Here is a 71,422-nt window from a genome sequence, read left to right on the forward strand (position 1 = left end):
TAAGATCTGTACCAAAAGTCTAGGCTCCGGAACAACGGAGCTCTCCAAGACAGCTGAGTAGAAGTCCTATGCTGAAGGGTCACCAAACCGACTATCCGTACCTGCGGGCATGAAACGCAGCCCCCCGAAGAAAGGGGGTCAGTACGGAATATGTACTAAGTATATAAAGCATGAAATACAGTAAAAAGGACCATAACTGAAGTAGAGGCTCTAGGGGACAAGTATAATAATCAAGAAATCACTGTACTTGTGTCTTACAAAACAAAGTGAGGCATATCATTATCATATACCGTACCCGACCCATTATGGGACTCGGTGCTATAGTCATATCATCATATCATCATATACATATATCGTACCCGGCCCTCTAGTAAGGGACTCGGTAAATAAAGTCATATTATCATATCATCATATCATCATATCATCATATACCGTACCCGTCCCATTATGGGACTCGGTGAATAAAGTCGTGTACACGTATACCATACCCGGCCCTCTAGTAAGGGACTCGGTGAATAATGCAACGACACTGTGCACGATAACATACCCGGCCCGGGACTCGGTGAATGATACAATAACAGTATGCACGAGTAGAATATCATGAGCAACCATATGCCACTACATCATCATCTGAGACTCAATAGAATCAGTGGACTAACTAACACTCGAATATCAAGACAATAATCATGGTAAGTATGGATGTCAATAAGAACTATATCAAATAGAGCCTCAGGAATCATACGTCATGTGCCAAGATAATGCAAAACAGCTATTGGAAGTCAAGGACGTTAATCATTACAGAGTCTTTAAGAATAGGAACTCTTACACACCAACTACTATCCAACGTATAGAGGACTCGAGGGGAACTCAATCACTTAAGAGTTCTAGCATCAAGAACTGAATAAGAATCATGAATCACACTCAAGACTTATGAATAGAATTACCCCAAAGTGCATATCATTCATCACTTAAATCTAAGACATAAGACATGCCAAAAGAAAGAAGGGACAACTTTACATACCTGTTAGCGACTATTCGCAAACCCGTTCGCCTTGTCGCTCTTTTAGCCTATTTAATATAAGAGTAACGTTATCGTTAGTAACTATACTTTCTAGTCCATAAATCCGTAGCCCATCGCTTGTAGAATTTATTCTTTGGCTTATACTTTCTTGTTAAGGGTTTTTCATTCTTTAAGGACTTAACGAAAATCGGGCAGCATTTCCCTTATATATTCACCTAGCCCGAATTTCCAATTATTCTCCTGTTAACACAGAAATACCAACAACAGATATATATATATATATATATATAATTCTCACAATTCAGCCCATAACAATTCTAACAACCCAACAACTTTTCTAAATCCATTTCAACCCACGATTTCCTATAACATCAATTTTATGCATTTTCTTACTTCCAATTTCGTCCAATCCAATTTTAATAATTCCATTACAACATTATTAACACAATTACACCATAAAATAAGGAAATCTTACCAAATTTTTCTCGAAGGAATTTCTACGCTCAATTGCTCCAATTTTTCAATTTCTCCTTCTCCAACTTAAAATCCAATGTTGCTATCACCTCCTTGAACTTGTATTGCACTTGAAACTTGATTAAAACATCCAAGGATCAATTTTTTTTCTCAATACCATGGCTGGCCGAGAGCAGCCATGGATGATCTCTTTTTTTTTTCTTTGATTTTTTTTTTTTTTGAAAAAGAATGAAAAGTAATGAAATTTGTTCATCAACTTTCTATATAAATGGTTGCCTCTAGGGGGACATGTGCCCCCTCCCTTGTGAGTCACTAATCCACTCCTTGGATTTTTTATTTTTTTTTCGAGTGGGGCCCACTTTAGTAATTAAGCTTTAATTAATTTAATTAATCACTAATTCTTACTTGATAATCTAATCACAATTAGTTAATCCCTAATCTCCAATAATATTTTTACACTAAATAAAATTTGTAAACAATTTAGGTTCTAATTAAAATTGAAAATTAAGGGTTTCTATTTCATGTCCGAAAATAATCCCATCTTTAACTTGAGTCGATTTGCTTGCGAATAATTCGACGTATAAAAATACGGGGCATAACAGCTACAACCCTTTAAGAAACAGCCATCTAACCCAATGCATCTTCTACAACCACTCAAAAATGACCTTTTCAAGGCATCAAAACAGATGTAGAAACCTAAGAAGCAAGGCCTACCATCTTCAGCAAATTCTGTAGTAGACACTTTCACCACACAAGTACTTCCTGGATTTGTTTTCAACACTTCATCTCTGTAATCAAGTATTCTTCCAAACTCTTTTTCTTGATCACCCATGATCTCTAGTAAAACCTTAGATCTAGCTCTCCTAACAGTGGACCTGCCAACATGTACACCAAGTTCCCTAATTGCCTCTTAGAGTTTGCAAATTCTGATGTTTGGTTGTTCAGTAATTCTATCTTTGTAGTGGGTGGCTAGGTACTTAATATTGCACATATAGTTCCTTGTGGTCTAAACACATCTATGTTTAGGATAGTATGTTTTGATTTGAAAATTCTTGGTTGAATTGTCCAGTTTAGCATAAATTAACCAAGGACAACCATCCCTACATGTGACCCTCACCCTTGAAGGCTCATTGACAAACTTATCTAACTGAATATGCTTCTGAAGTGAATATCTAGTCATAGCATCTCTAAACTCATTAACACTCTGAAAAATCATACCAAGCTGCCATACTACCTTCTTACATGTAAGGTCAAACCTTATGTATTTACTTTCCCTTCTAGGTTTCAAGGTTACCTCCTCCTCAACATCATCCTCATCAGATGTACAACTATATGCATCAGAACTAAAGTAAAAGGGTTCATCACCACCTACCCTTCCTTCCAAACCTCTTTCATTAGGTTCTGTTTCATCAAATCCTATGTCTTGTTCAACTTCACCTAAAGGTACATCATCAATGTTAGGTTGCCCCTTTTTCTCTCTTCTAGTCCTTCTCTTATAAGACCTCATTTCAGCCCTAAATGTTCTAACTTCCTCATGTACATCAGATCCATCATCACCATATGGACTATCAAATACTGCCACATGGTCTGATTCTACATCACATTCAACATCTGATTCAACATCAGAATCTGTTGATTGAGAGTCAACATGGTCACTACTTACTTGCTTTGCATTTTCGGCATCTTCAGGTTCAGTTTGTTTGGGTGAATTTTCAACAGCTTCTGTTTGTGGGGTTGAAGAATTAGTGGGAAATTGAAAGGGTGAAGTAGTAGTTGCTGCAGTTTCAAGTGGTGTATTTTCAGTGGCTGGGTTCTCATTAGGGTTGCTTTGACAAACATTTGGTTCACATTGGATACCCTCACCAACTTTATTAAAAGCATCACTTTCTGTTTGGTTGTTGGGAACAATATATTCCAAAGGCAATGGGGGCACATCTGGTTCATCTACCATGTGGCAGACATAAATCTCCACAATGTCCCTATCTTTCAAACTTAGGGAAAGGTCCAAAATATCCTTGTCAGTAAGTACATCTACAAGAATGTCACTATTAGGGGGCTTCACCTTAAAACCACAACTTGGACTATATCCTAATTCCTTTATGTAGTCCCTAAGCTCAAAATATGACAACGTATCAACATCAATATCTAAGAATTCTGTACAATTACGACCCTCATATCTTGGCACACTGATAACGTCCAAATACACTCCTCAAGGAGAAAGTGTACACGGTCGTATGCAATATATTTACCCAACTATGAGTCGGGGTCGATCCCACAGGGAACAATATGCTAGGCGATTAAGAAAGTAAAGAACTTTCACCAACTACGCTAAAGCCAAACAATGGATAATATTTTGGGTTTTTGAGAAAGATTATAACTAATGCAAAAATGTAAACTAACCTAGAAAGCGAGTAAAATGATCAATGGCCACAAGCATGGATACAAAGGAAATTACACTCAAGTAACGATCCAATATATTTTATGATATTACAACTAAGAGCGGGTTTATGTTAATAGATAATGGTTTCTAAAATCTCATTGAAAGTCTTCCAACCAAATCAATGAATTTCACTCTAAGCTTTTCCAAGCCTTAGAGTGTGATATCAAGCACAACCAATTGAATCTCAAGTAACTATCCTCTTCCGAGCTCAAGTTATTAGATGGGTTTAATGACTCAAATCCTTGTTAACTAATCTTTCCCAACCTAGATTTCCTCTTCCAAGCTCAATCTAAGTAAATGGGTGAGTCCTAGGGTTAGTTAATCCCTTTGGAAACATTCAAGAACGAGATTAATTAAATCAACAAAGACCCACTTCAATAGCAATAAAAATCATTCAATACATAAGCAAAACAAGAGTTTCATCCAACACTTTAATCCTAGAATATTTCCATAAACAAGATTCAAGTGAAGAAAATAAACACTACACACTTAGATATACAATACAAAGCAAGAGATTGAAGAAATGAATTAAAGGTTTAAGAAATGCTCAACCAAATCTTCAAATCTTCAATCCCAAAGTGTGGTGTAGATGAACCCTAGACTCCAAGCTTGCAAAATGGCAAAAGATGTTAATGTTTTGCCCTAAGCCTCTCTTTTGTAGCTCCTCTAATTCTTCCAAGTTCAAAAGAATGTCAAAATCTGCCCCCATATTTCTGTTTTTTCAATTCTGCCCGTTTTTGCAAAACTGTCCACTTTTGACAGTTTTGCAAATCTGTCCCGTTTTTGCAAAACTGTCTAGTTTTGACAGTTTTGCAAAAATGTCCAGTTTGACCTCTTTTTGACTTTCTTTTCACTTGGTTTCTTCCGATCACTCATTTCAGCTACTTGGCTTGTTTTGCTCTATTTTGTTCCATTTTGGTCCATTTTGATCCATTTTGCTCTTTTATGCTCTCCGGGCATCTTTTCCTACAAAACAACATAAAAACACAAAAAGTAACAACAAAAGTGCTTAAAGAGTCGCAAAAACTTAAGGAATTAGCATCGAATATCGCGTAATTTCACGACTCATCACACACCACTACTTACATCAAATGCCCCACCATAAAACCATCTCAACGTAACATAAATAAAATCAGCCATACCTGAAAGTTACAACGCAATAATACTTAACAAAACCCTTAAATTACAAAGCAACAAAACTTCTCACCAACAAGCAACATCAAAGGGAAACATATGTTTTTTAACAAAATCAGCAGCAAAAGTTACTCGTTCATTTACCTCATTCTACTAAAAAAACCCTACATTAACAAACACCCGATTCAAAACCCTAGAATGCAAGCAAATAATTAAATGTGTCAAAACCCTACATTTACCTCACGAATGATAGCCTTCTTCAGCAAAACAAACTTCACCAAACTTGAGAATGCAAAAACGACCCTAGAAATCACTAAGTATTACGCGAATTAATGTATGTGGTGGAAGATCGGTTGAAAATTATCAAGGTACAGTGCAAAATCTGTGAAAATCGATGAGAGAGAGAGGGGAGTGGAAATGATTTTGGTTAACGTTTAATGGGGTGAAATGAAAACGGAGTTAAAAAATAATGCTGATTTGGAAAATTAAAAGGCGCGTGTACAACACGTAAGATAAAAAATTGGGGGTCACTAAAAATCAGCGCTAAAAGGTCACTAAAATACTGAAAAATTAAGACTGAGGGGGTAATAGGTCGCCCGCAAAGGTTGGGTGCGTCATAATTAATCCGGCTATACGTTGGGGGGGTTTTAATGTATTTTCCCAAAATCAAATATCTCCCCCAAATTTAAATAGTTGATATTTTCCCTTTCTTATCCTAAATCTTATGGATATCCAACTCAACTAATCCCTCTCCGCTTATCCTAAATTATATGGCTATGCAACTCAACCTTATCCTAGTACCATAAATCTGGATCATTGATCATTCCCCAAACACCAAGCAATGGGGCTTGGGCTCTCTATAAAAGTATGTACTAATTAATTCATATGCAATGCTTATGAAACTCTTGCAACATAAGTAATTGACACAATGCACAATAACGACAACACTTGCGCTAATCAGCTAATACAAGCTGAAGCTCAAAGTTGGGACTACATTTTGAGTTACGTCCGTCCTTCATGTATAAAATGCGCAATCGAATTAGGAATTCCCGATATCCTTCACAAAAATGTCAATCCCATCATGTCTCTTCCTGACCTTGTTGCTGCTTTGCCAAATTTGAACCCTTCTAAGTCTTCCTTTATCCCTATTCTAATGCGAGTTTTAGTTCATTGTGGCCTTTTCAATTACCACCAACAAGAAGGAGACGACTATTCACTCACTAGTGCTGGCCGTCTCCTTGCTGAAAATGACCCCTCTAGCAGGAGGTCATTTTTCCTTTTCGCTCAAAATCCCGTTGTGCTGAACACGGCTGCTTCCGTGAGCGATTGGTTACGCGATGATTTTCCCACTGCCTTTGAAACGACACATGGGAAATCCCATTGGGAGTATTGCGCAAAAGAGCCAAAGTTTGATAGTGTCTTCAATGTTGCGATGGCTAGTGATTCGAGATTGATCTCCAATTTGTTGATTTCTGATTGTTGTAAGGGTGTCTTTGAGGGCTTGACGTCCTTGGTGGACGTTGGAGGTGGCACGGGCACCGTGGCCATGGCTATTGCCAATGCTTTTCCAAGCTTGAAATGCATAGTGCTTGATCTCCCTCATGTCATAGGTGACCGAAAGGGAACCGGAAACTTGGAATTTGTTGCTGGGAGTATGTTTGATAAAATTCCTCATGCTAATGCAATATTACTCAAGGTACGTATTATTTCTAGTAGAATCTGTCGGAAATTGAATATTTTTGACGACCTTCCATCAGAAATATCATATTTTCGATGACATTCCGACGGAAAGTTCCTTGAAAATTCATGTTTTTAATAGTGTTACTGAATCTTTTCCACACTAAGAGTGAAATCACCAAATTATTTTTTGTTACATCAAAGTAACCAAATTAACCACTATAACATTAAAATTACACAACTTTATAACCACTTTAGATTTTGGTTTTAATTTGTCGTCATAGTGGGCAAATTTTGGTAATTTATTATTTTATTGTGTAAAGTCTAGTTACTTTAATATAACAAAAAAATTGTGGCTTTAACAATTTTAGAGTTTGTGATTTTTTTTATTTTTTATTTTTGGATAGAAATCTATTATAAATACTAGAACAATTATAGAGTTTGTGATGTTACTATGGTAATGGACAAAATTTAATGACCATTTGTGAAATTCCCATGTCATCATTGTTACTTGGGAGTTTTTCAAAAGAAAAACTAAAAGGAGAAGAGGTCTTATTCACATCACTTGGGAAACTGAAATTGTTTTAAATATTTGGTTAGTAATATTCCCTTGAGATGCTATTTTTTATCATCTCACATGGCTCTTGGAAATATTCCTAGCTAATCATTAATTAATTAATTGTTATTTCATGGTAAAACAGTGGATTTTGCACAATTGGAGTGATCAAGATTGTGTGAAGTTATTGAAGAAATGCAAAGAGTCAATTCCAAGTAAGGAAAAGGGAGGGAAAGTGATCATCATAGACATGGCCATGGATGATAATTCTAGTCCCTCGAGCAATGAGCAGCTTGTTCAAGCACAACACTTTATGGACTTTATCATGCGGATTACTTATGCTTCCAAAGAGAGAACTGAGAAAGAATGGGAAAAACTCTTCCTAGATGCTGGTTTTAGTGAATACAAAGTAGTAACCTCTCTCGGCTTAAGGTCTCTAATTGAAATATATCCTTAAACAAGACATGGTTATGGATATATATCCTTTATTTCACAAAATAAGATGGGTCTTTAATTTGCAGTTGCTTAATTAATTAACAGTCTACACTTTCCTCTTACTTAGTACAAGAAATAACTCTCTTTAGCATCTCATTGATCCAAGAGAATAGAAGTTGATTTACATGTAATAATATTAGTGCAGCACTCGTGTTTTCTTAAATGTCACACGTTATATATGTGTTTAGGAAACCTGATTCCTACCGTAAAATTAATAAAGATGTTTGCAGTTGTTATATAAGTTCTTCGTTTGTTTATTCTCGCTTTTGTAGCTAAAGTAACTAGTATTCAAGGCAACCTTATCAAAAAAAGAGAAAAAAGTATACGAGGCAATAGTGTACCTTGGGCCAAAACCATTGCATTCTTACAGCTACAGGATATGTAACAACCTTTTTTTACAACTCCAATCCCCTTTTCTCACAATTCTAAAAAGATCGAGTATTAGAATTTTAGCACCCCCTCGAGTCCCTTGATTTTAGCACGATCGCTTTATTGGCTTGTATCGGCATAGAAAAAAACTCAATTGAACAAACTCACATACAAGCAAGCGCGAGCAAAAAAGTGTCCAAAATGATTTTCACCCCTCAATTTTGCTTTAAAAATCAAACTCTCACCTCAACTATGAACAATAGATAGTCTCTCCCCCCCCCCCCCCCCCCCCCCCTATCCTATGGAATGTTTATTTCACCCTTGACATATTCAATCCTCCATTTATGAATACCTTTTTATATTATATCCATTTTTTTAACCTAGGTATTTATAAATTTTTACTTCAAATTCATGTTATAAGTAGAATAATCCTTTTATGAATTTATCACAAAATCAAGTGTTACTTTTTAAGATTGATATTTTAGTGTTACATACATTAAGTATATATTATGCATGTACATGCATTTGTATATATAAACGAATTTTGGTTGTCATTAACAGAATATTTTGAATTATAATTTAAAATTTATTTATAATATACTCCCTCCGTTTCAATTTATATGAACCCATTTGACTGGGCACGACATTTAAGAAAGAGGGAAGACTTTTGAAACTTGTGGTTCACAATAAGTCTTGAAAATTTGTGTGGCCGTAAATCATTCATAAAGTGAATTTGTTTTCAAATTAGGAAAGAGGTCATTCATTTTGGCACGGACTAAAAAAGAAAATAGGTTCAAACAAATTGAAACAGAGGGAGTAATAGATAATCTTTTAGGAATTTGTTATGGAATATACTTCTATCTGACAACTGAAGAGAAATTTTCAATTCCCACATTCTTTATCTAGTTTTCTAAGTCTAGAATCATAGTTAAAGCTTAAGTTAAAGGTCTCAGGTGTTACAGATATCGACTCCATTGTTGAGGATGGAAGAAGAAAGGTAGGATGGGACAAAAACAGGCAAAAAAAAAAAAAGGTTAAAAAAAAGGGCCTGGTCAACTTTTTATCTTTTTCTCCTTTCCACACGATTTTGGGAGAGTGAAAACACTAGGAGCGGGTCAACCATATCGGGGCCTAAAGCCAAATTTTAATGAGGGGCCTTAATTTGAATTTTTTCATATATATTTATTTACTGAAATTTATTTTTCTAGCTTTTCGATACGCAAAATGACCAATATTTTTCTTATAATCCTTTCAATATCTCTTGAGACATTGTTGATCTTAGGTAAGACTTTATCAATTTTAATTTTGAAAATTTTCTTTCCGCCGAGGCAACTGTAACAGAAACTGTCGACAGATATATGCTAATAAGTAAGGAGTATTGAGAAAAAATATTGAAAGGTAAGTATACAGTACAATAGTTTATGAGAGAATAGATACACGAACTATATTCCTGGCATGAAATCACGTGATCTCTAAAATTGCATTTATGGAGTACAATACGTTCGACCTTTCTCTCACCAAACTCTTCTTATTCTCTTCCAATCCCAAACAGTAACCTCTCTTCCCTTTTTTATGTTAACAAATTAGTACAATTTCTTTCTTCTAAACTGCTAAATATTTTTTTTTTAAAATAGAGGGTACATAACTACATATTGGGCCCTCATAATTATGGGGTCTTAGACAATTAATTGCTTAATGGACAAGCGGCACTGAAAAACACATCCCTTGTCATATCATCGTTTGAGGAGATATTAAACTCACGTGAAAATTTTTAAAGGGGTAAAAGATTACTAATAAGTTAATTGCTAAAGTAAATTTTAGAGATAAGTTAAGAGGGGAATTTTATGTATTTTTTGATAGATAATTTCATATTTATGTATGTTTTTGTAATGACTCGTCCACGAGTATCCCCAGTAGTTCATTTTACGGTAATAGCCGGTTCGGTGGCGCGCTTCAAACACATTATGCTTCTTACATGCATCCTACTTAAAATAATATAAATATTCTTTTTGAAGAAAAAAGGGCTGTGATTTGCTACTCCACAATTAAATACCGAATAAATATAATCTCAAATTTAGAGGGTGTTTGGATTGGCTTATTTTGCTCTGTCTCAAATTTTTTGTCATGATTACTAAAAATAGTTGTTTCAAATTATTTATCGTTTTAGGAGTTCAAGGTAAAATTAATTATTTTTTCCTATTTTATTCTTAGTAGAATTTTGTCATTAATGGAGATAATCATAAATAGAATAAACATTTAATGGAAAGAGATTATAATTTAGATAATAAGGATAAAGTTAGTCAAATACTCCTCCTAATTAATACTCCCATCGGATCAAAAAGAGTGTCTACTTAGCCTTATTTTCTTGGGTAACAAAAAAGTCCACTTATCAAATCAAGAAATATTAATCTTATTTTTTCAGATTTGTCTTTATTAAGTGTTATGTGATTCAATCCCAATACCTATTTAATTAGGGACAATTTAGTCAAATTACTTATTTTTATCCAAAAATTAGTATTTTCATAAAAGGTGTGCAAATAGCTAAGTAAACACTCTTTTTGTTCCGAAGAAAGTATTTCTTAAGAGGTGTGTATGATAAATAAGCAACAAATAAACTCTTTTCTACTGGTGTTTGAGAAAGATGAAACTTTTAGGCCAAAACAATATACAAAAAATAAATCAAAAGTCAAAAATTGGGTATGCTTGTGACTTTTAGCTTTAGCTTATAATCTAATTTAAAAAGTCAATTCAAATATTCTCTAATACTAATGTAACCAAACGGCTCTTTAATGTACTGTCGGCACCAAAGTATCTTCTTTGACTAATGCTTTCCTCAGTTCTCTGTACACTCACTTTAATGTACTTTTAGTTCTTTGACAGTGTTGCTGACATTTTCGTTAACAGCAAGTTGGAGGGGTACATGTTTATTTCTCAATGTTATGTTTTCAAGTAGAAGTGGGTTTATTTATCAATTATTGAGAGCCAATTCTAGCCCCTCTTTTGTTTTTTAATTCAGAATAGAGGTGACAACTCTCTCCAACATGCTATATTTTGACTCTCAAAAATAGCTTTTTGCTAATTCCATATTTTTCTTGATGGGGATTGGACTTCAATTTCAAAGGTTATGTTGTGTCCATAGTGTTAAAAAATTGTTATCAATCTTTGCAATTGTGGTAGCTGTTGTTGTGCTGCTATCTCAATTACTTGCACTTCCCTATGAGAATTACGTATCACTGCTATCAAATAATGCTGCTAGACAGTTGGAAAATGTTACAAATGTGGATGGAGTTGGCTACAAAGATGAAATTGGTTTGGCTACTGATGAAAATAGGAGTAATGTGGAAGTTGATTCAGTGCTAGGGTTTCAGAAATCAAGAACCAATACTTATCCAGAAAAGAGATTGTATGCAAATTCAACTATAGGGTTTCACTTGAATATAAGTATAGATTCAAGACCAAGGGAAATAAGGAATCAATCGGCTCGCATAATCAATGTGGAGAATGTGATTGCAGATACTGGTAATAAGATGTCTTTACCATTTAATGATAAAGGGTTAATGGGAAATCAGGCAAAGAGTTCCAGTACTAAGTTGTTACAAGCTGGTTTCAAGATTGATGGTGCCTCCATAATGAGGAGTAAAAGAAGAAGACCGGCATCAATCTCTTACATGAACTCTTTAGTGCTGCAGAACTCTATTAGTTCACTGGTATGACTGCAGATGTCAATTCTAACTAGAGTGAAGATTAAGGTGTGTTTGGTATGAAAGAAAATGTTTTCCATGGAAAATAAGTGATTTTCTTGCTTATTTTCTAGTGTTTAGTAAGTAAGCAGAAAATATCGTCTCGTCGACATTTATATATAATCTAGGCAAACACTGTAGGGGCGAGAGGTTAAGGGTCGGGGTGAGGTTGCCTGTGGTGGTTGGCTGGGGTGGGGGGTGGAGTGATATGGAACGGGGAGGAGACAAGTGGTATCACTTATATATGAGACTTGTTTTCCCTATTGCCACCAGGGAAGTTATTTTCCTGATTTTTAAGCAACTTTTTTTCCAAGAGAAAATGTTTTCTAAAACGTTTTGACCAAACATTGGAAAATTGGAAAGCACTTTCTATGAATATATTTTCCTCCATACCAAACACACCTTAATGATCAATTCATTCTTGTCATCTTACTGCTTGAGTTGTTGGTTGTAGAGACCACAATGGAATTCTGCACATGAACGGGAACTCCGAATCGCGAAGCTTCAGATTGAAAGTTCTCCTATAATTAGAAACATTCCAGAAGTTGCATCTATCTTTCGAAATTATTCCAGGTTTAGGAGGTAACTGGATTTGCTTTTGATTCTTAGTTACTACAACTTAAATGAATGTGTTCATGCTTTAATGTATCGTTAGATCTTTATTGCAATAGGTATGATTGCAACGCATTTATTCATCACCAAAGTGTTTTCGAGTCTTCCTGATGCTGCAATATAGTGCGAATGTAGCTATTATATTGGTTTGGCAGGTAGGAAAGGCTTGAGAAATGTTTATCAAATGGGAACATTGATTCGTCCATGCCAAAATATCTGATTTTCCCCCGGATATTTATACTGTTAAGAACTTGAATATTAAAACCTAAGAAAATAGTATCTCTGTTTTAGAAGTACAACTATATACTTGTGATTTGCTTTAAACTTAGTTCCATGAGCTGACTAAATGTATTGTTACTTTCTTTTATGCTTAGTTTTGTGTCAAGGTGACCCACCTGTTGGAGGTATTATCATGTGCCCAATGAATAGAGTTTTTGCATTTGTTAGCATGAGATTGTGATACATTATAGCCATTTGAAAGACAGTTTCATTTTGTACTTTAATTGAGTCAAATAATCAGCCTTGTTTTGGGGAAAAGCATGCACCAGATGTTGAATTCTTTGATCCTATTGCAGGAGCTATGAACTGATGGAACGCATCCTTAAAGTGTATGTTTATAGGGAAGGGGAAAAACCAATATTCCATCAGCCATATCTGCGAGGTATTTATGCTTCTGAAGGGTGGTTCATGAAACTGATGGAGAAAAACAAACAATTTCTTGTGAAAGATCGCAAAAAGGCTCACTTATTTTATTTGCCTTTTAGTTCTCTGAGGCTAAGAGAAGCTCGATCAGAACAAAATTTTACTCACCAGAAAGATTTGGAAAATCATCTCAGCGATTACATTGGAAAAATCTCAAGAAAATATCATTTCTGGAATAGAAGCAGAGGAGCTGATCACTTTTTTGTTGCTTGTCATGATTGGGTATGCTTTCTCTTGAACTCTCCATTGTGAATGTTGTGTTCAAGTTTTGACAGTCTAATTGTGTCAATCTACTCCTCCTCAAAATCTCTTCTGACAATTTTAGGGAAGTGAAAGAATAAAGGAGCTCTTTTCCTTTTCAATAAAAGTTTCTAGTCAAAGCATTCAGTTATGTTTTTTGTTCTTTCATTTCTTTGGAAAAAAGTTGAGTTTTGAAGAATTATAGGATGTTTTCTGAATCTGCTACTTGGATGGCGTCCTTACCAAATCTGGAGTACCATCACCTTCAACACTTTATTTTGCTGTCAGGTGTCCATGTATCATTCTTTTACTAAAAGCAAAAGTACGTTATAGGCACCCCGACTCACGAGGAAGAACATGGAAACATGTATTAGAGTTCTCTGCAATTCAAATATAGCTGGAGGCTTCAAGATAGGGAAGGATGTCTCTCTGCCAGTAACCTATGTTCGTTCAGCTGAAAACCCGCTCAAGGATCTGGGAGGAAATCCTCCTTCAGCAAGACCTGTCCTTGCCTTTTTCGCTGGAGGCCTTCATGGTTATCTCCGTCCTATTTTGTTGAAACATTGGAGTGACAGAGAACCTGATATGAAGATTCTTGGGCCTATGCCTCGTGATCCTGAGGGTAAAGCAAAATATAGGGAACTTATGAAAAGCAGCAAATATTGCATATGTGCTAGGGGTTATGAAGTCCATACTCCAAGAGTTGTGGAGTCCATACACTATGAGTGTGTCCCTGTGATCATATCAGATAATTATGTGCCATCTTTCTTTGAAGTTTTCGACTGGGAATCGTTTTCTGTCTTTGTTTTGGAGAAAGATATACCAGATTTGAGAAACATCCTTCTTTCAATTCCTGAGGAGAAGTACATGGAGATGCAGCGTAGGCTGAAGATCGTTCAACAGTATTTCCTTTGGCACAAAAATCCTGTAAAGTATGACTTGTTTCACATGATCCTTCACTCAATCTGGTATAACAGAGTATTTCAGGTAAAATCTAAGTAAGGATGTCAAAGGACTTCAGGATCTTTTATATGGAGGGACATCAGTAGGAGCAAATCCCGATAAAGGATTCTTGAAAAGAGTAGAGGAGACGCAGATATCTTAGATGATTTGAATGCTTTAAAAATCATATGCGGTACCGGATATGATCAAACTCTTATACATGAAGAATGTACCTGCCTGATAACTGTTTAAGCTTAATTAGTGAATTGATAATGTTGGCGAGGTGAAGTAAGCACTAACTGCTGATGCCTGACAGTATCCTTCCTCTTTGATGCCCCGTGTATACTTGTATAATGCTCTGACAATTTACCTATTGTTGCCATTTATCTATAGATGAATTTCCTAGCTCTCTTTCCTAATTCATTTTTCGTACCTGCCACATTTCTCTCAAGTGGAATGACACCCCAAATCTTTGCTAGCCTGACAGTTCGAGCTTTGATTCATTTCTTTTCTCTTTTTCTCATTTCTTTTCTCTTTTTCTCAATCTTGTTCTTGCATTGTGGAGCTTTTGGCCTTAAAATATCGCAATGGCTTTTTATACTTATCTCTGTAAGGATTCTGATCTTTCCATTTTCTCCCTTCTCTCAAGTAGAAGTGGAATTGTGATCCGGATGCATTACTTGCTTATGGGTGTAAGAAATTTTGCTAATTTACAAATATTGTAGCGAGAGTTCTTTTAAATTGCTGTTCGAGTAGGGCAGGTCATGTTGTGGATACACTCATACTGCCGTATAGGTAGAGTTGTCAATATGGGCTTGGCCCGCGAGGCCGGCTCAACCCAACCCTTTATTTAAGTAGGGTTGGGCTAAGATTTCATTGGCCCATATAGAAGTGAAGCTCAAAAGCCCAGCATCTCTTGGCCCGCTGGCCTCAAGGGTTGAACTGAGGTCAGCCCTTAAGGCCAGAAAAAAATAGTAAATTAATTAATTATAAAAAAATATTCCCTCTGTTTCAATTTGTTTGAACCTATTTCCTTTTTAATCCGTGCCAAAATGAATGACCTCTTTTCTAATTTGGAAACAAATTAACTTTATGAATGATTTACAATCACAAATTTTCAAGGCTTATTTTGAACCACAAGTTTCAAAAGTCTTTCCTTTTTCTTAAATGTCGTGTCCAGTCAAATGGGTTCATATAAATTGAAACGGAGGAAGTATATAAGTAAATTAAACAAAAAGATAAAAAGTAATGAGAAAAAAGAATGTACTTACTACTAAGTAGTAATTAGAAACTGGAATAATACTTTTTAATCTTAGAATTTATATTATATTTAATTTCTTTTGAATGTGATCTGAATTGGTGATTAAAAATAATAATTTATATTTATTCTTTTGAATTTTTTCTTCTATGATATGGATTTGCGCAAGAATGGGTGGTAGAAGATTCTATTTTACAAAAGTTTCATGTTCAAATTGTACCCAAATTCTCTTAGAAAATGTTATTTCGGAGGTCGAAAAAACTTAAAAGGCTGGCCCGTCCTAGCTCCGGATCCGCTTAGGGCTGGGTTAGGCTGCCATTTTGCAAGCCCTTCAATTAAAAGGGTCAGCCCGTCCTAACACATTTAACTCTTTGGCCCTTTAGGGCTAGGCTGGGTTGGGTTGGGCTGGGCCAGCCTATTTTGACACCTCTACGTATAGGGATGGCAGGTGAGGCGGATTGGGGCTTACCTCGCAAAAATTTCAACCTACCTCGCCCTGCTCCACTTAATTTTTTTTTCTCTGTTTTCATTTTGTTATTTTGCTAAAACAAACGGAAGTAAGTTTAACATTTCATTGCCTACAAGCCCTATTTGATACCTGGAACTAGAGCTGTCAATATGGGTTTGGCTCGCAAGGCCGGCCCAACCCAACCTTTTATTTAAGTAGGGTTAGACTAAAAATTTTTTGGCTCATATAAAAGTGAGGCTCAAAAGCCCAGTCTTTTTTGGCCCCCCAGCCTCAAGGGTTGGGCTAGGTCAGCCCTTGAGGCCAAAAAAGAATAATAAATAAATAAATTTTTAAAAAATATATAAGTAAATTAAATAAAAAGACAAAAAGTAATAAGAAAAAAGAATGTACTTACTACTAAGTAGTAATTAGAAACTGGAGTAATACTTTTTAGTGTTAGAATTTATATTATGTTTAATTTCTGTTGAACGTGATCTGAATTAGTGATTAAAAATAATAATTTATATTTATTCTCTTGATATGGATTTGCACAAGAATAGGTGGTAGAAGATTCTATTTCATATTGCAAAAGTTTCATGTTCAAATTGTACCAAAAATCACTTAGAAAATGTTATTTCGGAAGACGAAAAAATTTAAAAGGCTGGCCCGTGCTAGCTCGCTTAAAACTGGGTTGGGCTGTCATTTTGCAACCCGTCCTAGCCCATTTAATTCTTTGGTCCTTTAGGGCTGGGTTGGGCCAGCCAATTTTGACAGCTCTACCTGGAACGAAAGAAATATATATTTTTAATCACTAAAAGCTTACTTTGAGACGCATCACTTTTTCCTCGTTTTTTATTTGCATTTTTTTTGTCTGATCAAGATCAGTGGTAAGATGATTCAGGTCGTTTATACTGATTTGTATCCTTGTGCTATTTTACACTACTGTACCAAAACAACTCTTTATCAACCCCCCGTTAACAGCTACGGTCAACTGTATCACTATCGTTACCAAATGAGAATGTCCTTATTTGCCAGAGGTTGAATTTTTTAGACTAATCAATTTCTAATTATCGTGATTAGCACCAGAAGGTGCCACGTCTCCTGCATGGACCGATTAAACCGTTTCTTGCTGTTAATTTTTTCAAACCCCCTAAGTGAAAATTCTGAATCCGTCATTGATTACTAAATATACCGTTCTCGCTACCGATTTGTTCTACCGCTAAAGACCGTTTTCATTAACAGTTGAAGGCAAAATTAAATAATTAAAAGTGTGTCATTTTTATTATTTTAGTCTTTTAAATGAAATGATCACACTTCAATAGGGTAACCGTATAGACAAATATTCTAAATTAGAGTCTTATTAGCTCATTATCAAAGAGAATTTTCACGTATTTGATCATGACATAAAAAAGGGGTTTGAACTTTAATAAACCACAACGAGTTATTCCCTGAACCAACTACATTTTGTACGCTTTAGGTATTTAGAAAAAAGTATTCCGTAGTTATTTGAGAATTCTTTACTCCCTCTGTTCACTTTTACTTGTCTATTATTTTAAAAATAAATTTTTATTTTTACTTGTCACTTTTAGCATATCAAGACAAGATAATTTCTTTTTTCCTATTTTACTCATACTATTAATTACTCATTTAAAATCATCTTTCCAATTCATTATGAATATGCACTAATTAATATGAGTATCACGGCAAATTAAGCATTTCATTTATCATTTTTTAAAGGATGTGCAAAGTCTATAGTGGACAAGTAAAAGTGAACGGAGGGAGTATTTCTTAAGGAGCCGTTTGGACATGGTTTGAAATCATGGTTTGAAACCATGTTTGGACATGCAATTTGAATTTCTTAAGTTGTATTTTTTTCTTATAGACATAAAAACTTCACAAGTTATGAAAATTATCAAAATATTCTCAATTCTTATACAATCTTACCAAATGAGCAAGTCATAGTTTATAACAAAATTAATACACTACTAGAAGGTCTTTCTAAAAAATACAACATTAATTGATCAAACTTTAATTAATACAAAAGAAAATTTAACATGAATAGTAATGTAATTACTCTTTAATATAATGATCTCACATAAATAGACATAAATAAAGGTTGGTCAGTAGTTAGTGGGAGTAATTGTTAAAAATATATATAAACTTATGAGTCTTTTTTTTACAAAAATGAGTCAAATTTTATAGTTAAAAATTTTAAACTCATGGTTTGAAATCTCAAATCATGCCTTTTTAGATAATTTAGAATATCAAACTACAATTTGAAATCATGAGATAAAATACATGTTCAAATGCTCATTTCATCTCACGATATCAAACCGCGTGTCTAAACGCCTACTTAGATCCGGTCCCATTTAACGTCAACCTGGACTTTTTTTTTTGTTGTTGTTGTCACATTCTGTTCAACTCAATTATTATGGAGAGAAAAGAAAAAAAGGTACTCTTCAAAAAACAGGTCATCTTCCCCTTTGATTCATCCAAATTCTTTAATGGAATCTCCCTCTTCTTCCCTACATAGTTATGATGTATTTCTCAGCTTTAGAGGTGAAGATACACGCTCCAAATTCATAAGCCATCTATATAAAGAGTTAGATCAAAAAGGAATTCGCACATTTAAAGATGACAAAGCGCTAAAAAAAGGGAAATCAATTTCACCAGAACTTTTAAAAGCCATTGAAGAGTCAACATTCGCCATTATCGTTCTATCTGAGAACTATGCTTCTTCTTCATGGTGTTTGGATGAACTGGTGAAGATAATAGAATGTAAAAACATTTTTCAACTCACTGTTATACCTATCTTCTATAATGTGAGTCCATCAGATGTACGTCATCAAAGGAAGAGTTATGCTAAAGCTTTTGCGAAACATGAGAGAAGATTCCCGACTTTTCTTACTACTTCTGTTCTTTCTTCTTCATTGGTTAAGACTTTGTTTTTTTTCTCATTTCCTGTTTCTCTGTCATCATCCCATTTACTCCAATATGCTTCTGACCAAAACAAGGACAAAGTTGTCCTGATTTTATGTCTCCTAGTTGTGTGTTTCTTTTTCTTCTTCTTCCTTTTCGTTAATCGTGATAGGAGAAACATTAAGGGGAACGTGGAGAAGGTGCACAAGTGGAGAAAAGCATTGGAGGATGCAGCAAGTATTTCAGGCTATGAAATATTCGATGCACCTAATGCGTAAGTGTTGCTGTCGTCAGAGTCCGGATTCAGGATTTAAATTTAATGGAATCATGGCTTGACAATTCAGAATTTGTAAAAATTTACTAGCAACTTTTCAGTTTGCACATATATATGTTTGATGTCAACAGAACTGGGTTCAGTTGAACGCATTGCTCAAAGGCTCTGTCCGCTTACGATATGTATGATACACAAAATTATAGACAAAGAAATAGGCATCACATTATATGTAAAGATGTCTTTGAAAAGATCGAGCAAGTAAATAATTGAACTAGTGGATACCAAAGGCGGATTCAGGATTTAAATTCTATGAGTTCAATTTTAAGATTATTAGCATTAAACCCATTATATTTTTGAAGTCTATTTATTGCAATTTTAGTAAATTTTTACACATAAATTTATGTTCCACGTTGAAAGTTAGGAGTTTATATTGTACCCATAACTATAATGCTACATACGCCTTTGGTGGATACATAATCTTTTTCATTAGAATGAACTAAGTTATAACTGAAAATAACACAAATTAAAAATCAAACAGTTGGTTCACTGCAACAAGTTTGGTTTATATAGAAAATAAATCTCTCTTCTTTCTGTTAGATAATGCACTTGTCCGTTACTGGATGAAAAGAGTTTATATGGTCCTGAGTCGCTCCACTTATTACCTTAATGTTTTGGGTTGAATGTTTAGATTGTGCTCGCTTTTCAACTTTTCTCGATGCTCTCATTTATCTTAGTGATTCGTATGCTTCTCAGGAATGAAGCAGATTCAGTTCAGTGGGTAGTCGATGAGATCTTAGATCAGCTGGTTTACAATAAGACAAAACCTGAAGAGAAACTAGTGAACATAGATGCACTTATAAGGGATGTTAATTCATTGTTTTTTAAGGAGGAGGATGTTCGGGTGGTTGGAATTTGGGGGATGGGAGGATCAGGAAAAACAACTATAGCGAGAGCATTTTTCGATAGATATTCTAGTCAATTCAAGCATAAGGTTTTCCTTGCTAACATTAGGGAAGTGACACAAAAGGATGGAGCGGAACACCTGCAATCTAACCTCATATCAGAAATCCTAAAATCAAAGTCCATACGTGTAAAGGATGTTTGTGAAGGAGCCAACATGATAAAAGACCGGCTTTGCAAAAAGAAGGTTTTATTAATTCTTGATGATGTTGACAATAAATATGAACTAGATGCATTGGCTGGAAGCACTTCCTGGTTTGGCAAGGGCAGTAAAGTGATTATAACAACAAGAAATAGGAAGCTGTTGACTAAGCCTGAAGTTGATGAGACTTATGTGGTCAACCTCTTGCCTGATGGTGAAGCTCTTCAACTATTTAGTTTGCATGCATTCAATCAAGCTATTCCGGCAGAAGGTTTTGAGGAGCTCTCACAAGAAGTCATAGATTATGCTAAAGGTCTCCCTTTAGCTCTTAAAGTTTGGGGTTCTTTCCTTTATAATCGTGATGTGCTTGAATGGAAAAGTACAATAGAAAGGCTCAACATAATCCCAGAAGAAGGTATTTCAGAAGATGCAATTGTAGAAACTTTAAAAATTAGTTATGATGGGTTGAAAGATAGTTGGCTAAAGGAGATGTTTTTAGATATTGTATGTTTCTTTAGATGGTGGAGGGAATGTGAGGTCAAAGAGATACTTGATCGATTTTATTCCAACTCTGCTATTGGACTAAGTATTCTCAAAGAAAGATCACTCATATATATTTCATGTGGCGTTATTGAAATACATGATTTAATAGAAGAAATGGGCCACCGTATCGTACGCGAAACTCATCGAGATGAGCCTTGGAAACATAGCAGACTATGGAAAGAAGCAGAGATCAGCAATGTCTTGATGGGATGTATGGTAGGAACTGTTAATTTTATACTTCATTTAGTCGAACCATGTATTAATTGCTGATGATTTTATTCAGTTGCTCGCTTACACTTACCCCCTCTCCCCTCTTTTGTATCTCTTTTTTAGGACAAGGGCAATATTCAGGCTATATGTTTGGAGTATTTCTTCCCAGAACATATGGAATTTAGTGGAGATAGGGCCTTCACGGGAATGCATAGACTAAGACTACTCAGAATCTTTGGAGGAAAATTTCCAAGAGGTCTTGAATATCTTCCCAGTGAGCTAAAATCACTTTATTGGTCGGGATATCCTTTAGAAAGCTTGCCAAAAGATTTCCTAGGAAGAAAGCTCGTTGCCCTTGAAATGCCCTATGGCAAAGTTTCCCGGCTATGGGAAGGAGTAAAGGTATGTACTTTTTCTGTTTGTGTTTATAAACACATTAATAGGTGTCATAAGCAGTGTTATATTCATTAAAAGCCTAGAATACTCATTTTTGTCATACAAGTTTTAAAAGTTTGAATAAAATATGCTACGTCATTGGACAACATTATAAACGCTTATCTTCTTTCCTTGTTTGTCTAAACAGTGTTGTCTCAATTTGGAAATAATTGATCTCTCACACTGTCAGAAATTAGTGGAAACACCTGATCTTAAAATGATTCCACATTTGAAGAAGTTGATCCTAAGGAACTGCAGAAGTTTGAGAGAAGTTCACCATTCTGTTGAATTCCTCAATGAGCTCAGACTGTTAGACCTCGAAAGTTGCCAAAATCTTGTACATCTCCCCGGTTGTATTTGGAGACTTATAAACTCAAAAGTTCTGGATCTCTCTCATTTCTCAATGCTTAAGAACTTGCCAGAAGTTCTCGGCAAAATGGATTGTTTATGGATACTTGAGAAGCTGAAGTTGGTTGGCTGCTACCAATTAGCAATTCTACCCCGCAACATTTGGAGATTGAAACATTTGGAAATTTTTGATATCCGTCACTGCTTGAAGCTTAAGAAATTACCAGAAATTCCAGAGAAGATGGATCGGCTATTGAAACTCAAACTAGACAGGTCTGGGGTACGCGAACTACCTTCTTCAGTGAAGCATCTTAGCGGTCTAAAATATTTGGGCTTGGAAGGGTGCAGAAATCTTGCAACCCTACCTACCAATATTTGGACTCTAAAAAGGTTAGAAATCCTTAATCTCTCTGAGTGCTCGCGGCTTGAGAAGTTACCTGAGATTCTGGAGACCTTGGATTGTTTAAAGCATCTTATGCTAAACAATTCAGGGATACGAGAATTACCTTCTTCAATTTACCATCTAAGAGGCCTGATTTGTCTAGATTTGACTCTCTGTGAAAATCTGGCAATTCTTCCCAAGGGTACTTGGAGATTGATGAGTCTGAAGTTTCTTTACCTATCTCAGTGCTCAAAACTTGAGAAACTGCCAGAAATTGGGGATGATATAGCTTATTCATCAGTACTTGAAATCCTAGACTTGTCGAGTAACGAAAATCTTGTGTCTCTCCCTAGAACCATCGGAAGGTTGACGAACTTAAAAATCCTCAAAGTATCTGGCTGCTTGGAAATTAAGACAGTTCCAGAAGGGCTAGGTGATTTAGATCAGTTGGAGGAGCTTCATGCAGATGATACTGCAATTCAGTATCTGCCTTCTTCCATCACACGCTTGAACACACTAGAATTCTTGTCCCTTCGGAAAAAACTATTCATACACCGCCAAGTTTCTTCAAGTTTTGTGTTTCCACTTGTGTCTACAGGATTTCGCTCACTAGTCAGTTTAGATCTAAGCAATTGTTCTTTAATTGAAGGAGGACTTCCTTGCACTTTGGAATGCTTATCTTCTCTTATTTCTTTAAACTTGAGCGGGAATAATTTCCTCTTTTTACCTGATATTAGTAGACTTTGCTGCCTTCGTTTCCTTGATTTGACATTTTGTAGTAGGCTCCATGGACTGCCTGAACTTCCACCGAGAATAAAGGAACTTTATGCAGATGCCCGCCTTGCTTTGATGAGTATTCCAAAAATTTCTTCCAAGTACAAAGACTTGGATGTGGTATCATTCATTGATGAAGCAGAGAGAGATGTTTCTATTTATCAAGAAAACCAATCAGGGACATGTAAACGCCACCAGCCACATAAGGAGTTGATTCAGTTTTCAGCTCATCTAGAGGTATGTAAGCACCTTTAAATGATGCATATAGTCAACTGATATGTGTCTGGTTTCATGGCTAATAATGATATGAACTTCCTTGACTCAGGGAATGTTTAATGTGTTGCACAAAAGGAATACTTTTAGCATTGCCTTTCCAGGTTGTGAAATTCCAGTCTTGTTCAACTATCAAGAGAGAGGTGCATATGGGATCTCAATTAAGCTGCCTAGCGATTGGTTCAGCGAGAGGTTCTTGGGATTTTCAATATGTTGTGTTGATGAATTCAGATCTCTCGAAAGAAGTGATGGTTATTCAGATTTTGAATACCAATGTGTAAACAGCTCTTACGAAACCATCATAGCTAAGTTGATACCCCTTGATGGTGAACCAGAGCAACAAATTTTGGAGTCAAGGTGTGTGGCAGCCACGACTTACACTAATATTAAATCATCACATGTTTCCTCTGTGTTCATGCCATTTGATTTTCCAAGCATTGACGTTGATAATTCAAAATTTTACTGCCTACTTGAGGTATCGGGTGAATCAAGAATTCGTACTCATTGGGGTGTTCGCTTGCTATATGAGAACGAAATTAAAGAGTGGGAATCATTATGGCGTCTGCCTGTTAACATTTGGCATAAAATGAAAATTTGGCATTTATCAGCTGATACACTTCCAGTGGGATCACTAATAAATCAAAAACACTATGAAGAATCGAGCATGTCCCGGTCTAGAGGATTTGAATGGTACAGAATGAAAATTTGGCGTATTGCAAGTGCTACATTGCTGGAGGGATCCCTTCAAAAACAAGAAGTTTGGAAAGAGATGAGCTTGTCAGAAGATGCAAGAAATGGATCGAAACAGTTGAGAGGCCCCGCAACTTCACCAGCTACCTTGAGGAAATACCAAATATTCCCAAAAAATGGAATTTGTTTGTTTTGCCATCTAGTCGAGGAAAACATTGTTCACTTATTTTTTCATTGCCGCATAGCTCGGCCGGTTTGGCTTAAAACATGGGGTATTAGGACAGAGGAATTCCTTGAACTCACCACTCAACAATGGATTCATGTTATTCTTAATCCTGAAAAGTTATTTGGTCTCTTTGCTCCAAGTAGGAACCAATTTGTTGTGTTCGCCGCAATTATGTTCAGAAAGATATGGGAGAAAAGAAACCATATGCTTCAAGGGGAGGATAATAGGTTGAATGCTGATGAACTTTACAGAGCTGGAAATGAGGCTACAGAAGAAGAAAAGTTTATTGATCGGTTCTTGTCGGACTTGCTTGAAACAAAATTTGACACATGTGAAACTGACAGATCTCCAGAACCAGATGATATTGAAGAGTATGATCTATATGAAGATGATGATGATGGTGATATTGATGATCTATATGATGATGATGGTGATATTGAGCTTGATCACATCAATGATGTTGAGTATCACTCTTTCACATTCTAGCTTTATTGTTATTGTTGTTTTTGTTATTTTTTAGAATAGAATTGGACTTACAATCTCACTCTGTTGAGTGATATAGAACTACTAGCACTTTTAGAAATTATGCAAATAATACAGCATATTATAATTTTATCTATTCGATGAAATGAATATTTATATGTAAAGTTTAGTCAGAATTATGTGGTACGACTCAGGTCTCAGAAAGTGAAAGATACAACTTTTTAGGGACACAAGAGTAACTTAAAATGGGTGAAAATCATTTACATTCAATTTGGTTTACTAAATAAGGATGTCAAAGGACCTCAGGATTTTTGATATGGAGGGACCTCGGAGGAGAAAATCCCAATAAAGGACTTAGCATAGAGGAAAGAGCAGAGGAGATGCAGATATCCCAGATAATTTGAACGCGTGAAAGATCATATGCGCTACAAGATTTGATCAAACTCTGTGTATACATGAATAATGTTCCAGTCTGGTAACTGCTTAAGCTTAATTAGCGAATTGCTATTGTTTGCTAACTGACTTAAACACTAAGTGCTGATGGCTGGTAGTATCCTTTCTTGTTGCAGCCCGTGTATTCTTGTACAATGCTCGGATAATTTACCTAGAGTCGTCATCTGTCTATAGAAGAACTCCTAGCTTTCTTCCTTAATGCCTTTTCCATACCCACCACATTTCTCTCAAGTGGAATGACACAGAAGTTCTTTGCTAGCCTCACAGTTCGAGCTTTGATTCATTTCTTTTCTCTTTTTCTCAACCTTGCTCTTGCCTTCGTGCACTGTAGTTTCTGCTCAAACCTTGTATTTTTATTAAGAAATTATCTAAATATATGTAAATATTTAACTGTGAATCCAGTTATTATTGTATATTAACTTGAGGTCGTTGTAAGAACCATAAATTTCAATGGACCTGCCTCTATCTCTGGTGTTCTTTCATTAGGGAATTTTGGTAGAAAACACTGTTTTTTGTCTCCTCTTTTAGAAAATGACGGTTTACAAGAGCAATTTGTAGCAGTAAATTGCTTCCAAAGAGAGAACTATGAAGGAATGGGAAAAACTCTTCCTAGTTGCTGGTTTTAGTGCATATGAAATAACAACCACCTCTTGGCTTGAGGTCTCTAATTGAAATTCATCCTTAAAAAGAACACGATGATGGATCTTTCCACTTACTTATCAGCCCATAATTCACACTTACTTTCTTCAAGAAATAACTTTTTGTTTGACATCTCGTTGATTCAAGAAAATGGAAGTTGATTCGGGCAGGAAAAGTGAACAACTGATAGTTGGCATGTTTTTTGATAAATAGTTGGTGATAGTTCAGGTAGGAAACTCGCATACCTAATAGTTCAGGTGTGTTTTTTACAATTAACTCTATACGTAATGAGATTGCCACAAACCACACGTTCCTTAGTGGAGCTTAAGAGATTGCCAATCGCTGAATACTATATATGCTCCAGCTAAATTAATTAGGTAACAGTCCAAATTTGCTCATGAACTATGTGAAATGATCTAAAAAAAAAATCCCTGTTATTTGGTTTAAACCAAACAATGAAAGTAGTTGAAACCAAGTAATACTAATTACACTTAAATTTAATGCAGATATATTCTCTCACCAAAAGTTTTACACCCTAATAAGAAATAATAAATCCTCTAACGAGACATTAAAAACTGGAAAAATACTATGCTACTGTAGCTGATCAGATGTTTTAGCTATTAATGAAGTGAGATTTTCAAAGTCTCCATGAATGTTAGATGATCAACCAGAAGGTAACAATTAGGAAGAAAAAAAGTAGGTAGCACAGCATAATTGTATTTGCACTCACCCCTTCTCACATTGAGCAAACGAACCACTCGAAACCAAACCTTTACATTCTTTAAAAAAAAAAAAAAACAAAAAAAAAAAAAGAGGAAATTACTAGTCCCTATATATATGCATACCTTGTGATCCAGAGCTTCACAATTGCAATATTACTAAGTATAGCATATTGAGATATAGACATGGAAATGAAATGGCTTACTCTAATGGTAACAATGATGGCAGCCTTGGCCATATTTGAAGGTGATTTGGCTATGGCCAATCTCATGGAGGTGAAATGTATAGAACACTGCATGAATGATTGCAAAATAATTGGCATAGCTACTGCTGCTTGCTTGAAATTCTGCCCACTTCACTGTGTTCCACCTATGCCTTCACCTGAAGTCCGCTATTGCAGTGTTCGATGCGTTCTTGAACATTGTGTTGACTACCAGAACGGTATGTTCTTCCGCTCCAATTTCTGCGCGTCATATTTTTCTTTTTTGTCGGGCATAAGAAAATGTCATACAGTATTTTCTTATTTTGAAACAATTTAACTTTGAACTTGTCATTTTACTCTTAATGAGATGATTTATAACCATATAAATGTTTGTGACTTGTTTTAAACCACGAATTTCAAACGTCTTTCTTTCTCTTCTTAAATTGTGTGCCCAATCAAAGTGCATTTAAATTGGGACATAGGAATGATTATTTTCTTGATATCCTGTTTTACGCCAATAAGATAATTTAACTGACTATAGCAAGTCAACATTACTCTAATTTTCAAAAAAAAAATATTAGGCGATGAAAAGTACTTTGTTGTAAGTCGACTTAACACAAATGAAGTGCGAACGAGTATACTCTTATATGCACATAAAATATTGACTTAACACATGGTCAATCCTTTAAACTTGTCAGGATATCCATTTAGGCACTTTAACTAAACCATGTTCTAATTGAACACATCAACTCCTAATAAAAGTGTTTCAATTAGATACTTTTGATTCAAATTTTTAAAAAAATTGTGCGTGTGTTTTCATTCGTTTATTAAGTAGTTAAGTCAATCACATAAAATATGTCATCTACTTTAATTATACGCATCAACCTCAAATAGAAAAATGTCTAGAATTTTACGGCGATCACATTTTTTATGTGGGTTACTTGACTACCTACTAAACGAATGAAAACAGACGCAAAAGTTTTTTAAATTTTGTATCGAAAGTGTCTAATTGAACACTTTATTAGGAGCTGAAACGTTCAATTAGAACAAGACTTAGTTCGAGTGTCTAAATGAAATATCCTCACAAGTTTAAGAAGTTACCTATGTATAAAGCCTAAAATATTCATCCACGCTCTTTGGAACATTAATGTGAAGCCAAAAATGCAGATTATTTCCAGCATTTTCTACACTGATTCTATTGAGCATTTTTATACAAGTTTGTTGGACATGAAAAAGGATATTTCTGCACAAAAATTCTTTTCATGAAAATAGTTATCTAAACGATGAATATTACTTGAAATTTTTAAATGTTATTTTGCTGACAAATTAATTTTGTACTACTTTTTCTTTTTTCTGCAAATGAATCTTCGCCCCTTAATTTTGGTGTTCTTTCCTTTTCAATTTAATTGTCATATTATTGTTAAAAGTTAAGGTGCTTTTTGGTATACATTTGCAGAGGAAGAGAAGTTGGTAGGCTGCGCATCCAACTGCAGGAATAAAAACCACTGCTGAATGTGTTTCTCTCAGGAGTTACTAGTTTTATAAATTAATGCATGATCTATGTCAATTAATTGTAGGGAATGATATGTATGAGGAAATAAAATAATTACGGTAGTTTTTTCTTTATCATGATTTACACAAATATTCGATATCCCTGCCAGTCGTGCTGTATTACAAGACAAAATGTGACACCTATTCGGGTGATCCAATTATGAAATTTCAGATGCTAAACTTTATTACCTAAAATTATATTATTTACACAATGCAAAAAAGGGACAATAAGTTGTTCCATTTTGTTTAGCGCACTATGAATAACAAGCATATGATCTATCTCAACTCTTCAATCGACAAAATACGGTCATCAATTCGACTGTTTCAAGTTTAGGATTTAGAAACTTAAAAATTTAATTAGTGTCTCTACAAATCAAATTTAGGAATGATTTATTCAATGATTTGCTCCTTCCTATGATCCCAGTAATAAAAACCCTAAGCTCTTGAGAGTTGAGATAGGATTCTCATTGGAAAAGCGTCTTTAAAAACCCTAAGCTCTTGAGAGTTGAGATAGGATTCTCATTGGAAAAGCGTCTTTAGGCTAGTCAAAGTTTAGGCCATACTTTTGGCAACAAATTTTATACATTAAGGACCTTTTGGATGTGATTTCAAATCATGATTTGGATTAGTGAGTTGAAATCAGGTTGATTAATACTTGAAAGTTGAAATTTTGTTTGGACATATAATTTGGACTTCTTAACTTGTTTTTTTTTTCTCATAAACATGAAAACTCACAATTTGTGAAAACTATCAATACTTCTCCAACTCTTATACAATCTTACGAAATGAGCAAATCATAGTTCATAAACAAGGTATATGAATATCCTAAGGCGCTAAAATTACATATCTCCATATTCCTTTTATAAATAAATGCTCGTGATTACATGCTGCTATTACAAACTTTCAAAAACACATAATTTTAAAAAGATCAAATCAATAATAATAGCAACTAGTTATTCTTTAATATAATCATTCCACGTGGTACATACAATCTCTTCATGTCGAGTATAAATCTTTACAAAATATAAAACGATGGGTTTTTTTTACAAAATATAAACTTATGAGTCAAGTTTACATCTTAAAAAATTCAAATCACAATTTGGAATTCCAAATCCTACTTTTTGCAGAATTTGGGATTTGAAATCATGATTTGAAGTTGAAATTTTGTGTAATTTCATTAAAAACCATTAATTTGGAATCAAACATGAAATCAAGCTCCCAAATCCTATGGCTAAACGCCTATTAATTTATTTATGTTTTTAAGAGAACAACCCTTAGAAGTTCTTAATTAATCTATACAATTAGGCTATGACATAACATGACAAATTATTCCAAAACACATAAGACACATTGCATGTATTACTAAAGAATTCCGTTTTAGAGGATAAGATATGGAAAATGGGCAAAAATGTCATTAACGTATTAGAAATGGTTAAAAAATGTCCTCTCTCTATCTATTGGATCAGATTTGCCCTTTCTTCTAGGGCTGGGCATAAACACCGAAAATCGAAAAATCGGACCGAACTGAATTAATTTGGTTTTTCGGTGTTTCGGTTCGGTGTTCGGTTCCGGGTCAACGGTTGTGTAACACCCCGCATCTTGGAGTTGAGTTTAAGCTTATATCATTAGAGTTCTAGTAGGTTGATAGGCCTATTTCGGGCAGCGATAACTCCTTGGTCCGTTGAGAATTCGGGAAAACTTCCTTGATGAAAGTTGTAGCCCTTTGGAATAGCTTTCCAACGGTATATTATGGGGATCAAACGGACATTTGTGCAAAGAGTTATGCCCATTTTACTGAAGCCTGTTCGCTGGAAATGTCGTCTACGTTACGGTGACGTTACGAGCCGTACTTCATGTTACGGACCGTAACACAGAGAAAATTTCCAGAACCTTACTGGAAATTTCCACTAAGGTACGGTACCAAGTTACGGTCCGTCCTTCGTGTTACGGGTCGTACTTCGTGTTACGGACCGTAACAGTGGACCGTAACACAGAGAAAATTTCCAAAACCTTACTGGAAATTTTCACCAAGATACGATACCAAGTTACGGTCCGTCCTTCGTGTTACGGGACCGTAACACGGGGCGTATCTTGGTCCGTAATTACATTTCGGGTCACCTGACTTCGGGAGGCCATAACCCTATCATAAATTGGGAATATGGGAAAACTCAAAGAACGAAAGTTGTAGATAATTGAAATACCTTTCCAACCATAGGTCGTGGGCTCACAGGTGACATCGGGATAGGGAGATATAGACGTTTTAAGACAGAAAAGTCCAACCCATTTTCAAGTTGGGTCAAACCCATTTCCCCTTGGTATTTAAGGGAAATGTTAACCCTAGCAGCCCATTTTTTCCCATAACTTCAGATTTTAGAGAGGGAAATTGAGAGAGAGGGGAAATTAGAGAGAGAAAGTAGAGAATCAACCAAGTTGAAGGCCCCAAATCCCGAGGCTCGTGAAGGATAAAGTGTAGTACAAGTTGTTGTCGTCATTCTAAGCTAAAGATCGAACTTGGGGGTGTTGATTTCGTGGTGACTACTCAAAAAAGGTAATGTTTCTACTCCCAAATCATTTATAGTTATGAATTGATGAATTCTTGGGGGAATAATAATTGGGTTTGATGAAGAGAATTATATGAACTATGCTAAAGTTGTTGGATTGTTGACTTGGGATTGTTGCGTTCATATGGGTGATGAAGAATGATGTTAATTACATCTAATTGAGATTTTAGAATTTGCTAGAAGTAATAGAATGGGGATTGGGTGAAGAAATCACCATTAATGAGGGTTATAGAGCTTCATGCCCACTAAGTGTTTGATAAAATGCTTAGATGAACAAAGCATGGATATTGTTGCTAATATAGAATCCCTATGACCTGTATTGCTATAGATTAAAGTTGAAGGGATTGAAGGACATTGTGATACGCTCAAAAGCAGGAAATTAAGGTATGTAGGCGCTATCCACGTGTGGGAACATCCTTGTTCTTCCCCATGTTTCAGTATTCCATGATTACACACCAAGTTTTAGGATTCTAGGTATATTCATGATAAACCCTAGACACTTGAACCATGATGTATATTATATGGTCAGTTACAATTCCGTTGATTAGTCTTAATTTACTGTTTTGGTAATTGAGACCCAGTCCGTAATCTATGAAAACCCATAACTTGCATCCCATGGGTTCTATAACACAAGATATGAGATATTATGCTTATTTTCATGAAAAACTTGTATATATGTATTTATTGTCATATCATCATGTACCCATGTTCATGTCAAGATTCAGAAATCATGTTTTCAGTTATTTTCATGTTCGGGAGTTGTATTAATACCGAGAAGGCTCAGATAGCCTGAAACTACGTATGCCAACGTATGATAAGGATCGCTCCGCCCAGATAGGACGATTCCTTCATATTTTCCCCATTGAGGGATTTTGGATCCATTTATATCAGATTCATGTCTCGTGCCCCGGCAAGGTACGAGATAGCTTAGCTGATCGGGCAGAGATCAGACTCCACGTTTCTCCCCGTGGTGGATCATGTCGGTATTACAGATTATCTCATGCTTACAGTACTCATGTTTATGTTCAGTTCCAATACTCAGTTTCAGTTTAAATTTCATGTTTATATACTCATGTTCATGCTCATGTTCATGTCCAGGTTTTCAGTTTCAGTTCTTATCATGTTATTTCATGTCCCATGTTATTTCATTCAGTTGCTTTACATACCAGTACATTCAATGTGCTGACGTCCCCTTTTATTGCCCGGGGGCCTGCATTTCACGATGCAGGTACTGATATACAGGACGACACATCTGCTCAGTAGGACAACATTCGTATCAGCTTATTGGTGAGCCCCATCTCATTCGGGGGTTTAGTCAACTTTTATTTTTTTATGATTAATTATGCATCTAAAGGTATGCTGGGGGCCTTGTCCCAGTAAGTATGTTTTCCAGTCAGACTCATGATAGAGGTTTCATAGACTAGACAAGTCAGTTATGTCATGTCAGACATTTGGAGTCGTATAGCCATTTTGGCTCACTCATGTTTAAACAAGTATTTTATGAAGTATTATGACTTACCATGTTTTATAAAGGCTCATCATGCATTCACGTTATATTTCCGCTCATGTATGCCTCATGATAGTTCAACAAGCCATGTGGTTCGCTCGGTCACGTGCAGTCAGGCACCGAGTGCCGTGTTACGTCCAGGCCATGGTTCGGGGCGTGACAGGTTGTTCGGTATTTCGGTTTAACCGAAGTTTTTTTTTTTTTTGAAGATTTACTACATGACTACAATTTTTTTTACAATACTCAATCCACTCTCTCAGGCCCAAATTAATGTATCCAAGCCCATTCCTATAGATTATAGATCCACCCTAATTTCATTCACTTAACCTGAGCCCTAACTTCATTTCCTCAGTTCCTCAGTTCCTCTCCTCTGTCCTCAGTTTAATGAACTGATAAATTGCAGTCAGTTTAATGATCAGCTTGACATCCATAATACAAAAGATTACATCACGAGTTCAAATTTTTCAGTATTCATTCTTAAATGTGATGTCTGTCCCGAATATAGCTAATATTGGTGCATCTTCAGTTGTTTGGTTTATGTATATCAGAAGTTCAGAACCTTTAGTAACTGTTCTTCATGTTGGCCTTTGATAGGCTCTGTTCATGATCCATTTTCTTGTTGTTTCTTAGCTGCTTAATATTATTTTCTGTATGATATCAACTTCTATGTCCTCTTATGTGTTTTAAGTTAGGTAACAAAACAATGTGGTATTGGAAGTTAACACAAAAGTCAATATTTTGGTGATGATGTTTACTTATCTATAGGACTTCGGGATATATATGAAACATCTCATTTTGAAACAATCAATAAGCATTCAATAATCAGTACTCTGCAGTCTGCGCAAAGCCAACAAATTAAATTGACCTTGCTCGATAAAATAATTATTAACTGATAAAACGCCCACCCCTAATTTTACAAGCAGAAATTAGCCCATTTTAGGCCCATGTTGAAAAAAATAGAATTAGAAAAATCGAAACCGAACCGAACTGAACTTCAAAAAATCGAACTGAACTAAACTAATTTGGTGCGGTGTTCGGTGTCTACTTTCAAAAGATCGAAACCGAAAAACCGAACCGAACTTTGAAAAAACCGAACGCCCACCCCTATTTTCTTCCACCTATTTGGATGAAAAAATGCCCTTAATATTATTTTAGGCTGAAAATTACCATTTATTAACAACACAATTATATGACATTTAATTAAATGTTAATTAAACATGTGGCCTTCAAAGGTGCAAATATACCCTCAACTTTGCGACTTAGAGTAGACATGCTCTCGTTAAAAAAATAGTGCATATATATCCCATGTCGTTACACAAATGGTGCAAATATATCTGATATATATTTGCACCATTTGTGTAACGGCAGCTAAGGTTTATATGGAAAAAAAAGACAACATTCCTAGTAGGCGGTTGGCCATAGAAATCAAATATTTTTCATTTTATTTGGATTTTTGAAGTCGGTGTTAAAGATGGAATTGTGTTTAATTGTGGTTTTTGCAAAAAAAAAATAAAAAAAAATTAGCTGTTTGAACGTAACAAGCTCCCATTTGGCCATATATTAAAGTTGAAACTTATAACATGAAAATTTGAGTTTTTGAAGTTATGTTTGGAGATGCATTTTACCTGGAAAATATTTGAAATTTTGTGAGTGGAACCAGTTTTTCAAACTTGAAATTTTTCTGTAGACATAGTTTTAAAATATGATCCAAAATCTATGGTCAAACAGAGATTTGAAGATAAATTTTCAAAATTTGTGGTCAAACGCTAGCTAAGAGTAAAACAGGGTTTTATGTGTTTTTCAAATTCCAAATATAACTTCAAGTTTTATTTGAAATTTTCGTGGTCAAACACTGATTTTTAAATAAAGTAAAAAAAAAGGGGGGGGGGGGGGGGGGGGGAATGAATAATTCTCATGGCCATACGGGTCCCTAATTTTGTGAAATTTGTTGAGCAATTCGCAGGAATGCCCTTAGTTTGGGGTGGTCTTTAATTTTTGTCGTTCGTTAGAATCCCTTGATTTCGGGTTCAACCCCCCCCCCCCCCCCCCCTCAGTCAATTTTTTTTTAGATCGCAAGGTAGAGTTTGGATTCGTAAGGCGTAATCAGGTAGAATTTTGCCTTCGGGCATGTCAAAACTCTACCTTAAGGTGCAGGTAGAGTTTTGCACGTGAGGTAGAGTTTTGCATCCAAAACTCTGCCTTGCTAATTTTTTTTAGTGAGCTGAGGTTTGAATCCAGAACCTTGGAGTATTAGGCGAAGGATAAAAATTAAAGACCAGTGCTTTTGAAGGACAATCCGCACAAAAAAAAAAGAAATTTGTTTGAGGTTGTATATAGTTTTAAAAGATGCACAAATTTAATGGACAAAAATTAAAGACCACCCCAAAATAAGGACATTCCTGCTAATTGCCCAATATAGTTTAAAAAGATGCACGGCCCAAGTTCTGGTCAGGCCCATTGAGGAACGGCGAATGCATTATTATACCCTAAACTCAATTTTCCTACTCATATAATAGAGCATTCCGCCTCCGTTAGGGTTTGTTCTTCTTCCGTTCGCCACCTCAAGACGAAAAATGGTAAGCACTAGCCATGGTTTACAGTCAGTTATCGCAACTCATTATGAAATCGTGTTCTCTCATTGTTTTCTTTGCGTGAAATTGTAGGCTCCAAAGAAGGGTGTAGCAGTGGCATCAAAGAAGAAAGCAGCGGAGAAGGAGAAGAAAGTGAATCCAGTATTTGAGAAGAGGCCAAAGCAGTTCGGCATAGGTGGAGCATGGCACAAACAGGATCTAGGGAGGTTTGTGCGTATGCCAAAGGTTGTCCAGCTTCAAAGGAAGAAGAGGATTCTCAAGATGCGTTTGAAAGTCCCTCCTGCTCTTAACCAGTTCTCCAAAACCCTCGACAAAAATCTCGGTCAGTACCCACTATAAGTCGACAGAATACAAGTAGTTAAATAAAACAGTTCTAATATCGAGTGGAAATAATATTGAGGCCATAGAATTAGCTTTTACATAGTCAAAAATCATCGAAATGGAAATGCTGCAAATAGACCCTTGACAAGAATCTTGGTCAGTACCACTAATCTACTATTATTAACCTAATTTTCCATTTTCATGTTGTGTTTTGTTAATTAGTTGCTGTATTTTTGTCAACAATCAGTTGACCATTCATCGATGTCCAGTTCGCTCCATTTGTAGCTGTTCTGTATTAAGTAAGATGACTTTTTGACTATGTAAAAGCTAAATTTCTAGCCTCAATATTTATTCCACTCGATTGTGAGCCTGTTTTATTTAAATACTTGTATTTTGTCGAGCTACTTAACCTAATTAAGCATAGTTCCTAATGTGTTCTGTTAATTAGTTGCTTTGTAAACAATCGATCTACCATTACTTTATGTCTAGTTCACTATATTTGTAGCTGATCTATTTTGATTATGGGAAAGAAAGATGGCCTTTTTTCTATGTATAAACGAAATCTCTGGCCGCTATATGGATTCCACTCGATATTAGGCCTGTTTATTTAAATACTTGCATCTTGTCGAGCCACTTAGTATGAGTTGCTAGCCTTCATATGTGTTTTATACTGCTTTTTATCAATCTGAACTTTTAGCGGAAATGATTGCATGAGTACCAAAGATATATTATGTGGAATGGAGTACTTTTATAAAAATGAACTGTGTACTTTAAGACAGTTTAATGAGTTGGTGTTTTGCTTGGTGTTGTGGATTCTTATGATTCCAGTTTTGTCCTTCGTTGCTGAAAGTTTGCAAACTCCTCAGCTTTTGCTGGGTGAGCAATATGGATAATATCTCTGGGCTCACACCTCTGACAAATATTGGATATATTACATTTTGTTGGATTTTGTTATCGAATAGTATGTTCTCCATATTTTTAGTTCTGTACATATGGGTATTTTCTTTTAAAGAATGATCGATTTGACTCGTACCAGATAAAAAAGAGTATTTGTTATCAACCATGGAATCATGTCAAAAGATTTCTCTGGATTCTCTTAATCCAAGGGAAATGAATAATGCCACTATCATTGTGTTCTTGTTTCTGTCATTTCTATTTCCTTCTCTTTCTTGTTTCTCATTTTCCTTCCTGTTCATTTCTATTTCCGGCCAAAATACATTTTTGGAAAATGTGTTCTGTAATACCTAACACCTTTTAGTAGTCATTCTTGCAAGAAACTGCCATGTAATACTTCTCTAGTAGGCTACAATTGATTATAACGTTTGTCAGCTCACTGAACTTTTGTTTCGTTTTACTTGCAATGTGCTATTTTATTTTGGTGATGCTGATTTAAATTTAATCTATGGCCTTTGCTCTTTGAATTTGCAGCTACAAACCTCTTCAAGATGCTTCTGAAGTACAGGCCTGAGGACAAAGCTACAAAGAAAGAGCGTCTTGTGAAAAGGGCTCAAGCTGAAGCTGAAGGAAAAACTCCTGAAACAAAGAAACCCATTATCGTGAAGTATGGGCTTAAGCACATCACTTACCTTATTGAGCAGGTTTGTTTTGGTCTTGCAAATTCACATATACTTTCTCAAGCTCTTCTCTTTCACCTTTCTAGTAACTATTTTCCATTGATGTCCTTTCAGAACAAAGCTCAGTTAGTAGTGATTGCTCATGATGTTGACCCAATAGAGTTGGTTGTCTGGCTTCCTGCACTATGCAGAAAGATGGAAATTCCTTACTGCATTGTTAAGGGGAAAGCACGTCTAGGATCGGTAAGCAACTCTGAGTCTGTAATCTTAATGCTTCCCAACAGATTAGAGACTGATACTTAATCGCTGTACACAGATTGTGCACCAAAAAACTGCTTCAGCTCTGTGTTTGACAACCGTGAAGAATGAAGACAAAATGGAGTTCAGCAGAATTTTGGAGGCAATTAAGGTATCTCTATTAAAAAATAGTTTGGTTTGCTTTTTGCTGTAAAGCTCTTCTAGGATTTCTCTTGATGCATGTTTACTTTTTCAGGCCAACTTCAATGACAAGTATGAGGAGAACAGGAAGAAGTGGGGTGGTGGTATCATGGGTTCCAAATCACAGGCCAGGACCAAGGCCAAAGAGAGGGTTCTTGCCAAGGAAGCTGCCCAGAGATTGAACTAAGAGCTTGCGGTGATATACACTGTAATTGCATTAGAGAGTTGCTCTGATAAATTTTGGGTTTTCTTCACATGCTTGACAGTGTTAGAGATATTAGTTTGATAAGTCTCTTTATGTTTGCCTACTCCTGCAGAGTTCTGCTCTGCGGAAGAGTTGTTTATCTGGAGTTTTTGTTAGATATTTTGCTGAGTTAATATCTGTTCTGGCTTATACGAAGGATGAACGCCCACTTGAGATATTAGTGCATAATCAATTAAATTTAGCAGGTGATGGATGAGTCAGGAATCAGCTCGAGAGCTGCTATAGATGAGTGACCAACACTTTTCCTTATAGATCTCTTATAAGTTCTGTAGGAGAGGCCTCCTAATACTTCAGATGGTAAAAGTTTCATATTGGCAGACTCATGTGAGAGATAATTCGAATAATTGTATTAGATCTAAAACACTAGTAAAGCAATTCAATTTCAGCCCCTTTTCACTCTGTGATGTGGAGATTCATTGAGGATGGTAGCAGTAGAAAGAGCTGTAGAAGTACCAACGTCTTTTGGTTGCTGGATGGTGATCTCTCCACTTATTTTTAATATCAACTTGCATTTTCTAAAAATTGTTTGTTTGTAGAAAAATGACTAGTCTTCCGTACTGAAGCAGCAATTTATGTTTTCTCGTTATTCATGCAAGTTAAAAACAACAAGAAAATAAGTATTGCTCCAATTCGAGTGACCTACTCTTTGAATCCAATTTCATCTTCTATGTGAGCGCTAATACACTCTTTATACTCGTGGCGGACTAAAGAAAGTTTCACCAAGGGATTTAAAAAAGCTCATGACGCATACATTTATTATATATATATATATTAAAAAAAAAATTAACCTCGAACCTACTTGTGCCTCAATCCCAAACAAATTAAATTTGACTTTTAAATTCTTATTGATCATGTTCTTTTATTGAAATTCATCTCAGATATATATATATATATATATATATATATATATATATATAATATGAGGATATCATCATAAATTAACTAATTTTACGGCCACTGTTGATCTATAGCAAACTCTGTTCCTTACCTAAATTTAGAGTAAGCACTCTGAGCAAATTCACAGAAGCGTAGTTACTCTTTGTACTATATATTCCCTCACACCCTAAAAAGAAAAAAAAAAGATTTATAACAGGAAAACACAAGTTGGTGAGGGGGCTTGATGGTGTAAATTACAATTACTTGTGATGTTTATTAACAAAATTTAACTTTTAACTATTTTTTCCCATTATGTGCATAAGACCATTATGTCTCATCGTTATGTTTGTATTTCTCACATCTTCATAACCTGCTGCATAATCTCAATTGAATATCATATCTTCAATCATTTTGTAACCTTTTATGTGATGCTATAAATAAAGATATGAAAAGTGATACGTGATACGTGATAGACTAGAAAGAAATAAAAGAAATCTATCTTATCTTGTCTTTCCTTATTTCTTGTTTCGGAAAAGGGCTATACCCTGTACTATTGGAAAATGGCCTAATATACCACTAGATATACTTTGAGGTCAAATATACCCTTGCCGTTATATTTTGAGGCCAAATATACTCCTCATTCGTAAAAGTTGTCCACACATTTGATGAGATGGATGTCACCTCAACACTCCTAACTCATTTTACCGCTCCCCTCTATTTGTTCTTCCACCACTAAAATTTACTTCCCCTCCACCACCATTACCGTCACCACAACCTTCAGGATTATTATTCCTTCCTCCAATTTCGTTTTCATCTTTGACATTGTTACTTTTTACCTTGATTTCTTAAATTAAAGGTCACCCTTGCCGTTTTGTTCAAATTGCTTTAATGTTTTAAGCTATGGATATTCCACTTGCTGCAAAGCAAAGATATATTATCTATTTCTCCTCCAACATTCCTTTCAATTTACTGAATTTTATTAAGTAATATTTGATATATCATTTTACATTGTCAATATGTAATGAGAAATATCTCAATATACATATAAATGTCATCTGAAAAGAAAAAAAACGACGCGAAATGATATTATAAAATAAATGGAAGCATTTAGAATTTAATGATTGAACCCGCGTAGGGAAAAATTGAACAAAACATACTGGCAATACAAATATTGTTTTAATGGACTTACATATAAAGATAAAATTAGAATTATTAATATCATTGAAAGTCTGTTATTTCTTTAACATTTTTCCAAATATGTTAAATTTTATGTGTTCAAATTTTTTAATATTTTCAGAAGTAGTTCATGTATATGCTTAATTTCTGACAATTTAAAGTTAAAGTTTTGTTTGGACATGCAATTTGAATTTCTTAAGGTTTGTTTTTTCTCATAAACATGAAACCCCACAAGTTGTGAAAACTATTAAAACTTCTCCAATTTTTATACAATCTTACCAAATGCGTAAACCATAGTTCATAACAAAGTTAATATGTCTTTAGAAGGCATTTATAAAAAATACAATATTTATTGATCGAACTTTAGTTCAATAAATAGGAAAATTGAACATGAGTTGCAGTGTAACTACTCTTTAGTATAATCCCCCCACATAGTAAGAACAATCTCTTCATGTCGAGCATGCATTTCCGATCAGATGACTGAGAAGTCGAACAACATTGTTACTTTGAGTCAAGGTTTATGTTTAAAAAATATATTAACCAACTAATGGATCTTTTTTACATAATATAAACTTATGAGTCAAGTTTTACATTTTAAAAAATTTGTAATCATGATTTGGAATCTCAAATCCTACTTTTTGAAGAATTTGAGAGGTGAAATCATGAAATGAAGCTGGAGTTGAAATTTTGTGGAAATTTCATAAACAAACACTAGTTTGAAATTAAAATATGAAATCATGATTCCAAATCGCATGTTCAAACGCCTAATAAGGTTAATAAAAGAAGTTTAATTCAACACTAGGAATGACAATAATGCTGATATCTATTCTTTAGTTTTGCACTGATTTAAAAAATACATAAGTTTTTTTTTTTTTAAATGTTTAACAATACTTATTTTAGCATGACTTAGTGCTTTTAGATTATGATCAATTTCGTTATGACTTATTAATTAGCAATATTTATTTTATGGGACTTCATTATCTTTTTTTGTTGAATATTTGCGTCCAATGTCATCATTCATCTTACGTTTTTTGTTATTTTCTTAAGAAACACGGTAGAATTGTATCTTACTAGGCAAATTGATTAAATTAATTTAATATATAAAATTAGATTGAAATTAACATGAAATTCACGAAGTTTAGTTAATCTTTTTCTTACATAAAGATTAACCAGTCTATCTTCTGCTATAAGAAGATAAAGTTTCCGGAATTATTAGCTTTTGAGTATTCTAGCTTACATAAAATGTATCATAAGACACTTATTCTGAGTATATTTAACGAAATGATATTACATTACCCAATAAAATATTTTTGCTTTATTTGTTGGTTTGATATGAAGAAATAATAGTAAAAAAAGAAAGAGTATATATTTATGCATGATTAAAAATCGAACAACCGAATCAAACCAAACTAAAACCGATATATGTATATTATGTTTGGTTTGGTTTGATTTTAATATTTAAAAAATCGACTAAATTGGTTTTGTTTTAATTTTAACCAAAAATCAATCCAAACCGAACAGTGAATGCCTCTAGTTACCGTTTCGGACCAAAGCTAAATTAGTGAACAATCACGATGACCACTTACCGACTAGTAAACGTGAAACACATCTATATACTATCTCTATCTTTCACTCTCACCTCTCACTGCCGTCTTGCCAATCTTGCCCCGGTGAATAACCCTATGAAACAGATCTAGCCTCGACATTTTGGGGGCAGAAATGATTTTTACATTATTATGGTAGACTGAATGGTGGTTTTGTAAAGTTGGCTACAGTGTTTTTGCGGTGGTGGTTTGAAAGTGAAAATGGATGTATGTATATTGTATCTCACTGTATGTTTGATGTTTGTAGGATGTTATTTATTGTATTTCCTATGTATTAATGTACATACAATAACATACACACGACATACAATTGTGTGTATACCACTGTATATTTGTGTATGCCAATGCATATCACTGTATGTCAAGAGTATATTTAACATACAACAATATGCAGTAATATAGTAGTGTAAGGCAGAGAGAAGGAAGCTATTGGAAAGAACTTCAGCATCCAGTGAAGTGAAAAAGGGACAAAAAGTTGATTTTCGAATAAAGCTTCCGTGATTTTCTAATAGAGGCATACAGCAGCAGTGATCGATGGAGGTAGGCGGGTGGAATAAGACCAGCGAAGGACAAAAATTAAAGACCAGTCCGTTTGAAGAGCAAGCAAGTTTTTGCGCGGATTGACCTTCATATGGACTGATCTCTAATTGTGTCCCTCAAATTGATGGTTTTTAATCTTTGTCTATACTTCTCATTTAAATAAAATTTGTGGGCCAAAATATCCTTATTCGCTAGTCTACGAAACCAGAGATTCTGGATTCGAACCACAACAAAGTAGAAAAAAAAAATCGCAAGACCAGGTATCATAGAAACTATGCCTATTCGAGTAAAGTTACATAGAAACTACGCTTTGTCCGACATAATTTCTACAGAACTATAAAACTTTGCCTTGTGAAATTGTTTTTTTTTTTTTATTTCTCTCTCTGCTATGAACTCAGAATACCAGGAATATTTTCAGCCACTTTTTTTATTACTTAAAGTGCCGAAGGACCAAAATTAAAGACCACCCCAAGACCAACCATGCGAATTGTCCAAGAGAAAGTCGTGCAATTTCTTTCCATTAAAGGACACGATTTTAGCTAAAAACTCTAATTATTCTCAACGATTAGAAGGTCGACCTCCAGGGAGTCAAGGGCCCAAATTGTGAAGCCCAGGCCCAGCTAAGAATTAGACAGACATCTTAATACCCCCATAGTGTGTGTGTCTATATATCTATCTATCTCTATTTAAAAGAGAGTTGTGCATCCTCTAGGGTTTAGTTCGTCGTGTGCCGTCTCAAGAAAATGGTTAGCTCTATTTCACAGCAGTGCATTTTTTTCTCAACACATATTACTAACATTTTGTTTTTGTTTGTTGGAAACTGTAATGTAGGCTCCAAAGAAGGGTGTAGCAGTAGCATCAAAGAAGAAAGCAGCAGAGAAGGAGAAGAAAGTGAACCCAGTATTTGAGAAGAGGCCAAAGCAGTTCGGTATAGGTGGAGCATGGCACAAACAGGATCTAGGGAGGTTTGTGCGTATGCCAAAGGTTGTTCAACTTCAAAGGAAGAAGAGGATTCTCAAGATGCGATTGAAAGTCCCTCCTGCTCTTAATCAGTTCTCCAAAACCCTGGACAAAAACCTCGGTCAGTTCCACTATTTTTAAAAAACCTTATTTTTTTTATGTTTCCTGTCTTGTTTTGTTAATTGATCTGTACAGTTTCACTCTGTTTGCAGTTGTTCCATCTATAGTTTGCTAGTTAGAATACAATATTTGTTCTGACTGTTACTTCAATTTTATTCGTTAAATCCACTGTTATGTAACAACTAAAAGTCCCATTTTCTATATTTTCCTGATGTGTTTTGTTAATTAGTTGCTCTATTCTTGTTAACAATAAGTTAGTCAATCCTCTATGTCCAAGCCAATTTATTTGCAGTTGTTCCATTTAGATAATTGAAAAGAAATACTATGACTTTTTGTCTATGTAAAAGCTAAATCTATGGCCTTAATAGTAATTCCACTTGATTTGGGCCCCTTTTTCATTTCAATACTTTTATTGTAAATTATTATTATGAACCTAATTTTCCATATGTAAATTTGTTGCTGTATTTATGTCAACAATCAGTCGACCATTCATTTATGTCCAAGTGACTCTATTTGCAACTGTTTTATTTCGATAATAGAAAAGAAAGATGGCTTTTGATCATGTTTCCAGTTATGTACCTTTAATCTTACTATTATTAACCTAATTTTTCACGTTTCCAGTTCTGTTTTGTTAATTACTCCCTCCATTTACTGTTACTTGTCACGCTTCGTTTTTTGAGAGTCGAACTACAAGTACTCTAAGCAATATTTTAAGATGTATTTTCTCAGCATATTATTATGAGAAGAATTGCAACTTATACTAGTTTTAAGTATATTTTATGAAATCTAATCTTACTATTATTAACCCAATTTTTCATTTTTCCTGTTTGTGTTTTGTTAATTTGTTGCTTTATTTTTGTCAATTAGCAGTCACAAAATACAAGTAGTTAAATGAAACAGGTCCAATGTCAGAGTGGAAATAATATTGAGGCCATAGATATAGCTTTTACATAGACAAAAGTCAATAGTTCTTTTCTATTATTGAAAGGAACTGCTGCAAATAGTCCTGTTTTATTTAAGTACTTGTAATTTGTTGAGGTACTTAGTATGAGTTGCTAGCCTTCATATGTGTTTTATGCTGCTCGTTATCAATCTGAACTTTTAACGGAAAGGGTTGCATCAGTAGCAAGACATATTATGTGGAATGGAGTATTTTTCAAATGCGTGAACTATAATGTGTGTTTCCATTTAGGTTTGAATTATGCCTCCATGTGTACTTTAAGACAGTTTAATGAGTTGGTGTTTATGCTTGGTGTTGTGGATTCTTATGGTTCCAATTTATCCTTCGTTGGTGAAAGTTTGCAAACTCCTTAGCATTTGCTGGGTGAGCAATATGGATAATATATCCCGGCTCACGCCTGTGACAACTACTGGCTTATATATCATTCAGTAACCATGGTTGAATGAACCATTATTCTCTCATATCCATTTAGAAGCTTTTTTGTTTGGAGAAGTAGAATTAGTTATAAACTACTATATATTACATTTTGTTGGAATTTGTCATCGAATAATATATTTTGCATATTTTAGTTCTATACTTACCTATAGGTATATTTCTTTTAAAGAATGATGGATTTGACTCGTACCAGATAAAAAAGAGTATTTGTTATCAACCATAATCTGTTCTTTTCCAGCATGTTGAACTTTGCTGTCCCTGTGCCTATGGAATCATGTCAAAAGATTTCTTTGGATTCTCTTAATCCAAGGGAAATGAAAATGTGTTCTGTAATGCCTAACACTTTCTTGTAGTCATTCTTACAAGAAGCTGCCATGTAATACTTCTCTAGTAGGCTACAATTGATTATAACGTTTGTCGGCTCACTGAACTTTTGTTTCGTTTTACTTGCAATGTGCTATTTTATTTTGGTGATGCTGATTTAAATTTTCTCTATGGCCTTTGCCCTTTGAATTTGCAGCTACAAACCTCTTCAAGATGCTTCTGAAGTACAGGCCTGAGGACAAAGCTACCAAGAAAGAGCGTCTTGTGAAAAGGGCTCAAGCTGAGGCTGAAGGAAAAACTCCTGAAACAAAGAAACCCATTATCGTGAAGTATGGGCTTAAGCACATCACTTACCTTATTGAGCAGGTTTGTTTTGGTCTTGCAAATTAACTTATACTTTCTCAAGCTCTTCTCTTTCATGTTTCTAGTAACTATTCTCCTTTGATGTCCTCTCAGAACAAAGCTCAGTTAGTAGTGATTGCTCATGATGTTGACCCTATAGAGTTGGTTGTCTGGCTTCCTGCACTATGCAGAAAGATGGAAATTCCTTACTGCATTGTTAAGGGGAAGGCACGTCTAGGATCGGTAAGCAACACCCAGTCTGTAATCTTAATGCTTCCCAACAGATTAGAGACTGATGCTTAATTGCTGTACACAGATTGTGCACCAAAAAACTGCTTCAGCTCTGTGTTTGACAACCGTGAAGAATGAAGACAAAATGGAGTTCAGCAGAATTTTGGAGGCAATTAAGGTATCTCTATTAAAAACGAGTTTGGTTTGCTTTTTGCTGTGAAGCTCTTTGAGGATTTCTCTTGATGCATGTTTAATTTTTTCAGGCCAATTTCAATGACAAGTACGAGGAGAACAGGAAGAAGTGGGGAGGTGGTATCATGGGTTCTAAATCACAGGCCAGGACCAAGGCCAAAGAGAGGGTTCTTGCCAAGGAAGCTGCCCAGAGATTGAACTAAGAGCTTGCTGTGATATATTCACTGCAATTGCATTAGAGATTTGCTCTGCTAATTTTTTGGTTTGGTTCACATGCTTGACAGTGTTAGAGATATTAGTTTAATATGTCTCTCTCTTTATGTTTGCCTTCTTCTGCAGAGTTTTGCTCTGCGGAAGAGTTGTTTATCTGGAGTTTTTGTTAGATATTTTGTTGAGTTGGTTATTAATGGCAGCTAAATGGGAAGTTATCCATTTAACTGAACTTTTAGTGATTATTCTTTTGGCTAATTTTGGGTATTTAGTTCGTATACACATACCTTTGCTCTACCTGCTATACTGAATTGTCGATCGTCCACTCGTTGTGTTCTGTCATTCCTCTCAGGCAGTTCTGGTTTATACGAAGGATGAACGGCCACTTGAGATATTAGTGCATAATCAATAAAATTTAGCAGGTGATGAGTCAGGAATCAGCTCGAGAGCTTCTATAGATGAGTGAGACACTTTACCTTATAGATCTCTTATCAGTTCTGTATATTAGAGCTTCTGACTCTTCAGAGAGTAAAAGATTCATATTGGCTGACTTATGTGAGATTATTCGAATAACTGTATTAGGTCTTGTACACTAGTAAGTTCAATTTCTCAAGGACTTTTACTCTGTGATGTGGAGATTTATAGAGGATGGTAGCAGTAGAAAAAGCTGTAGAAGTATCACTCCACTTTAGGTTGAATAACATCTTGCATTTTCAAAAAAGAAGTTTGTTGAACAAAAATGGTAGTCTTACGTCCTAAAAGCAGCAGAAGAAGTATTGCCGAATTTCGTGTGACCTTCTCTTTGGATCCAGTTCCATCTTTTATATCAATGCTAATTCATTCCTTTATACCGGTGGCGGGGTCAAAAAAGTTTCACCAAGGGAATTCAAAAAAGTTCGTTACTCTTTGTACTATTATTCCTCTTACCCTAAAAAGAAAAAAGAACGAGGGGAAGGAAATTACTTATGATGTCTACTATAAAAATATAACTTTAATTAATTTTTTAGGGTTTTTCTTTTTTAAAGCAAAGTCCACTAGGCTTTTTTGGCCTAGGGCTAGTTTTATTAATTTTCTAAAACATGAAAAAAAACCCCAAAGGGAAAATACAAGTAAGAGGGACTAGGTCTTACCTTACTAATCCATATGAGGCAAAAACCTCTACACTAACAAGAATGTAAGAAAAATGAACTAGAAATGATCAAATAGGCTATGATTATCACAAAGTTTATAAGACACTCTGTGATGATATTACACAATAATACTAAGATAATGAGAAAAAAAATACAAGAAAGAGAATAGAGTCAAGGCCCTTGTTCTTTGAACTTGTAAAATCTTCTGAATCTTGTAGTTCTATCACCTTGTCTTGTTCTTCTAGCCTTTCCAAAATATCTTGGAACTTCATCAATTTTTGTTGGATCTAGTCGACTTATTTGAAGTGATAGGAACTGCCACTTTTTGTTTTGCTTGCCTCATTGGAATATGCCTTGGGATGAATTCTTCAATCACCTTTCCATCCCAGCTCCCTTTCCTTGTATGTCTTTTATTTCTGAATTTTCCATTTTGCACCTGTCTAGGTGATATGTCACCATCCCTTGCAGCATTCAAGAAATTTTGTGCAGTAGATTCCTCATCCTTATCAATTCTACTTTCCTCAGCATTTGGAATTACTACTTGCAAGTTTCCTTGGGCCTTAGGAACTGCAATCTAATTCTGCTTATCCACCTCTTGGCTGCACTGCAGCTTCCCTAAATTTTTCTGCCCTTGTGCTTCTGGATTCTTTGCATCATACTGCTTTTGCTGTTGGGAAGTAATCTTCCCTTTCCCATCAGATTGTACTGCATGTTTATTAGACTTCAATGCATCAGGTGACTTTGTAAGCACACCACAACTTGGAGTCTGATCATGAGTAGAGCATTTTTGTCCATCACCTGATCGTTCCCATCATTTAGTATTAATTGTTGCTGTTTGTCTGAGTAACCTGCACTTTGCTCAGGAAATATATGTATCTCCTGATTATTTAGAATTGAACCTGGCATAATAAGGTTTCCTTGCATCATGTCCCTTATAGCAAACATGTTATTGACCTCTTGAGAAGAAGTAAGAGAATTAATAGACAGCCTCTGATCATTGGCAGCTGAGACTTCACCATCTTCTAAGTCCTCTTCCTCTTGATCTCCCCATAGCTGTATTTCTTTACCACTATTAATAGAAAGAACTCCCAAACAAGGCTGATTGGTAGTAACTTCCATGGTCAGCTTAGCATCTGTTGCTGCCCCTTGCTTAATATGTGGATTTGTCTTTTTGCTTGGTGTATACACTGGAGCATGCACATTTAGTGGTAACATGACTGCACTTTCCTGAACCAATGCTGCTGCAACTAACTGCTTCTCCACTGCAGAGATATCTGCATTCTCCTTCTGCACAACACCTGCTTTTGTCTTCACTGGTTCCTTCACTACAACAAGTTGCTTTGAAGTACATGCCTTCTCCACCTGAAATTCAGTCCCTTCTTCAACCTGATCACTCCACAAATTCCTCTCACCACTAAAACAATTAAGAGTGGAGGAAGGAACCTCATGGCAAGCCTTATTCATAGTGACCTTCTGCACATTTGGACTTAGAAAAGAGGCTTCAACCCACTGCTTAGTCTTACCAAGTGACTGTTTCTGCCTTCCAGGAGTGAAAACAGAAGCATTAGGATTCAAAGTAACCCCAACACCATTAATCACTTCTTTTTGAATCCCAATAGCATCAAAAGTTGCCAGCAGCTGTTGTTGTACACTAACACCAACAAGTTGCAAAGCAGCAGTACTTTCTACAACCTCCATATGATTACCATCAGCATGATGATCAGCAACTAGCTGCATATTTCCCTCCCCAACTGCTGATGCCTCTTTTTGATTTTTCTGCACTTGAGCTGTAGCATTCTCCACTGGTTTTTCAAACTTCTCAGCAACTGGTGCACTAACCAGTTGCTTAACAGCCCTGTCCTTTTTCCCAGAGGAAGAACCAACTAAATTATCATTCAACTGCTTCCCAAGACTGTCCTCCACCACTGGCACCACTGCAGCATCAACATTCTCTGATTCTTCAACCTGCAAAATTCCAGATTCCCCACCTGCATTAACTTGCAAAATTCCCTCTTCATCAGGAAAACCTGCAGACTGTACTGCATCAATAGAATTTTTCCCATTATTGCCATCAGAAATTTTATCTTGTGTAAATGGCAACTGCTGCTGTAAATCACTAGTTACTGCATGCAAGTTTCCTCCCTTATTCTCAGTCCTAACATCCTTAATCACCTTAGGATCTTCGTGAAAGACTACTGCACCTATATTCTCATCATTTAACACTACCACATCATCCCCATCATCTACCAACGCTGCATAAGGATTAGCGGAATTAGCAATAGGATTTTCATTCGACTTCACTGTAGCAACAATATTTTTATTATTCCCCTTCTCTGTTAATTGCTTTTGAACATCTCCATTGCCTTTTTTATTCTTCTTCCCCTGCTGTGTATGCCATTGACCATCATCCTTAACGGTAGTAACAGTTAAACCACTAGATAGAACCTTAAGAACTTCGTCATTAGCTTTTTGGTCACTGTTTAGGGTTTAGGTTTTTTTTTTCTTAATTTAATGACCTTACCCAAGGAGAGAACACTCCTCTGGCGGTCAGGGGCTAAGCAACACCCCCAGGCCTTATCATATATAGTCGCAAAAGTTAAATAAAGTACACGGAGGGGGACAAAAAACCTTACCTCCTACCTATGGTGGTACCTGAGTTGGTCTTCCTCTAAGAGGACCAACTCAGCCCATAATCTACATGGCTCATAATTCTATGCACCTAAAGGAAGGACTCCTTCCAGTACACAAAACTAGGAAAGTAAATAAGGGAGACTCTCCTGTTACATCGAATAGCAAAGAAAGGCCTATAATACTACATGGAATCTTCTTCATAAAAGCTATGACCAAGAAGGAGAGAGCCTAAATGAAGATGACCTTCATAGCAACAAAAATTAGAAAATTGCTGGTTTGCATTGGCTTGCCCAGTCCAATGCCTTCAACTGCCATCAAAGGGGAAATCAAGGGGGCTTCTTAATCCTTTTTAATTGCCTTCTTCTAAAGCTTGGCATCCCAATTTTATCAAGTTTGACGTGCCCTCGGATATCCTCAGGTAAATGCTGCCAAGACTGAAAGAAAAGAGGAGAAGCAATAGAGTGGTTGTGGTTAGAGAGAGCATCAACTGTGGAGTTAGCCTCTCTAAACACATGCCTGCAATTGAAGTGTTGTACCTGTTGAATCACATTATGTAGCTGTATCATTGGCTGGATTAGAAACCAAGGTGGTTTGGCTTGGTGCTTGATCCATTTGAGCAACAGTTCTAAGTCTATTTCAAGTATAACCTGCTGGATGCCTTGCTGCACACACCACTGCAGTCCCTTTTTTGCTGCTTCCAATTCAGCCAAGTTGTTGGTTCCCTCTCCATAATCGCAATTGTTATAATCATACGTTCAACCTTACCGAAACCTTTTATGTGATACTACTCCCTCCGGTTTAAAATGAGTGTCCACTTAGCTTTTAGTTTTTGATTCAGAAAAAGTGTCCACTTAACAAATTAAGAAAAAAATAATCTTATTTTTTCAGATTTATTCTTATTAAGTGTTAAATGATCAAATCGCAATACCTATTTAATTAGGGTATAATTTGGTCAAATTTTCTATTTTTATCTAGAAGTTATAGTATTTTCTTAAGGATTGTGCAAATGGCTAAATGAACACTCTTTTTGAACCAGAGTGAGCATTAATAAAGATATGAAAAGTGATACTACGTGACTAGAGGCGGCAATTTGAGCCCATATTTAGAAAATTAGCTCATTTTACCCACATGTTAGTGAGTTGGGTCACTCATATTTCAGGTGGGTAAATATGGGCTTCAAGTCTCTCTTTAACCCATAAAAATATGAGCAAATATGAGTAAAATATGGGTATTCATATAAGAACACACTAGACCCAATAACAACTCATTTTGAAAATGAATAATTTCTTTCTTACTTCCTACCCCAACCCTTACCCCACCATCCACCCCGCCATGCCCGCCCACCCCACACATTTTTTTTATTTCATATATTTTATTTTTCTTTATAAAAATGGAGAAATTTTTTTCTTACCTCCCACTCCGATCCCTACCTCCACCCCCACCATACCCCCCCCCCCCCAAAAAAAAATCAATTTCATATATTTTACCTTTATAAAATTTTATAAAAAATGGAAAAAAAAAATTCTTACCCCACCCACCCACCCCACAAATTTCAATTTCAAATATTTTACTTTTATAAAAAATGGAAATTTTTTCTTACCCCCACCCCACCCATCTCAGACCCCCCCCCCCCCCCCCAAAAAAAATCAATTTCAAATATTTTACTTTTATAAAAGTTTTATAAAAAATGGAAAAAAAAATTCTTACCCGCGCCCCACCCCCTCCACGACCCCCCCAAACAAAAAAAATCAATTTCATATATTTTACATCTATAAAAAAATTATAAAAAATCATACCCCCCCCCCCCCCCACCCCTCACCCCGGAAATTTATACGAAAAAATTAATTTAACTTGACAAAAGAAAAAAATTATAAACATACACTTGAAATAATAGTACACTCGTATAATATGTGTTAACCCATAACCAACCCAGCCATTTATCACCCAACCCATATTTAAGCACATAAAATATGGAGAAAATAATACGCTATGGCATTTTGGGTAAAGTATTTACCCGAAATGGCCATAGTTTTTTTTCTTACATTTTTAAGCCTTCATCCCATTTTTTTAAAAAAGTTATTACCCGAGATAGCCCCCCCTTCCCCCCATATCAAACTCCAAGATACTATTTTTTCCTTCCAAATCTCTTTCTAATGTTGGTGTTTTTTTAAGGGTAAAGTGTATATAAAACACATACACTATATTACACTTTTAACACTGTATAAACACTGTATAACACTACATAACACTGTAGAAGTGTGTATAAACACCTCTTATACGTTATTATACATTTTTATACAAGGTTTATACATTGTCTACAGTAGGTGTATAAAGTTGATATTGTTGTATAAAGTTGTACATTGTTGTATAATGCTATATATACAAGCTGCGGCCATAATTTATTTGGTCATATAATTTGTTTGGCCATAGGTTTGTAATTTAAAAATATGGCTACCCAAATGTAATTTTGTGTGCTAAATTGTATATTACTGAAATTTCCCCTAAAATATGGGCAGTTTGAAACCCAACCCATTTTTATTCAAATCATTTTCAACCAAATCAAATCTAACCCACCCATTTGTCACCCCTATACGTGACACACTTGGAAGAGATAAAAGAAAATCTCTCCTCTTACCTCTCTTTATTTCTTGTTTTCATCTTTGACATTGTTTCCTTCTACCTTGATTTCTTTGCACTTCCCACGGAGTATTTTATTTACTCGGTCACTTTCGTAACACCAACAGTTATGTTTGTACCTCACATAACTTCACAACTTTCTCCACGATCTCAATGGTTAATGTCAGATATTTAGTTTTTTTGTAACCCTTTATGTTATATATATGTCATATTTGAAAGAAATACAAAAGATCTGTTCTTGTCTCTCTTTGTTCTTGCTTTCGTCTTTGACATTATTATTACTTTTTAACTTGATTTCTCAACACTTTAAGTGTAATCTCTTTCTTCTTATACAAAACTTTGTCAGATCAAGCATAGGGAGCTTACAAGTAGGTGTAGATGTAGCATATAGTCAACTAGTTCAATTGCATCTGTAATTTTCGGAACATATCACATTTGAAGATGTGTGTGTGAGAGAAAAATCACTAATTTTTTTTTTTTTTTAAATTGAACCAGTAATTTCATGTGGATTTCGTGGTAAAATACTAAAGGACCCGTTAAATTTAAATCAAGGATCTGTATCTTTTTAGAGGTACGAGATTTCTTCATTTTTGTCATGTCAACAACTGTAGCTCTAAGCTTGATCACATAGTCATGAAGTATAAATTAGTAGATGTGTAAAATGGGTATTAGTGTTTAACGGGAGCTTTGGTATCCAAGTCATTCAAAAGAAAAAAAGTCTCAAGTATATAACAACAACATATCCACTGTGATCCCATAAGTGGGTTTGGGAAGGTGGGATATAGACAGACATTACTCCTGTTTTTGTGGGGTAGAGAAGTCTTAAGTATCTTTGGTCTATTATTCAACGAAATAGAGAGTGTGACAATGATGTCACACATCGTATTGGTGCAAGGTGGACGAAATGGAAGCTCGCATTCGGAGTCTTGTGTGATAAGAAGGTGCCACCAAGATTGTTCGACATAGTGGTAGTTAGACCAACTATGTTGTATGTGGGAAGAGTGTTGGCCTCTCAAGAACTCTCATGTTCAAAAGATGAAAGCTGCGGAAATGAGGATGCTGCAATGGATATGTGGGCATACCAGGAGAGATAGAGTTAGTAATGATGATATCCAGGATAAGGTGAGAGTGGCCTTAGTGGAGGATATGATGCGGGAAGCGAGACTGAGATGGTTCGGGCATGTGCAAAGGAGATGCACAGATGCCCAGTGCGGAGGTGTGAGAGGTTGGTTATGGACGGTTTCAGGAGAGGTAGAGGTAGGCCGAAGAAGTATTGGACAGAGGTGATTAGACAAGATATGGCGCAGGTTCAACTTACCGATTGCATGACCTTAGATCGGAGGTCATGAAGGATACAAATTAGGGTGGAAGGTTAGTAGGTAGTTGAACGTTGTCCTACTTACCCTTTCATACTAGTAGTCGTAGTATTATTCTTGTAGTTTCTTGTCATCGATTTTTGTTACTAATGTTGTTTTTGTACTTCGATTATCATATTAGTTTGTGGTAGTTACGGTTTTTTTTGTTTTTTTTTGTTTTTTCCAAACGATTTTATCATGCTCTTTTAGTATTTTGTCATTGTTTTTGTACTGCTTTGACTTGCTTGTCCTTGTGCCGAAGGTCTACCAGAAATAGTCTCTCTACCTGCTTCCAATATAGGGATAAGGTTTGCGTGCACTCTATTCTTCCAGACCCATTTTGTGAGATTTTACTGGGTATGTTGTTTCTCATTTATACTTACTCATTTCCTTTAAGTGATAAGTGCACTTTTGGCTCCTACTTTTACAAATTCCAATAGGACTTTGTTCTATCCAACTAAATATATCTAGCCTTTAAGTTAAATTATACTATTCTCGTTTAGTCCTTTCACTTGCTGACAATACAATTTATTTTGAAAGAATCCGTCAGTTTTGTGAAATCACCAAGTGAAGTAAAAATTCTCGAATGTTACTCTCAGCAATTCTTATGTTTGAAGCAAGATGTTGTCTAATTAGATCATAAATGTGTGGAAAAGTTCTATTATTATTTTACGAGGCAATCCACATCGATGTAATGAAAGTGAAGGACCCACGACAAGAGAACATCCTGAATAATTAACTCGATTGCCAAGCAGAATCTTACAAAATTTTCCCTCTGTCTTCGATTACATTAAAAAATGACTTGAAAACTTTATTATGACCGTTCTTCATTGGTTGTCCGCGAATTTCATCATCAAGAAGTGTATCCACGACTTCTTGTACTACTTTCTCTTGACGCATTGCTAATTTTGCTGGCGTAGATTTACTTGTTGTTAATAGATCGGTAAGGACATTACTCCGACAAATAATTTTTCTATAGAGTTCATTAATATCCGAGCTAATTGGCTTACACCCATTTATTTGAATGAACGATCTCAACTCTGAAGGAAGAACGACTAGTAATAGACGTGTCTATTAGAGACAAAACCTTCCAACTTAATCAGAAATTATGAGTACCAAAATTAAAATAGTCAACACCAAGGAAATAGAGATGCAATTTCTTCTCCTATTTTCAAAAACGTCAATCATCATTATGTTGTACTGCAATTTTAGTAAATGTTATTATTAATAGACAAAAAATATTATCTTTTTGGTCCAAACGAAACATGCTTGTATTAACTAAAAATATAACTTGGCAGTAAAAAAAGGTTGACAAAAAAAAAAAAATATGCATGAGAGAAAATGCAGCTGATGATGCAGGAAATGCGGCAGAAGTCCCAAGGGGCAAAATGCCTAGTAAAGAAAATATTAATTCTAACATAAAAGTGACATTTGTAAAACAAAAATATGGGGACATATAATATAAGGAGAAAATAATGTTTTATATTCACTTATAATTTGAATCGAAGAAAATGACCCTATAAAAATCTTTCGCATATATTACTCTATATTTAAGCGGCATAAAATGTCTTAAGCTTCTTGGATGAAAAAGAAAAAGAGATGTTAGGCTATAAGGTTTATTCCGTCCCAAAATAGCATATACTCCTCAAACAATTAACATTCTCTCGTACTATTCCCCCCTTCTTAAATTATGGAGTTTTATTTTTAAATGATATTCTTTTTTCTTAATATTTAATCAAGCTTTACAGGGCCTGCTGTCTACATATTTCTTGTTTTCTTTACTATAGTTATCACCATGATCTCGTTGTAACTTGAAGAGAAAGGACACTTCTATAAGATTGGAAGTCAAACCAATTCTTTCTAATCAATTTTTTTATATTTCTTCATTCCAGTTTACTCTTTAAGAAATTCTTGGTATATTTTTTGATATTACACCTCTTTTTTTTGGGTAACTAAATGATTATATTAATCACCATTGAAAAGTTACATAAACACAGCAGATATCACTCACTTCTGCTGTCTCCCTTGTTGAGTCTCTCTATCAGACTAAATACAATTTAAGCTCAGCTACACAACTTCTACTTAGGAAAGTCTTCTAGTTCAGGATCATCTCTTAATTGAGATATCCCCTTATCCAGAAGTCCCTTTACATCACTCTTACCATAGAACTCTATACTACTCTATTTGCAACTACTCAAAATTTCAGTCTCTGCATCAAGTTGCTAGTCCCTGTTGTTGCTCTAATGTTGCATGTACAAGCAATAAGTCTTGCTATAGCTTCTACACTCTTACCCTTCTTCTCAAAATACTCAAGTTTCTCTCATTCCATATCTCATGAACAACCTCTGCATACACCATCTTGAACATTGGGGCAGCTTTTGATTTCCCCTTAGCATTGCACAAAGTCCATTGAAAGTGTTGGTCCCATGTAGTTGCCTCGTGTGGTTGCCTCTGCATCCATAGCAGTAGTCTGTCCCATACTCTTAGTGAAGCTACATTCAGCAAACAGATGGTTTCTGGTCTCAAGCAACATCTTGCATAGTATACATGTTGTATCCACTGATATACCCCATTTATCCAATCTATCACTTGTGTGCATCCTGTGTTGAGAGTGGAGCCGCAAAGTGAAAATTGTCTTGCTCTAGCCTCATAACATTAAACATTTCCAGTTCATTCTAGTTTGCAGTCCCATGAGTTTGTAATATATTTGTCTGATTATACTCTTTGTAGTTGTCCTCTCTAGTTGCCTCTGATCAATCACTGCTCTAGCTTCAATAATTTTCCTCACCATCCAAGAGGCCTGCTTTGGGATCACCATAGTATCCAAATGTTGCCCTTTTATGTAAAATGTATGCATCCACTTGATCCATAGTTTATCCAGTTTGTGTGCCAAATCCCAGTGATTCTTTGTAGTTGCAGCCTTATTCGACATCTTGAGATTTATCAAATTCAGTCCTCCAATACTTTGTGGCCAGCACATCCTTTCCCAAGCTACCAGTGATCTCCTCGTAATGACATTGTCTCCTGACCATATATAACTACTACAATATGCTTCCACTGTCTTCAGTATTTTAGATGGGATTAGGAAGAAGTTAAAGTCAATCTACTTCTTGAATTACTCTGAAATTTTAGTAGTTTAAGTTAGACAAAATGAGTTAGGGCGTTTTTAATATGGGTATGGAGGGATTATAAATTATAGGGTTCCAGCTTCTTCATCTTCTTCCGATAATGAAGCAATCAAAACGGGCAATTCGCTGGATTGCCCTTATTTCGGGGTGGTCTTTAGTTTTTGCCCCTCAAATTGCTGGTCTTTAATTTTGTCCTTCGATTAAAAAAGTGGCCGAAAATATTCTAGGCTTGAATTCCAGCAGAGTCAAAAAAAAAAAAAAAATTGCAAGGCAAGGTTTCATAGCAATCTATGCCTATTCGGGATAAAGTTATGCCTTAAGGCATAGTTATGTAGAAATTAAGTTATCCTAAGGCATAACTTCTATGCCTTGAGGCATAATTTTACCCCTTGTCTGACATAGTTCTGTAGGACAGAAGTTATACCTTAAGGCATAACTGTACCCCGAATAGGCATAGTATGAAAATCCTGCATTGCAAAATAGTTTTTTTTTTTTCCCACTATATTGAGGTTTGAACCCGAATCTCTGATTTCGTAGACGCACGAATAAGAGTACTTTGACCCACAAATTTTCATTAAATGAGAAGTGGGGGCAATTAAAGAGCACTAATTTGAGGGGAAAAAGATAAAAAAACCAGTCCATATGAAAGGCAATCCGCCCAATTTTTGAATCAAAATTGAAACACAAGTTACAGTCAAACCTCTTTATAATTGCCATTCGTTATAACAACATTTTACTATAACAGCCTGATTTTCTCCGGAACCGATTTTTCATGTTATATTTTACTTCTCTATAACAGCATTCTGCCTATAACAGCAATGACATCCGTTATAGCGGTACACTCTTTGTAAAATTACCTCTCTTTAACAGCCATACTCAAATAGCGTGTAATAATATTTTGTAAGAAATATATTATGTGACAACAAAAGTGTCGATGAAGAGCCTCAACCTACTGCTACTTGGAGATAGAAGAGTCAAATGTTAAACACTTAGACATCCTTCAAGGGAAAGCTATTGAATTTCCTTTTGCTGAAAGTTTGGACAAAAAATTTCGTCAGTTGAAGCGTTATATTATTATTAAGAGATTAGAATTTACGAAACAACCTACAATTGTAGAGTTCTTACGTCAAACTTAAAATATTTAAATTCTCAATTAATTTAAAATGCATATGTTCCATATATTTTAATTCTTTATCTGTGTGGTACAACTAATTATGGATTTAGTAGTAATTTATTAGTCTTTTCAATTTTTAATTTATGAGATATGAAAATCAATTGAGATTTTAATATTTACAAGTATATTGTTTTCGTTTATAACATAAAAAGTACAAAAAGTTAATTGTTTGCGTACTTTTATTTATAACAGGCTAAATGAGATATAAATATCGAATGTTAGTATACATGCATAACAACACCTCACTATAGCAACCATGAAATTTTCGGACAAACACTGCCACTATAGAGAGGTTTGACTGTACTTATATTAAATGACATGATAAGTTATAAGAAATCAACTGCTGAAACTGTAATTTCCAATACAAAGTAACCCATATTAAGTATTACAAAAAAGCTCATATTAGGTAGATATAGAAAATACACATCGTTATGGACTTATGGTTAAGAAATGGACTTTCGGAGAAATAGATTACCACAATTTTTTATAATTTGAATAGAAAAAAAAAATGAATGTGTAAAAATTTCTTGTATGTTAGTTTTAAATATCTTAATGTAAATAAAGATATCTTACTCTCATAGCTAGAGCGAAGAAGAATCACAAAGAGAGAAACTATTGCGTGACAAAGTGAAGTCAGGAGAAAAGAAATGAATAATAAAGACATGATGTATTAAGTTGAACGAATGTAATAAACTTTTAGTGTCATTGAGCCATTGAATCTCAAACAATAATAAAAGATCAAGATGCGTCGAGCTGCTTTAAGTTAATAGTTCGTATGAAATTTTGAAGTGATTGAACCATTTATGAGAAATTTTCTCATTTCACCATGCGTAACATACAATTCTAAAATTCGGGAATGCTTATGTTTCTGAAAAGGAAAAGGTTATCATAGACAATAGTAATAGATGAATATTAGAATATATGTTGCTCACGTTGTGCATTTGATGCAGCTTTAATTAAATTGCATTTTGCATTAACAAATCCAAGAATCCACACCAAGAAAGAAAAGAGAGTAAAGGTAGTACTATATTTAATGTTTTATAATACTATGATATTTCGCTGAACTTTATACTAATAGTAAATTGCAATACTTAAGGCAATGTTTGGTCACTGCATACAACCGTAGAATCACGATGAAACCTATGTCCATCCATTTTTCAAGTTTGAAACAAAAATGTTAAATAGCTTTCATTCATCTTTTTTTTTTTTTCCTTTTAATTAACTGCAAGGTCTTCTGTTGTGCTTATCCTTTGCAATTTTTAAAATATTTCTATCAGTACAAAAGAGATAACATCAATAAAAACAATATATAATTCCAGGATCTGCTCACATATATGGTATTTTAGATTTGGCAATTCATAAATAACCTCTAATTATGTGTTGGGTGTTTGGAAGTTCGTTTTGGTATTTTTTTCTTAGTTCTTTCTAGGGAAACCCCAGCTCCAACCCCTGAAAGCCAAATTGGAAAGGACAAGGTCATAAGATTGAATTATATATTTGGCTAATCTTTTTTCCTGGACGAAAGATTTTGACTTCTATAAATTGAGGTTGTTAAAGAGGTTCAAAAATCAAAGAAATTATTGTCAACGAGATTCAAACTTAGGTGCTCTGTGAAAATTTGAACCCTTTCATGACTGAGCTAAGCTTTTAGTTTGTGTTAAGGGGTTTAAATTTAATATATACATATAAAATAAAAATTTGATCCTATATACGCAGCGTATTTTATTGACAAAGGGGGTTCGGACCACCTAGGCTCCATGGACATCCGCCCTTGAGAGCAATGACTCCCACCGCATTCACCAATAAATTTCCCTCTGTGGGGTGGGATTTTTTCCCATATTTGATTTATATGATAAAATAATTGATTATAATATGTTAATACTATTGATAATTTGAAAATTCTTTCCATCAGTATACAGTAATCCGTTTTACTAACCCCACTTGAAAAATGAATGGACAAAGGCAATGGTGTGACAAAAAGGTATGAAGAATTCGAGCCCCGAGGTCACGGCTACAAATCAAGAAAGGCAGTAGACGGATCCTTTAGAAGGAGAACTTGTGGGGGTGAGTGGTTAACTTGTATTACTTTCCAATTAAAATCAAAGCTCAGAAGATACTGATAACCACCAAGATCTGGAACTATTGCAAAAATGATATCCTCCATTCATGTCAGTCTGCTCCCATTTTGCTTTAGGGGTCATTTGATTGATGGTAGTAAGTGAATTATTCATGTATTAAAAATCAGTATCACTAATAATATTATGTTTAGTGATATTTTAATTGTTATGTATAAAGTTTAGCACATGAAGTACGGTGTTTGGTTACTAGCTTACAATCCCGTATAATTAATACACGTATAAGTTAGGAGGAATTTATGTATTATTTTATGCAATGTAGAAGATCGAATAACTAATACCACGAATAACTAAAACAATGCATAACTACACCCTGCATAACTTATCCATACATAACTAATTCCTTCATTGATGATACCTGCGTAACTCTAACCAACAACGACTCGACCCCTTTGTAAATTAAAAAATTACTCCGCCTCATTTCCTTCCATATTTGCTTAATTTAGAGTAAGAAAAGATGGAAACTGATGGATCACAATTGCTTAATTAAGAGCAAGAAAAGATGGAAATTGATGAATTACTTGCTTCCTTGCAAGCCCTTATATAGAGCCTATTTGGATAGGCTTATCCCTATATAAGCTGTTTGCAGCTTATAAGCTAAAAAAAATAAGTTGGGATAGTCTAACTTATTTTTTTTGGCTTATAAGCTGTTTTCAGCTTATAAGTTGCTTTAGATAAGCTAAGTCAAATGGGCTCAATTATTTTTTTGAGCTTATTTTAAGCACAAAATGACTTTAAGCTGGCCAGCCAAACACTCAAAAAAACTGAAAACAGCTTATAAGCAACTTATAAGTCAATCCAAACGGGCTCATAGACTAAGTCTTCATCACAAGATTATTGGAGGAAGGCAACAACATATTCTTGTACTGCACGAGAAAGAAGAGATGCTTCAATAATTGTACCTCACTCACCGGAAAGGAGGAGAAATTCAATAATTGTACTAATGTAAGGGATCACAAGAAAGAAGAGTAGTAACCATCATCCTCAGGGATGATACTTCCTCCGTCCAAATTTATGTATCGCTGTTTTAAATTCAAGAGAGTCAAATCAGTTTTACTTCTATCACGATTTTAAATTATCAATTATTGTGACTTATATTACTTTTTTTTTACCTAATTTTCAAATATGTAAATTTTATTTCAGATTTTTTTAAAAAATTTCATGCCCGAATTTACGGTCTAAATTTTAAAAATTTAACTATGAAAATTTGAGGGGTGCCACGTAAATTAAAGATCACCTTTGCTGTTTTGTCCAAATTGCTTTAAAGTTTTAAGTTATGGATATTCCACTTGCTGCAAAGCAAAGATATATTATCTCTTTCTCCTCCAACAGGCCTTTCAATTTACTGAATTTTATTAAGTAATATTTGATATATCATTTTACATTGTCAATATGTAATGAGAAATCTCTCTCTATATATATATATGTCATCTGAAAAAAAAAAAAAAAACCCGACGCAAAATGATATTATAAATTAAATGGAAGTATTTCAAATTTAATGATTGAACCCACGTAGGGAAAAATTGAACGAAACATACTGGGAATACAAACATTGTTTTAATGGACTTACATTTAAAGATAAAATTAGAATTATTATCATCATTGAAAGTCTGTTATTTCTTTAAGATTTTTCCAAATATGTTAAATTTTATGTGTTCAAATTTTTTAATAGCTTCAGAAGTAGTTCATGTATATGCTTAATTTCTGACAATTTTCTATAACAAGAATTAAGTCATATAGTTCCTGAAACATTAATATTCTAATTAATCTGATTTATTTTTAAATACAAATATGAGAAAGATGATTTGTTCACACATACTATTTTATATTTTGAAGAAATATTCAATAGTTATACACGGTTTATAGCGCAAAGAGTTATTAAGGAGAAGTTTGCGGTATAAAAATCAGCACTTTATAAATAAGGTCAAAAGGGCATTATGGGAATATTATTACACTCTTTAATTAGATTAAAAGTTATTATAAAATAAATAAATTAAGAGAGGTAAGCATAGCCACAAAGTAGGTAAGTTAAACAAAATCAAACTCGAGGAGGGGGGTGGGGGGTGGGGTTTATGTAATTATTCCTCTAGATTCTTGGCTATATAATGACTTTGTTGATATACTACTCTCAGCGGCGGAGCCAGGATTTCCGCCGAGGAGATTTAAAATATAAAAAAGTAAATATACGAAGAAGCCTAAGGGGTGTCAACGTCTACTATATATACATAAGAAATAATTTTAACCTTGTAAAAACAGTATTTTTTTCGGCCGAGGGGATTCAGATGAACACCCTCGGCATAGTGTGGCTCCGCCACTGACTACTATAACTTGAGTGACTTTATTGATATGAAACAAACATAAGTTACTTTAATAGTGAATTTGCTATAGTTGAATGATCTTTTAAATAATTCACTCCATGCTTGACAGTGTTAGAGATACTAGTTTGATAAGTCTCTTTGCCTTCTTCTGCAGAGTTTTGCTCTGTGGAAGAGTTGTTTATCTGACGTTTTTGTTAACATATTTTGTTGAGTTGGTTATTAATGGCAGCTAAGGAAGTTTTGCTGCTATAGATGAGTGACCAACACTTCACTTCGTAGATCTCTTATCAGTTCTGTAGGAGAGACTTATGCTACCTGACTTGTGAAAAAGTGTTAATTCACTGTCTTTAGCATTTGGGTTAACTGAGCAGGCGAAAAAAAATGCACATCTAACATTACAGATAGCAAAAGTCCCATTTTGTCTGTCTCACCTATTTTGTGAGATGTATAGTTTGAATATTTGTCATATTAGATTTAGAACATTAATAAATTAAGTCATATTTTAAGGTCCTGTATACCATGTGATGTAGAGATTCACTGAGGATAGTAGCAGTAGAAAAAGCTGTAGAAGTGCCAACATCTTTTGGTTGTTGGAAGGTGATCACTCCACTTATGTTGATAACAACTTGCATTTCCAAAAAATTGTTTGCACACAAATGGTAGTCTTCCATGCTGAAGCAGCAATTTATGTTTTCTCGTTATTCAAGCAAGTTAAACACAACAAGAAAAGAAGTATTGCCCCAATTCAAGTGACCTACTCTTCCCTTGTCATCAAAACAAAAAATAAAAATAAAATAAAATCGAGTGACCTACTCTTTTCGATCCAGTTCCAACTTTTATGTCAATGCTAATACACTTTTTTGTGGGGTCCAGTCCCCTATCCCATATTTTAAGAAAGGAAGATTTTTCTTCCTTTGACAAATTATACATTGGCAACAATTGTGGACTTGGCTAACAAGCCAATTTCTTTGTTCACATTTTCATGATGTAAGCGCTTACCTCATCATAATCGTGATGTAAGCGCTTACCTCACCATAGGAAATTCATTCCTATAAATAGGCAGCTTATGGTTCATTTGTAACACACCAAAATCTCAGACAATACATCTGAGTGAGAGCAAAAGTGAGGTATTCCATAGACTGTAAGAAAATAGTCTGTGAAGAAAAATAGAGTGTGAGTGATATTGTAGTGAGGTGGGAAAATCAAAAGAGTGTTATTTCTTTTGAGGGTGTAGTGGTCTTAGGAGTATTTGTACTCGTTACTACACAGTGTAAAATTCCTCTATAGTGATATCAGCTGCTCCTCTTGGCCGTGGTTTTTCCCTTATTCAGAAAGGTTTCCACATAAAATCTTGGTGTCATTATTGCTGCATTTTATTCTTGCTGATTTAACCATAAGTTAGTGTTCCGCGTTTATCACTAATACCGTGAATATTATTTTTGCGGGTCTATTTTATTCCCATCAAGTGGTATCAGAGCCAAGGTTCTGTCTGAGTATGCTCTGTGGTTGCAGCACAGTCTGAACTTCCACATCAGAAAAGAATTACTTTGGTCTTCGAATAAAATAATATTTGTATTTGTGATAAACGATGGAAGCCAACACTAGTAGAATGGTTACTTTGAGTGGCGTAAATTATGCCATTTGGAAGGGCAAAATGGAAGATTTGCCCTATGTCAAGAATTTTCATCAACCTGTCTTTGGAAATAAAAAGCCTGATAATAAATCAGATGAAGAGTGGAATTTGTTGCATCGGCAGGTTTGCGGCTTTATTAGACAGTGGGTTGACGATAATGTGTTGAACCATATTTCTGGAGAGACACATGCTCGGACCCTATGGTAGCATCTTGAAAGTTTGTATGCTCGAAAAACTGGTAATAACAAGATGTTTCTGATAAAGCAAATGCTGGGTTTAAAATACCACGATGGTTCCGCAATGACAGATCATCTGAATATTTTTCAGGGGATCATGAACCAGTTATCTGCTATGGGTATTAATTTTGATGAAGAAATTCAAGGCTTATTTCTACTTGGTTCCCTACCAGATTCTTGGGAAATTATTAGAACTTCATTATCAAATTCTGCTCCGGATGGTGTGATCTCTATGGATCTTGCCAAGAGCAGTCTTTTAAATGAAGAGATGAGAAGAAAATCTCAAGGTTCCTCCTCATCAGATGTCTTGGTGACTGACACTAGGGGGAGAGGCAAGAATCGTGGTTCTCAAAATAGAGAACATCATAGAAGCAAATCCAGAAGCAGACTTAAAGATATTGACTGCTATCATTGCGGGAAAAAAGGGCACACAAAGAAGTTCTGCCGGATTTTGAAAAAAGAGAATAGAGAAAAGGAGGAAAAGAAAGAAGATGGCAATCGTGTTGCCGCTGTCACTACAGAAGATCTTGTTACTGTCCTTGATGCGGATCTGATAAATATTGCTTGTGATGAGTCAAGCTGGGTTGTGGACAGTGGTGCCGCATCTCATGTGACATCAAGGAAGGAATTTTTCTCATCCTATACTCCGGGTGACTTTGGAACTTTGAGTATGGGTAATGAGACTGTATCCAGGGTGGCTGGTGTTGGAACGATTTGTTTGAAAACTAGTATTGGAACTAAACTAGTTTTAAACAATGTAAAGCATGCACCTGATGTTCGTTTGCACTTGATCTCTGTTGGTGTTTTGGATGATGAGGGATATGTCAGTACCAATGGTGCTGGAAAGTGGAAGCTTACTAAAGGTTCCATGATTGTGGCTCGTGGCGAAAAGCGTCGTGGTCTATACTGGACTACGGCCTCTACCTGTGTTGATATGGTGAATGCAGTTGAGAGCAATAGCTCTTCAACGTTATGGCATAAGAGGCTTAGCCACATTAGCGAGAAAGGACTAAATGTTCTGGCCAAAAAGAAATTATTGTCAAATTTCGAAAGTGCTAAATTAGAAAAGTGTGAGCACTGCTTGGCTGGAAAACAAAATAGAGTTTCTTTCAAGTCTCATCCTCCTTCAAGAAAGACAGAGTTGCTTGAGTTGGTGCATTCAGATTTATGTGGTCCAATGAAGACAAGGACTTTGGGTGGTGCACTTTATTTTGCTACCTTTATTGATGATTGCTCAAGGAAACTTTGGGTCTACGTCTTAAAGACTAAAGATCAAGTGTTGGGTGTCTTTAAGCAGTTTCAGGCCTCAGTTGAAAGAGAAATTGGAAAGAAGCTGAAGTGTATTCGTACTGATAACGGTGGTGAATATTGTGGACCGTTTGACGAATACTGCAAGCAACAGGGTATCAGACACCAGAAGACTCCTCCTAAGACTCCTCAGCTTAATGGTTTAGCAGAGAGGATGAACAGGACCTTGATGGAAAGAGTCAGATGTTTGCTTTCTGAAGCAAAGTTGCCGAATTCCTTTTGGGGTGAGGCTTTATTGACCGCTGCACATGTTATTAATCTATCCCCTGCGGTTGCTTTGCAAAGTGATGTTCCAAACAGAGTTTGGTGTGGAAAGGATGTTTCCTATGACCACTTGAAAGTGTTTGGTTGTAAAGCTTTTGTACATGTGCCTAAAGATGAAAGGTCGAAATTAACTGCCAAGACAAGGCAGTGCATCTTCATTGGTTATGGCCTTGATGAGTTTGGTTACAGGCTATATGATCCAATTGAGAAGAAGGTTGTGAGAAGCCGTGATGTTATCTTTATGGAGGATCAAACCATTGAAGATATTAACAAAACGGAGAAGATAAAATCTTCAAGTTCTGAAGGTTTAGTTAATCTTGATCAAGTTCCTCATACAAATGCTGATGAAGTTGGTGGGCTCGATGACGATGGTGATGCCCAGAATCATGTTCCAGATCAACATGTTGATGATGATAACGATGCTGCTATTGATGAAGTAGATGCTCCTACTCATGAAGTCGTGGATGAGTCAGATATTCCACTTAGAAGGTCTACTAGACAGCATGTTCCTTCTTCCCGTTATTCACCTAATGAGTATGTATTACTCACTGATGGGGGAGAACCTGAATGTTATGAGGAGGCCATGGAAGATGAGCACAAGGATCAATGGATTGAAGCCATGTAAGATGAGATGAAATCTCTGCGTGAGAACCATACTTATGAGTTGGTGAACTTGCCTAAGGGCATGAGAGCTTTGAAGAACAAGTGGATGTTCAAAGTTAAAGCCGAAGAACACAGCTTGAAGCCCAGATACAAAGCTAGATTGGTTGTTAAGGGATTTGGTCAAAGGAAAGGTATTGACTTTGACGAAATATTTTCTCCTGTCGTGAAAATGTCCTCCATTCGGACAGTTCTTGGTTTGACTGCTAGTCTTGATTTGGAGATTGAGCAGATGGATGTGAAGACTGCTTTTCTTCATGGTGACTTAGAAGAGGAGATTTATATGGAACAACCTGAAGGCTTCAAGGCAAAAGGTAAAGAAAATCTTGTATGCAAACTCAAGAAGAGTCTCTATGGATTGAAGCAAGCTCCCAGACAGTGGTACAAGAAGTTTGAGTCTGTTATGGGGAATCAAGGCTACAAGAAGACTTCTTCAGATCACTGTGTGTTTGTACAAAGATTTTCTGATGGTGACTTTATCATCCTTCTGCTATATGTGGATGATATGTTGATTGTAGGCAAAAATGCTTCCAGGATTGACGAGTTGAAGAAACAGTTGAGTAAGTCTTTTGCAATGAAAGACTTGGGTCATGCTAAGCAGATTTTGGGCATGAGAATTACTCGTTCGAGAGATGAAAAGAAGCTTTATTTGTCGCAGAAAAAGTACATAGAACGTGTACTAGAGCGCTTCAATATGAAGAGTGCTAAGTGGGTTAGCACACCTCTTCCTGGTCATCTGAAATTGAGCAAAAAGATGTGTCCTACAACAACAGAGGAAAAACAGAGAATGGCCAAGATTCCTTATTCCTCTGCCGTCGGAAGTTTAATGTATGCAATGGTATGCACTCGACCAGATATTGCTCATGCAGTCGGTGTTGTTAGCAGATTTCTCGAAAATCCAGGGAAAGAGCATTGGGAAGCTGTGAAGTGGATACTCAGGTATCTAAGAGGAAGATCAGATGAATGCTTGTGTTTTGGAGGATCAAATCCAATTTTGAAGGGCTATACAGATTCTGATATGGCAGGTGACCTTGATAACAGAAAATCCACTACTGGATATTTGTTTACTTTTTCAGGGGGAGCTATATCATGGCAGTCAAAGTTGCAGAAGTGTGTTGCACTATCTACAACGGAAGCGGAGTATATTGCGGCTACTGAAGCTGGCAAAGAGATGATATGGCTCAAGAGATTCCTTCAAGAACTTGGATTGCAGCAAATGGAGTATGTTGTCTATTGTGACAGTCAGAGTGCAATAGACTTGAGCAAGAACTCCATGTACCATGCGAGAACAAAACACATCGATGTCAGATATCATTGGATTCGTGAGCAATTGGAAAGCGAATTGTTCCAAGTCAAGAAGATTCACACGAATGAAAATCCTGCAGATATGCTGACCAAGGCGGTACCGAGAGACAAGTTCGAATCGTGCAAAGAACTTGTCGGCATGCACTCAAATTAGAAGCCAGTGTACCCTCCTTCAGGTGAATGGGACTGGAGGGGGAGATTTGTGGGGTCCAGTCCCCTATCCCATATTTTAAGAAAGGAAGATTTTTCTTCCTTTGACAAATTATACATTGGCAACAATTGTGGACTTGGCTAACAAGCCAATTTCTTTGTTCACATTTTCATGATGTAAGCGCTTACCTCATCATAATCGTGATGTAAGCGCTTACCTCACCATAGGAAATTCATTCCTATAAATAGGCAGCTTATGGTTCATTTGTAACACACCAAAATCTCAGACAATACATCTGAGTGAGAGCAAAAGTGAGGTATTCCATAGACTGTAAGAAAATAGTCTGTGAAGAAAAATAGAGTGTGAGTGATATTGTAGTGAGGTGGGAAAATCAAAAGAGTGTTATTTCTTTTGAGGGTGTAGTGGTCTTAGGAGTATTTGTACTCGTTACTACACAGTGTAAAATTCCTCTATAGTGATATCAGCTGCTCCTCTTGGCCGTGGTTTTTCCCTTATTCAGAAGGGTTTCCACATAAAATCTTGGTGTCATTATTGCTGCATTTTATTCTTGCTGATTTAACCATAAGTTAGTGTTCCGCGTTTATCACTAATACCGTGAATATTATTTTTGCGGGTCTATTTTATTCCCATCATTTTTACCCGAGTCAAAAAAGTTTCACGAAGAGAATTCAAAAAAGCACACGAAGCATCAAGGATATTCGTCATTTATTATATATTCAAAGAACCGTTAATATAGGCTAAGGCCCGTGGGCCGACCCAACACAACCCGTGATTTGATTGGATTGAGCTTGAATTTTTGGAGCCCATCTAAGAACTAGGCTTTTTAGCCCGGCCCAAGTAAGCCTGCTGGTCCATAGGCAATTGCATGCGTGGGTTGGGCCGGCTCGCGGGCTTAATAACAAAAATTAATAATAGAAAAAGAAAGAAAGAAAGTGAAGATGTTAAGACAACCTTGTCAGAAGCAGATTCAGATATGCTTGAAGAAGATGATGTGCTGATATTGGATACGTCATAAGTGCCATAGAAGTTTCCTAAAGAAGTTTATTTTTACTTTAAATGGATGAAATATTGTCATTTTCTTTTGCATTTTATTGAGATGTATTGGAACAAAGCTAGGTTAATATTCTTATTTAGCTAGTTGTATTGCTACTCATTAAGTGTTAGTTTGCTATTAATATCTCTATTTGGTTCGAGTGATATCAGTTGTTAATATGTTAAGTGTTAACAATATAAAAAATTATTCAGTTTCACAAAAGGTTGGTCCTACAAGATCGTTTTCTTGTTCAATTGCACCTAGAATATTTACATAGAATGGTAGAGATTTCATATCGAAGTGATCATACAATTAGATCTTTACTTGAAGCCAAACTTAATAAGCATTATTAGAAACGTTTTATTTGTGGATTTGAGACTTGGTTAGCAAGTACTAACACAATGTAATATTTTCTTGTAAATATTATGTTAGCATTTTTAAATTAGAATTTAAATTTAGTGATGGGTTGAGCTTGCTGTTTTAAGGCCCATCAAAATGCTGGGTCAGCCTGGCCCGGCCCGTCAAATTCTAAAGCCCGCGCGGAATTAAATTTGACAGCTCTATATATACATAAAAATTCTCATTGATCACGTTCCTTTATTGAAATTCGTCTCTGGTCAATATATATCTATGCAATAAAAGAATTCATCATAAATTAACTAAGATTCTTCCTCATCTAAATTTAGAATAAGCAATGTGAGCAAATTCATAGAAGTCGTAGTTACTCTTTATATACCCTAAAAAGAAAAAAAGAACGATTAAGAACAGGAAAAAACCAAGTCGGTGAGGTGTGAGGAAGCTTCCTGGTGTAAATTACAATTACTTATGATGTCTACTATAAAAATGTGACTTTAATTAATTTTTTCCATTATGTGCATAAGTGATAAGACCATTATTTCTCATCGTTATGTTTGAACCTATCACACCTTCATGCTCCATAATCTCAATTGTTAATATCATCATATATTCAACCTGTCTGTAAACTTTTATGAGATACTACTATAAATAAAGATATGAAAAGTGACACGTAATACACTTGGAAGAAATAAAAGGAATCTCTCTAATCTTGTCTCTCCTTATTTCTTCTTTTCATCTTTTGACATTGCTGCATTTTACCTTTTCTTAACACTTTCGTTTTCACCTCGTCTCATTTCTCATGGACCACAAATATACAAAGATATTTTTTTCCCACATGTCACCATAAAAAAGGACGTACCAATTACGACATCGTTTGCTTCTTTTTTCAATTTTTTCATATACGTCCGCCCCCACTCCTAAATCAAGTACCCCAAATCCCCCTAGAAAGTAAAGACTTTTGTGAAGCTATTGATGGCGTGTGCAGTTCTAATTAATTCTCTTTGAAACGCTCAAAATATTCCAGAAGATAAGAATATCACAAAATTTATTAAACATCCAGACTAAGCTATTATTGTTTAAATTCTTTTCATTTTCAAACCAGTTTTTGTTCAAACAAAACCTGCATGATCCACCACCCACTGGGCTCAAATCGATTGTTTTGATCTTTATAACTGTATATGTGGATTTGGGGTGGTGTTAAATCAGATAATTGAAGGTTGAAAGTGAAGAGATTGGATAAAAAATGGGTTCTTGGACTCGCAGGAAAATCATTGATCCTTTTCTCCAAATCCTCCAGAGGTATATATAGTTACCATTTTACCCTTCTCTTTGTTAAGCCATGTAAATATATGTATCTAATGCATGGTTGGATTGATATGCTTTATTTAGGGAGAAAAGATTTCATTTTTCTAATTAGAACTAGTTTAGAGCAGTAGCTTTAGGTATTCTAATGCATTAAAAATCTGTACTTTTGGTGTTATAGCAGTACTATAGATAGGATGGATAAGTATTTGGACTTTTTGCACTTGCTAGGAGGTTTTCTATTACTACTTGTTGTCGCTTCTACTTTAGTTTTCTTACTATCCTGACATTGTTGCTGCTTATGTTTCTGTATTGCCGTATTTCTGCTTTACTTGAGCCGAGGGTCTATTGGAAACAGTCTCTCTACCTACCAAGGTAGAGGTAAGGTCTGCATACACTCTACCCTCTCCAAACTCCACTAGTGGGATTACACTGGTTATGTTGATGATGTAGGAGATAATATGTCGTATGGATTAAAGAGTTTGCTGCTAGGTCCTTTAATAAAATCTTTACGTATAAAAAAAAGGTATTTTAATTGAGTTTTTCGTCAAGTGTCTGAATAATAAGTATTCAATTAGTAGTAATTTTATAGTGACAAGATAACAAAAGAAAGAAGCTTTACTGATCTGTAAAATGAATGGTTTTCTTGATTTGCTTTCAAGGGGAACAGAGCCGAAACAGTTGGCATTCTCTGCGGCCATCGGAATCACTATGGGGGTATTTCCCATTTGTGGTATGTTTTGTTAAGCTTGAATTAGTTCTTATAATCCTTATTCATGTAAATTTATGTCTCTATGGGAACATTCCTTGTTTACTTTCTTAAAGCGTGTGGTGTATTCTCATGACAAAAAATGAGGTTATCTTGACTGTAATTCAATTATTTAAATAATGTGTTGAGCATAGTGGGAGTATTGAATTGCAGGGGGGTGTCAGTGGTAGAAGAATTAGCAATAAGATCGATTAGTGAAGTTTCTTTTAATGAAGTGGAAATGGCTTGAACCTTGCAATATTAAAATGCTTTGAATTACTACATATAAACCTTCTCATAGATAGTCTTCCAAGCACTTCTGGAAGACTTCTAGCT

At 35.3% G+C, this 71,422-nt stretch overlaps 7 protein-coding genes across 8 annotated transcripts in view; all 7 read left to right on the plus strand.

Annotated features, from left to right (window-relative positions):
• The first annotated feature begins 5,906 nt into the window (after positions 1–5,906).
• On the plus strand, positions 5,907–8,038 carry LOC132644735 (myricetin 7/4'-O-methyltransferase 2-like). Its single transcript, XM_060361344.1, has 2 exons — positions 5,907–6,765; positions 7,448–8,038. The coding sequence occupies exons 1-2, from the start codon at positions 5,998–6,000 to the stop codon at positions 7,757–7,759; spliced, it is 1,080 nt and encodes a 359-aa protein (XP_060217327.1). The 5' UTR covers positions 5,907–5,997; the 3' UTR covers positions 7,760–8,038.
• A 2,904-nt stretch (positions 8,039–10,942) lies between these two features.
• Positions 10,943–14,823, plus strand: LOC132644728 (probable glycosyltransferase At3g07620). Its single transcript, XM_060361339.1, has 4 exons — positions 10,943–11,873; positions 12,361–12,488; positions 13,094–13,442; positions 13,794–14,823. The coding sequence occupies exons 1-4, from the start codon at positions 11,262–11,264 to the stop codon at positions 14,460–14,462; spliced, it is 1,758 nt and encodes a 585-aa protein (XP_060217322.1). The 5' UTR covers positions 10,943–11,261; the 3' UTR covers positions 14,463–14,823.
• Positions 14,824–18,513: 3,690 nt separating this feature from the next.
• Positions 18,514–24,943, plus strand: LOC132644716 (disease resistance protein Roq1-like). Of its 2 annotated transcripts, none has more exons than XM_060361323.1 (5): positions 18,514–19,301; positions 20,055–21,162; positions 21,280–21,558; positions 21,740–23,332; positions 23,421–24,943. In XM_060361323.1, exons 1-5 carry the CDS (start codon positions 18,613–18,615, stop codon positions 24,768–24,770), a joined length of 5,019 nt encoding a protein of 1,672 aa, XP_060217306.1. In that variant the 5' UTR covers positions 18,514–18,612; the 3' UTR covers positions 24,771–24,943. The 2 variants fall into 2 exon arrangements, with proteins under 2 accessions (XP_060217306.1, XP_060217312.1); XM_060361329.1 differs by having other exon boundaries at positions 18,749–18,886.
• Positions 24,944–26,671: 1,728 nt separating this feature from the next.
• Positions 26,672–28,512, plus strand: LOC132617384 (protein TAP1-like). Its single transcript, XM_060332410.1, has 2 exons — positions 26,672–27,020; positions 28,238–28,512. The coding sequence occupies exons 1-2, from the start codon at positions 26,765–26,767 to the stop codon at positions 28,291–28,293; spliced, it is 312 nt and encodes a 103-aa protein (XP_060188393.1). The 5' UTR covers positions 26,672–26,764; the 3' UTR covers positions 28,294–28,512.
• A 6,312-nt stretch (positions 28,513–34,824) lies between these two features.
• Positions 34,825–37,724, plus strand: LOC132644750 (large ribosomal subunit protein eL8z-like). Its single transcript, XM_060361357.1, has 6 exons — positions 34,825–34,976; positions 35,064–35,313; positions 36,741–36,910; positions 37,001–37,129; positions 37,203–37,295; positions 37,380–37,724. The coding sequence occupies exons 1-6, from the start codon at positions 34,974–34,976 to the stop codon at positions 37,509–37,511; spliced, it is 777 nt and encodes a 258-aa protein (XP_060217340.1). The 5' UTR covers positions 34,825–34,973; the 3' UTR covers positions 37,512–37,724.
• Positions 37,725–42,376: 4,652 nt separating this feature from the next.
• LOC132644758 (large ribosomal subunit protein eL8z-like) lies at positions 42,377–45,818 on the plus strand. Its single transcript, XM_060361368.1, has 6 exons — positions 42,377–42,531; positions 42,617–42,866; positions 44,782–44,951; positions 45,042–45,170; positions 45,244–45,336; positions 45,422–45,818. Exons 1-6 carry the CDS (start codon positions 42,529–42,531, stop codon positions 45,551–45,553), a joined length of 777 nt encoding a protein of 258 aa, XP_060217351.1. The 5' UTR covers positions 42,377–42,528; the 3' UTR covers positions 45,554–45,818.
• Positions 45,819–69,938: 24,120 nt separating this feature from the next.
• LOC132644779 (uncharacterized) overlaps positions 69,939–71,422 on the plus strand; it is a 4,895-nt gene continuing 3,411 nt past the window's right edge. Inside the window, exons 1-2 of the mRNA XM_060361383.1 lie at positions 69,939–70,335; positions 71,001–71,071. Coding sequence (XP_060217366.1) covers positions 70,280–70,335; positions 71,001–71,071 — 127 coding nt within the window. The 5' untranslated portion in view covers positions 69,939–70,279. The remainder of the gene's footprint in view (positions 70,336–71,000; positions 71,072–71,422) is intronic.

Source organism: Lycium barbarum, chromosome 1 (assembly GCF_019175385.1).
Source record: "Lycium barbarum isolate Lr01 chromosome 1, ASM1917538v2, whole genome shotgun sequence".
NCBI classification, from domain to species: domain Eukaryota; kingdom Viridiplantae; phylum Streptophyta; class Magnoliopsida; order Solanales; family Solanaceae; genus Lycium; species Lycium barbarum.

Coding starts and splice junctions, on each gene's coding strand:
- LOC132644735 (XM_060361344.1), top strand. CDS start 5,998: ATGCACAATAACGACAACACTTGCGCTAATCAGCTAATACAAGCTGAA. Junction 6,766..7,447: donor CTAATGCAATATTACTCAAG/GTACGTATTATT, acceptor ATGGTAAAACAG/TGGATTTTGCACAATTGGAG.
- LOC132644728 (XM_060361339.1), top strand. CDS start 11,262: ATGGGGATTGGACTTCAATTTCAAAGGTTATGTTGTGTCCATAGTGTT. Junction 12,489..13,093: donor AATTATTCCAGGTTTAGGAG/GTAACTGGATTT, acceptor ATCCTATTGCAG/GAGCTATGAACTGATGGAAC. Junction 13,443..13,793: donor TTGTTGCTTGTCATGATTGG/GTATGCTTTCTC, acceptor AGTACGTTATAG/GCACCCCGACTCACGAGGAA.
- LOC132644716 (XM_060361323.1), top strand. CDS start 18,613: ATGGAATCTCCCTCTTCTTCCCTACATAGTTATGATGTATTTCTCAGC. Junction 19,302..20,054: donor ATATTCGATGCACCTAATGC/GTAAGTGTTGCT, acceptor TATGCTTCTCAG/GAATGAAGCAGATTCAGTTC. Junction 21,559..21,739: donor GGCTATGGGAAGGAGTAAAG/GTATGTACTTTT, acceptor TTGTCTAAACAG/TGTTGTCTCAATTTGGAAAT.
- LOC132617384 (XM_060332410.1), top strand. CDS start 26,765: ATGGAAATGAAATGGCTTACTCTAATGGTAACAATGATGGCAGCCTTG. Junction 27,021..28,237: donor TTGTGTTGACTACCAGAACG/GTATGTTCTTCC, acceptor ATACATTTGCAG/AGGAAGAGAAGTTGGTAGGC.
- LOC132644750 (XM_060361357.1), top strand. Junction 36,911..37,000: donor TCACTTACCTTATTGAGCAG/GTTTGTTTTGGT, acceptor ATGTCCTTTCAG/AACAAAGCTCAGTTAGTAGT. Junction 37,296..37,379: donor GAATTTTGGAGGCAATTAAG/GTATCTCTATTA, acceptor TTACTTTTTCAG/GCCAACTTCAATGACAAGTA.
- LOC132644758 (XM_060361368.1), top strand. Junction 44,952..45,041: donor TCACTTACCTTATTGAGCAG/GTTTGTTTTGGT, acceptor ATGTCCTCTCAG/AACAAAGCTCAGTTAGTAGT. Junction 45,171..45,243: donor GGAAGGCACGTCTAGGATCG/GTAAGCAACACC, acceptor TGCTGTACACAG/ATTGTGCACCAAAAAACTGC.